The sequence below is a fragment of the Aegilops tauschii genome, chromosome 5 (assembly GCF_002575655.3).
Source record: "Aegilops tauschii subsp. strangulata cultivar AL8/78 chromosome 5, Aet v6.0, whole genome shotgun sequence".
Taxonomy (NCBI): Eukaryota; Viridiplantae; Streptophyta; class Magnoliopsida; order Poales; family Poaceae; genus Aegilops; species Aegilops tauschii.
The window spans coordinates 25,475,127-25,527,486 of record NC_053039.3 but is presented as its reverse complement, the minus strand read 5'-3'; the positions used below and the strand labels follow the sequence as shown (position 1 = coordinate 25,527,486).

The following is a 52,360-nucleotide window of genomic DNA, read 5'->3' as shown; positions in this document are numbered from 1 at the left end:
ATTATGGTTAGGACCATATTCATTGCATAGTTTATAATAATGTGGTGAACTCAGATATATAGGTGCATATTGGCATTGCAAACAATGTTGCAAAATAGAGTTTTCAACTTTTTATACAATAAAATCATTTTCTATTTTCTATGTGTCAAAAATGGGTATTTTTCTGTGAAGCAAGTACAAAAACAAGGGTGCAAATTGGTACCACTCAAATTTTCACATAAAGTAGACCGTATGTAATGGACAATTCCCAAGTCCTATAAAAATTTTACATCTCTCAATATCACAATGTCGCCTCTCCTTCAAGCCAACATCCAACATGCCGACCTGCTTCGACTCGTCAGCTGACATGGAGGCTTTGGCCCCTAGGCTGGACCGGGGGCTTCGACTCGTCAGCTGACCGTGCCATCTCTTCTTCAAGCCAACATACAACACGCCGACCTGATTCGACTCGTTAGCTGACCGTGCCGCCTCTTCTTCAAGACAACATCCAAAAAGACAAAATTTCCAAGACGTACATGGAATTTGCACATTTTGAAAAGCACGACTTCATTTTTACAAAAGTGGATGATACATTTTGACCAAAATAAAGCTGAACTATTTCTTCAGGTTGTTCTCGTGCAGGAGTCGGGTCCATTGTTCGGGTAATCATTTTCCATCTCCCGGCGATAGACAACGGGCAACTCGAGTCAAGCTATCAGCACCTTCTACGCACATTGTAGATTGAAGTGTAGCAATTGTTGTTGGGAAGGATGAAAAAGTGTGAAGCACACATGACATACATCAAACATTGTGTTGATGCCATCTAAAAAAACCAAAACAAACAAATTGGACTGATGGAATATGATATCGGTATACATGACATACATACAATCAAGACATGCCAGCAAACCCCTTAGGTCTGAGGCATCCAGCCTGTTCTATCCCAGATTGAAAAATAATACACTTGTCAATTGGGAAATGAACAAAGATCGACCGTAACAAATATAAAGCTAGAACATTAGAAATGTCAACACAGGATGAGAGCGCCTCATCATTTATGTGGCCAGACTGCGAGCCTAGCTATAGCTATGGGCTGGAGCACGGAGTGTGTGTGTGCACTCCTTACGGCATGAGCAATGGAAGCACCTGAATGGTGTAGCCCCATCTTTCAGATAGGTATAAACATTGTAGGGCTGCCATTTAAAGAAAATCCCCCAAAGGAGGCGTACCGCATACACGATCTCAATTTAGAATTTCTATTTTCAATACCTTGCAAATAATTTTACTTCTTTTGTTGAAGAATCCACAAATTCAGAATTTGATAGAACGCGTGCTTGTCCACAAATGATATGAAAGGATAAGAACCACAAACAAATATGGAAATTGCAACATTCTGATCTTAGAAGCTCCCACTTACCAGAGATCTATAAGTTCTATTGTTATTATGATGGGAGTATATTCACAAATATCTCTTTCAGATTTTCATCTTCTGTCATTTGTTCCAAAATCCTGTTAATGGAAATAAATTCCGATGACGGGTTGCACTCCACAGGCTGTGGCCCACATGAAAACAACAATTTGGACATTTGCTCCTTCTTTGCTTGTATATCATATGTGCCCTTCTCTTGTGTTCCTTCTCCGATTAGATTGTTTGTCTGGACAATCTTTTGCTGACCAATTCGATATGCACGTCCAATCGCCTGCCTTTGGACAGAAGGGTTGCACACAACATCGAAGAGCACCACACGCGACGCTCCAAATAGGGTGATACCTTCTCCACACACCTTGGTCCACGCAAGCATCACCTTGGCCTCGCTCTCCATATCATTGTAGTCCACCATCAAGGCCTTGCGGGTTTTAACAGAGAAATTTCCACTCATATACATGAGCTCGTTGCGTTTAGTCCAGTTGAACTCTTTCCTCGGTTGTTCCATGATCAAGTCCAATGGTTCAAGAAACTGGCTAAACACAAGCACTCGCTCTTTTAAAGCTTCACTACTGGAATTTTCGTCTTTGCCGAGTGTTAGGCTCTTTCCCGAGTGCAATATGTTAGGCAGTCGGCAATAGTATCTTTACTGAGTTCCTACCCAAGAAGTAATCGGCAGAAATAAAAACTCGGCAAACAGGTACTTTGCCGAGTATCGTCAATGAAACGCTCGGTAAAACAAAAAAACCTCGGCAGCCAGGGTGTTGCCGAGTGCTAAACTCAGAAAAAGGGAGTCTTTGCCGAGTGTCCCACTCGGCAAATGGGGGTCTTAGCTACAATGCATTGTTTTGGCGTTAGCAGTTGCATACGACCTCGGATGAAGATGCTTCAAAAATCAAAGTTGCTCATTTTGATGAGACTGATAATTTTTTGTTGAGGATTTTACATTTGATGCCATATTATTTACACTTTTTCCATGAAAAATTTTGTATCAAATGACCAACACAATGACCATATTCATTCCATAGTTTATGATAATGTGGTGAACTTGGGCATATAGGTGAATCTTTCCATCACAAACAATGTTGCCAAATAGAGTTTTGAACATTTTGTACAAAAATATCATTTTCTATTTTCTAGGTATAAAAAAGGTGTATTTTTTGTGAGGCAATTACAAAAACCAGGGTGCAAAATAACTCTATCCCAATTTTCACATGAATTAGACCATATTTGATGGATAACTACCACGTGTTATTTATTTTCTAGGTCTCTAGTTACTTTCGCACATTTAAATCACTTTATGCTGATTTCCCGAAAATAATTCAATTTGAACTGCAATTGTGTGATAGCTCTATCCTGAAAATTAGCAAACAACATTTTTAGGTACACAAGTAGTAATTATATCGAAGAACCACTTATAGTTTGGAAATGTTCAACTCCTTGCTATAATGCCGGTCCATTTGACCCCTTTTGAAAAAAAAGAAAGAAAATGACTAGAAGTTCAAAAACTGCAATCCTTTCGCATGGACTCCTTTTATATGTACTATTTGTTAGGAAAAATGCCTAACTTACATTACGACAATTTTGAAAAAAAAATCCTTCACAGAATGGGCTATGAAGTATGGAAATTCATGACTTTCAAACCAGACGATTATGGTTAGGACCATATTCATTGCATAGTTTATAATAATGTGGTGAACTCGGATATATAGGTGCATATTGGCATTGCAAACAATGTTGCAAAATAGAGTTTTCAACTTTTTATACAATAAAATCATTTTCTATTTTCTATGTGTCAAAAATGGGTATTTTTCTGTGAAGCAAGTACAAAAACAAGGGTGCAAATTGGTACCACTCAAATTTTCACATAAAGTAGACCGTATGTAATGGACAATTCCCAAGTCCTATAAATTTTTTAGATCTCTCAATATCACAATGTCGCCTCTCCTTCAAGCCAACATCCAACATGCCGACCTGCTTCGACTCGTCAGCTGACATGGAGGCTTTGGCCCCTAGGCTGGAGAGGGGGCTTCGACTCGTCAGCTGACCGTGCCGCCTCTTCTTCAAGCCAACATACAACACGCCGACCTGATTCGACTCGTTAGCTGACCGTGCCGCCTCTTCTTCAAGACAACATCCAAAAAGACAAAATTTCCAAGACGTACATGGAATTTGCACATTTTGAAAAGCAGGACTTCATTTTTACAAAAGTGGATGATACATTTTGACCAAAATAAAGCTGAACTTTTTCTTCAGGTTGTTCTCGTGCAGGAGTCGGGTCCATTGTTCGGGTAATCATTTTCCATCTCCCGGCGATAGACAATGGGCAACTCGAGTCAAGCTATCAGCACCTTCTATGCACATTGTAGATTGAAGTGTAGCAATTGTTGTTGGGAAGGATGAAAAAGTGTGAAGCACACATGACATACATCAAACATTGTGTTGATGCCATCTAAAAAAACCAAAACAAACAAATTGGACTGATGGAATATGATATCGGTATACATGACATACATACAATCAAGACATGCCAGCAAACCCCTTAGGTCTGAGGCATCCAGCCTGTTTTATCCCAGATTGAAAAATAATACACTTGTCAATTTGGAAATGAACAGAGATCGACCATAACAAATATAAAGCTAGAACATTAGAAATATCAACACAGGATGAGAGCGCCTCATCATTTATGTGGCTAGACTGCGAGCCTAGCTATAGCTATGGGCTGGAGCACGGAGTGTGTGTCTGCACTCCTTACGGCATGAGCAATGGAAGCACCTGAATGGTGTAGCCCCATCTTTCAGATAGGTATAAACATTGTAGGGCTGCCATTTAAAGAAAATCACCCAAAGGAGGCGTACCGCATACACGATCTCAATTTAGAATTTCTATTTTCAATACCTTGCAAATAATTTTACTTCTTTTGTTGAAGAATCCATAAATTCAGAATTTGATAGAACGCGTGCTTGTCCACAAATGATATGAAAGGATAAGAACCACAAACAAATATGGAAATTGCAACATTCTGATCTTAGAAGCTCCCACTTACCAGAGATCTATAAGTTCTATTGTTATTATGATGGGAGTATATTCACAAATATCTCTTCCTGATTTTCATCTTCTGTCATTTGTTCCAAAATCCTGTCAATGGAAATAAATTCCGATGACGGGTTGCACTCCGCAGGCTGTGGCCCACTTGAAAACAACAATTTGGACATTTGCTCCTTCTTAGCTTGTATATCATATGTGCCCTTCTCTTGTGTTCCTTCTCCGATTAGATTGTTAGTCTGGACAATCTTTTGCTGACCAATTCGATATGCATGTCCAATCGCCTGCCTTTGGACAGAAGGGTTGCACACAACATCGAGGAGCACCACACGCGACGCTCCAAACAGGGTGATACCTTCTCCACACACCTTGGTCCACGCAAGCATCACCTTGGCCTCGCTCTCCATATCATTGTAGTCCACCATCAAGGCCTTGCGGGCTTTAACAGAGAAATTTCCACTCATATACATGAGCTCGTTGAGTTTAGTCCAGTTGAACTCTTTCCTCAGTTGTTCCATGATCAAGTCCAATGGTTCAAGAAACTGGCTAAACACAAGCACTCGCTCTTTTAAAGCTTCACTACTGGAATTTTCGTCTTTGCCGAGTGTTAGGCTCTTTCCCGAGTGCAATATGTTAGGCAGTCGGCAATAGTATCTTTGCTGAGTTCCTACCCAAGAAGTAATCGGCAGAAATAAAAACTCGGCAAACAGGTACTTTGCCGAGTATCGTCAATGAAACGCTCGGTAAAACAACAAAACTCGGCAACCAGGGTGTTGCCGAGTGCTAAACTCGGAAAAAGGGAGTCTTTGCCGAGTGTCCCACTCGGCGAATGGGGGTCTTAGCTACAATGCATTGTTTTGGCTGTAGCAGTTGCATAAGACCTCGGATGAAGATGCTTCAAAAATCAAAGTTGCTCATTTTGATGAGACTGATAATTTTTTGTTGAGGATTTTACATTTGATGCCATATTATTTACACTTTTTCCATGAAAAAAATTGTATCAAATGACCAACACAAAGACCATATTCATTCCATAGTTTATGATAATGTGGTGAACTTGGGCATATAGGTGAATCTTTCCATCACAAACAATGTTGCCAAATAGAGTTTTGAACATTTTGTACAAAAATATCATTTTCTATTTTCTAAGTATAAAAAAGGTGTATTTTTTGTGAGGCAATTACAAAAACCAGGGTGCAAAATGGCTCTATCCCAAGTTTCACATGAAGTAGACCATATTTGATGGATAACTACCATGTGTTATTTATTTTCTAGGTCTCTAGTTACTTTCGCACATTTAAATCACTTTATGCTGATTTCCCGAAAGTAATTCAATTTGAAGTGCAATTGTGTGATAGCTCTGTCCTAAAAATTAGCAAACAACATTTTTGGTACACAAGTAGTAATTGTAGGAGATATGCCATAGAGGCAATAATAAATGTTATTGATTATCTCCCTGTTCATAATTATGTTTATGTTCCATGCTATAACTGCTTTGGTTCCCGAGCCCGTATATCCATAAAGGCTCTGGGGAGAACCCATATGCACGTGTGGAATAATAAACGGTAAAATGTATTCCTAGTCGTGCCTCTAAGACTAGCTCAAGTGTTGCATGATGATTATGTTTTCCCAATCATGGGCATGTCTATGCCAAGCAACTTTGAGGGCACAATGTCAGGAAGGACATTTGTGTTGAATCGACCCGAATTGATGTTATGCTATGAGATACATTCGTCACAAGTTAATGGTTTATAACACAGAGATAGTTAATGTTTGCATAATTCCTTAGACCATGAGAGTATCGAGTTTCTTCATGCTTGCTTCATGAACACTGGGGTTTGTTAAACGTCATCCGTAACTGGATGGCTATTACAGCGGCTTACGGGTTCATGGGAAAGTATGTTAAGTAACTTGATAGCTCGAGATTGTGATTTGCTCCTCCGACGATGGAGAGATATACTCGGGCCCTCTCGGTGTTACGGTGTCCATCATCGTCTGGCCAGACACTTTGTGATTTGATCACGGGGATGCCGGAACACGAAACGAGAAACGAGAACAAAACCGGTAACGAGGTAACTTGCATAGTGGACAAAGTGTTGGCCCACGGGGATGCAATAAATCTCACCTCAGGTGTTTGTGATATATCGTGAAGCAATAGGAATAGCACACGGCAACTGGAGGTTCACTCGAATATTTAATCGTGTGGGTATAGGGGTCAATATGGGTGTCCACGGCTCCGATGTTGATCATTGATCGGAACGGGTTCCGGGTCATGTCTATACTTCACCGAACCTATAGGGTCACACGCTTAAGTGTCATCTATCTGCTGAATACTAGACAGGGACTGAGAGAAAATCACCGAAAAAGTTTCGGACACCGGAAAAGTTTCGGACAGCGGAAAAGTTCCGCAGAGAGAGGTCACCGGATGAGTTCCGGTGAAACTGAAAGGTTGTTTCAGGGGATACCATAAAGTCAAATTGGTTTCAGCACATGCCTGATAATTCTTGGAGGATGCCAGAATCATTCTGGAAGCTTTCTGGAATTTTCTGGGATAATAACCGGATATGCTCCGGAGCTGCCGGAACCACTTCAGATGTTTTTCGCAGATGAAATTCACTAATCTGAAATTGTTTCAGAACGAATCCAAAATCATTTTAGTGGGTACTGGAATTATTCTAAGACCCACAGAAATATTTTCGGATTTAGTGGACGCGAAAAATTGTCTTCATGAATAGTGCAAACGCATTCTTGTTTGCTTTTCGCAGATGAAAATCACTAAACCGAAATTGTTTCGGAACGCGTTGAAAATTATTTTAGTGGGTACTGGAAATGTTCTGAGCCCACATAAATATTTTCACTTCAAACGGACGCTGAAAAATGTCGTCATGAATAGTGAAAGTGCTTTTTGCTTGGCTTCTTGGAGAAGCCACCTTGAGGGCCTTTTTTGTATTTCCCCCCTTGGCTTCTTGGAGAAGCCACCCTTGGGCTTGGCCTATAAATAGGGGTGGAGGGGGCTGCCTAAAGGATCATCCCTTGCTCTCATACACATGCCATGCATTATCTGGCTTCTTCTCTCCCTCCCACGAAAAGAGTTTCATAGAGCCGTAAGGCTGTCTGGGTTCCGGCAGGAACTAGTTCTGGACGGCGAAGCCCTGCCGGATAGATGACACCGTATGTGTGCAACTCTGTAGAGAGATCGTAGTTTCGGTCTTAGTTCGTGAGTGCCTCCCGAAGGGCTGTCCGTGTGACCGTCCGAGTTTCGAAGGTCCTCCCGAAGGGCTGTCTAAGTGACCATTCGAGTTTCGAAGGTCCTCCCGAAGGGCTGTCCGCGATACCGTCCGGGGGGCTGTTCGACCGCCTCCCGGAGGGTTGTCTGAGGAGCAGATGAGGGTATACATCCTTGCGGTTGGGAGGTTGTAAATCCTTGGTGCGGGGATCTGCACCGCCGATCGTCATCGACTCTACTTCCCGCTGCGCTATGAGTCGGTAACGAAAAAGATCAAACCATGTATGCAGTCTCCATAGTGGTCCTGGGCTTGTGCGTAGGTCGGAAAAATTTTGTTTTCTGCTGCGTTCCCCTTCAGTAATTATATCGAAGAACCACTTATAGTTTGGAAATGTTCAACTCCTTGCTATAATGCCGGTCCATTTGACCCCTTTTGAAAAAAATGAAAGAAAATGAATAGAAGTTCAGAACTGCAATCCTTTCGCATGGACTCCTTTTATATGTACTATTTGTGAGGAAAAATGACTAACTTACATTACGAAAATTTTGAAAAAAAGTCCTTCACAAAATGGGCTATGAAGTATGGAAATTCATGACTTTCAAGCCAGACCATTAAGGTGAGGACCATATTCATTGCATAGTTTACGATAATGTGGTGAACTCGGATATATAGGTGCATATTGGCATTGCAAACAATGTTGCAAAATAGAGTTTTCAACTTTTTAAACAATAAAATCATTTTATATTTTCTATGTGTCAAAAATGGGTATTTTTTTGTGAAGCAAGTAAATAAACAAGGGTCCAAATTGGTACCACTCAAATTTTCACATAAAGTAGACCGTATGTAAGGGACAATTCCCAAGTTCTATAAATTTTGTAGATCTCTCAATATCACAATGTCGCCTCTCCTCAAGCCAACATCCAACATGTCGACCTGCTTCGACTAGTCAGCTGACATGGAGGCTTTGATCCCTAGGCTGGACCGAGGGCTTCGACTCGTCAGCTGACCGTGCCGCCTCTTCTTCAAGCCAACATACAACACGCTGACCTGATTCGACTCGTTAGCTGACCGTGCCGCCTCTTCTTCAAGACAACATCCAAAAAGACAGAATTTCCAAGACGTACATGGAATTTACACATTTTGAAAAGCACGACTTCATTTTTACAAAAGTGGATGATACATTTTGACCAAAGTAAAGCTGAACTTTTTCTTCAGGTTGTTCTCGTGCAGGAGTCGGGTCCATTGTCCGGGTAATCATTTTCCATCTCCCGACGATAGAATACGGGCAACTCGAGTCAGGCTCTAAGTACCTTCTACGCACATTGTAGATTGAAGTGTTGCAATTATTGCTGGGAAGGACGAAAAAGTGTGAAGCACACATAACATACATCAAACATTGTGTGGATGCCTTCTAAAAAACAAAAACAAACAAATTGTACTGATGGAATATGATATCGGTATACATGACATACATACTATCAAGACAAGCCAGCAGACCCATTAGGTCTGAGGCATCCAGCATGTTCTATCCGAGATTGAAAAATAATACACTTGTCAATATGAAAATGAACAGAGATCGACCATAACAAATATAAAGCTAGAACATTAGAAATGTGAACACAAGATTAGAGCGCCTCATCATTTAGATGGTCAGACTTGTGTGAGCCTAGCTATAGCTATGGGCTGGTGCACGGAGTGTGTGTGTGCACTCCTTACGGCATGAGCAATGGAAGCACCTGAATGGTGTTGCCCCATCTTCCAGATAGGTATAAAAATTGTTGGGCTTCTATTTTAAAAAATCACCCAAAGGAGGCGTACCGCATACACGATCTCAATTTAGAATTTCTATTTTCATGACCTTGCAAATAATTTTACTTCTTTTGTTCAAGAATCCATAAATTCAGAATTTGATATAACGCGTGCTTGTCCACAAATGATATAGAAGTATAAGAACCACAACAAATATGGAAATTGCAACATTCTGATCTTAGCAGTTCCCACTTACCAGAGATCTATAAGTTCCATTGTTACTATGATGGGAGTATATTCACAAAAAATATCTTTCAGATTTTCATCTTCTGTCATTTGTTCCAAAATCCTGTCAATGGAAATAAATTCCGATGACGGGTTGCACTCAGCAGGCTATGGCTCACTTGAAAACAACAATTTGGACATTTGCTCCTTCTTAGCTTGTATATCATATTTGCTCTTCTGTTGTTTTCTTCTCCGATTAGATTGTTTGTATGGACAATCTTTTGCTGACCAATTCAATATGCACGTCCAATCGCCTGCCTTTGGACAAAAGGGTTGCACGCAACATCGAGGATCACCACACGGGACGCTCCAAAGAGGGTGATACCTTCTCCACACACCTTGGTCCATGCAAGCATCACCTTGGCCTCACTCTCCATATCATTGAAGTCCACCATCAAGGCCTTGCGGGTTTTAACAGAGAAATTTCCACTCATATACATGAGCTCGTTGCGTTTAGTCTAGTTGAACTCTTTCCTCGGCTGTTCTACGATCAAGTCCAATGGTTCAAGAAACTGGCTAAACACAAGCACTCGCTCTTTTAAAGCTTCACTACTGGAATTTTCGTCTTTGCCGAGTTGTAGTCTCTTTCCCGAGTGCAATATGTTAGGCTGTCGGGAATAGTATCTTTGCTGAGTTCCTACCCAAGAAGTAATCGTCAGAAATAAAAACTCGGCAAACAGGTACTTTGCCGAGTATCGTCAACGAAACGCTTGGTAAAACAACAAAACTCGGCAACCAGGGTGTTGCCGAGTGCTAAACTCGGAAAAAGGGAGTCTTTGCCGAGTGTCCCACTCGGCAAAAGGGGGTCTTAGCTACATTGCATTGTTTTGGCTGTAGCAGTTGCATACGACCTTGGATGAGACTGATAATTTTTTGTCGACAATTTTACATTTGATGCACTATTATTTACACTTTTTCCATGAAAACATGTGTCTCAAATGACCAACGCAATGACCATATTTATTCCATAGTTTATGATAATGTGGTGAACTTGTGCATATAGGTGAATCTTTCCATCACAAACAATGTTGCCAAATAGAGTTTTGAACTTTTTGTACAAAAATATCATTTTCTATTTTCTAAGTATAAAAAGGTGTATTTTTTGTGAGGCAATTACAAAAACCAGGGTGCAAAATGGCTCTATCCCAATTTTCAGATGAAGTGGACCATATTTGATGGATAACTACCACGTGTTATTTATTTTCTAGGTATCTAGTTACTTTCGCACATTTAAATCACTTTATGCTGATTTCCCGAAAGTAATTCAATTTGAAGTGCAATTGTGTGATAGCTCTGTCCTAAAAATTAGCAAACAACATTTTTAGGTACACAAGTAGTAATTATATAGTTTATGATAATGTGGTGAACTCGGATATATAGGTGCATATTGGCATTGCAAACAATGTTGCCAAATAGATTTTTAAACTTTTTATACAACAAAATCATTTTCTATTTTCTATGTGTCAAAAATGGGTATTTTTTGTGAAGCATGTACAAAAACCAGGGTGCAAATTGGTACCACTCTAATTTTCAAATAAAGTAGACCGTATGTGTTGGACAATCCCAAATTCTCTAAATTTTCTAGATCTCTCAATATCACCATGTCGCCTCTTCTTCAAGCCAACATCCAACAAGCCGACCTGCTTCGACTCGTCAGCTGACATGGAGGCTTTGACCCCTCGGCTGGACCGGGGCTTCGCCTCTTCTTCACGCCAACATACAACACGCCGACCTGCTTTGACTTGTTAGTTGAACGTGCCGCCTCTTCTTCAAGACAACATCCAAACAGCCAAAATTTCAAAGGCGTACATGGAATTTACACATTTTGAAATGCACGACTTCATTTTTACAAAAGTGGATGACATTTTGACCAAAATAAAGCTGTACTTTTTCTTCAGGTTGTTCTCGTGCAGGAGTCGGGTCCTTTGTCCAGGTAATAATTTTCCATCTCCCGGCGATAGACAACGGGCAACTCGAGTCAGGCTCTCAGCACCTTCTACGCACATTGTAGATTGAAGTGTAGCAATTGTTGTTGGGAAGGATGAAAAAGTGTGAAGCACACATGACATACATCAAACATTGTGTTGATGCCTTCTAAAAAACCAAAACAGACAAATTGGACTGATGGAATATGATGTCGGTATACATGACATACATACAATTAGGACATGCTAGCAGACCCCTTAGGTCTGAGACATCCAGCCTGTTCTATCCCAGAATGAAAAATAATACACTTGTCAATTTGGAAATGAACAGAGATCGACCATAACAAATATAAAGCTAGAACATTAGAAATGTGAACACAAGATGAGAGCGCCGCGTCATTTATATAGTCAGACTTGTGTGAGCATTAGAAATGTGAACATTAGAATTTCTATTTTCAATACCTTGCAAATAATTTTACTTCCTTTGTTGAAGAATCGCTAAATTCAGAATTTGATAGAACACGTGCTTGTCCACAAATGATACAAAAGGATAAGTACCACCAACAAATATGGAAATTGCAACATTCTGATCTTAGAAACTCCGACTTACCAGAAATCTATAAGTTCTATTGTTACTACGATGGGAGTATATTCACAAAAATCCATTTCAGATTTTCATCTTCTGTCATTCCAAAATCTTGTCAATGGAAATAAATTCTGATGACGGGTTGCACTCCGCAGGCTGTGGCTCACTTGAAAACAACAATTTGCCCTCTCTTGTGTTCCTTCTCTGATTAGATTGTATGTGTGGACAATCTTTTGCTGACCAATCCGATATGCACGTCCAATCGCTGCCTTTAAACAGAAGGGTTGCACACAACATCGAGGAGCACCACACGCGATGCTCCAAACAGGGAGATACCTTCTCCACACACCTTGGTCCATGCAAGCATTACCTTAGCCTCGCTCTCCATATAATTGAAGTCAACCAACAAGGCCTTGCGGGTTTTAACGGAGACATTTCAACTCATATACGGGAGCTCGTTGCGTTTAGTCCAGCTGAACTCTTTCCTCGGCTGTTCCATGATCAAGTCCAATGGTTCAAGAAACTGGCTAAACGAAAGCACTCGCTCTTTTAAAGCTTCACTACTGGAAATTTCCTCTTTTCCGAGTGTTACGCTCTTTCCCGAGTGCAATATGTTAGGCAGTCGACAATAGTATCTTTGCTTAGTTCCTACCAAAGAAGTAATCGGCAGAAATTAAAACTCGGCAAACAGGTACTTTGCCAGTTATCGTCAATGAAACGCTCGGTAAAACAACAAAACTCGGCAAATAGGGTGTTGTCGAGTGCTAAACTCGGAAAAAGGGAGTCTTTGCTGAGTGTCCCACTCAGCAAAAGGGGGTCTTAGCTACAATGCATTGTTTTGGCTGTAGCAGTTGCATACGACCTCGGTTGAAGATGCTTAAAAAATCAAAATTGTTCATTTTGATGAGACTGATAATTTTATGTCGACAATTTTACATTTCATGCCATATTATTTACACTTTTTTGCATGAAAAATTTGGTCTCAAATGACCGACGCACTGACCATATTCATTCCATAGTTTATGATAATGTGGTGAACATGGCATATAGGTGAATCTTTCCATTACAAACAATGTTGCCAAATAGAGTTTTGAACTTTTGTAAGAAAATATCATTTTCTATTTATTAAGTATCAAAAATGTGTATTCTTTGTGAGGCAATTACAAAAATAGGGTGCAAAATGGCTCTATCCCAATTTTCACATGTAGAAGACCATATTTGATGGACAACTACCAAGTGTTATTGATTTTCTAGGTCTCTAGTTACTTTCGCACATTTAAATCACTTTATGCTGATTTCCCCAAAGTAATTCAATTTGAACTGCAATTATGCGATAGCTCTGTGCCAGAAATTAGCAAACAACATTTTTAGGTACACAAGTAGTCATTATATCGAATGGCCAGCAAGCAGAAAAAGGACTGACGTCTTGGGGCGCGCTAGCGCGCGTACTCTTCTTTTGCGAGACTCCTTCCAAATCCACCACTTACTTGAACCACTTATAGTTTGGAAATGTTCAACTCCTTGCTATAATGCCGGTCATCTTGACCCCTTTTGAGGAAATGAAAGAAAATGAATAAAAGTTTAAAAACTACAATCCTTTCGCATGGACTCCTTTTATATGTACTAATTGTGAGGAAAAATGCCTAACTTACATTACGACAATTTTGAAATAAAATCCTTCACAAAATGGGGTATGAAGTATGGAAATTCATGACTTTCAAGCAAAACGATTCAGGTGAGGACCATATTCATTGCATAGTTTACGATAATGTGGTGAACTCGGATATATAGGTGCAAATTGGCATTGCAAACAATGTTGCCAAATAGAGTTTTCAACTTTTTAAACAACAAAATCATTTTCTATTTTCTATGTGTCAAAAATGGGTTTTTTTAAGCATGTACAAACACCAGGGTGCAAATTGGTACCACTCTAATTTTCACATAATGTAGATCATATGTATTGGGCAATCCCAAATTCTTTAAATTTTCTAGATCTCTCAATATCACCATGTCGCCTCTTCTTCAAGCCAACATCCAACATGTCGACCTGCTTCGACTCGTCAACTGACATGGAGGCTTTGACCCCTCGACTGGACCGGGGGCTTTGACTCGTCAGCTGACCATGCCGCCTCTTCTTGAGGCGAACATACAACACGCCGACCTACTTCGACTCATTAGCTGACCGTGCCGCATCTTCTTCAAGACAACATCCAAAAAGCCAAAATTTTGAAGACGTACAGGGAATTTACACAATTTGAAAAGCACGACATCATTTTTACAAAAGTGGATGATACATTTTGACCAAAATAAAGCTGAACTTTTTCTTCGGGTTGTTCTCGTGCAGGAGTCGGGCACATTGTCCGGGTAATCATTTTCCATCTCCCGGTGATAGACAACGGCCAACTCGAGTCAGCCTCTCAACACCTTCTACGCACATTGTGGATTGATGTGTAGCAATTGTTGTTGGGAACGATGAAAAAGTGTCAAGCACACATGACATACATCAAACATTGTGTTGATGCCTTCTAAGAAAACCAAAACTAACAAATTGGACTGATGGAATATGATATCGGTATTCATGACATACATCGAATCAAGACGTGCCAGCAGACCCCTTAGGTCTGAGGCATCCAGCCTGTTCTATCCCAAATTGATAAATAATACACTTGTCAATTTGGAAATGAACAGAGATCGACCATAACAAATATAAAGCTAGAACATTAGAAATGTGAACACAAGATGAGAGCCCCTCATCATTTATATGGTCGGACTTGTGCGAACCTAGCTATAGCTATGGGCAGATCCATGGAGTGTGTATATACAGTCCTTACGGCATGAGTAATGGAAGCACCTGAATGGTGCTGCCCCATCTTCCAGATAGGTATAAAAATTGTAGGGCTGCCATTTTCAAATTTGTTTCACCCAAAGGAGGCGTACCACATACACGATCTCAATTTAGAATTTCTATTGTCAAGACCTTACAAATAATTTTACTTCTTTTGTTCAAGAATCCATAAATTCGGAATTTGATAGAACGCCTGCTTGTCCACAAATGTTATAAAAGGATAAGAACCACAAACAAATATGTAAATTGCAACATTATGATCTTAGAAGCTCCCACTTAACAGAGATCTATAAGTTCTATTGTTACTACGATGGGAGTATATTCACAAAAATCTCTTTCAGATTTTCATCTTCTATCATTTGTTCCAAAATCCTGTCATTGGAAATAAATGATGATGACGGGTTGCACTCCGCAGGCCGTGGCTCACTTGAAAACAAAAATTTGGACATTTGCTCCTTCTTAGCTTGTATATCTTATATTCCCTTCTCTTGTTTTCCTTCTCCGATTAGATTGTTTGTGCGGACAATCTTTTGCTGACCAATTCGATATGCACGTCCAATCGCCTGCCTTTGGATAGAAGGGTTGCACACAACATCGAGGAGCACCACACGCGACGCTCCAAAGAGGGTGATACCTTCTCCACACACCTTGGTCCAAGCAAGCATCACCTTGGCCTCGCTCTCCATATCATTGAAGTCCACCATCAAGGCCTTGCAGGTTTTAACAGAGACATTTCCACTCATATACATGAGCTCATTGTGTTTAGTCTAGTTGAACTCTTTCCTCGGCCGTTCCATGATCAAGTCCAATGGTTCAAGAAACTGGCTAAACACAAGCACTCGCTCTTTTAAAGCTTCACTACTGGAATTTTTGTCTTTGCCGAGTGTTAGGCTCTTTCCCGAGTGCAATATGTTAGGCAGTCAGCAATACTATTTTTGCCGAGTTCCTACCAAAGAAGTAATCGGCAGAAATAAAAACTCGGCAAACAGGTACTTTGCCTAGTATCATCAATGAAACGTTCGGTAAAACAACAAAACTCGGCAACCAGGGTGTTGCCGAGTGCTAAACTCGGAAAAAGGGAGTCTTTGCCAAGTGTCCCACTCGGCAAAAGGGGGTCTTAGCTACAATGCATTGTTTTGGCTGTAGCAGTTGCATACGACCTCGGATGAAGATGCTTCAAAAATCAAAGTTGTTCACTTTGATGAGACTGATAATTTTATGTCGACATCTTTCCATTTGATGCCATATTATTTAAACTTTTCCATTAAAAATTTGGTCTCAAATGACCAACGCAATGACTATATTCATTCCATAGTTTATGATAATGTGGTGAACTTGGGCATATAGGTGAATCTTTCCATTACAAACAATGTTGCCAAATAGAGTTTTGAACTTTTTGTACAAAAATATCATTTTCTATTTTATAAGTATCAAAAATGTGTATTTTTTGTGAGGAAATTACAAAAACCAGGGTGCAAAATGGCTCTATCCAAATTTTCACATGAATAGACCATATTTGATGGACAACTACCAAGTGTTATTGATTTTCTAGGTCTCTAGTTACTTTCGCACATTTAAATCACTTTATGCTGATTTCCCGAAAGTAATTCAATTTGAACAAAATTGTGTGATTGCTCTGTCCTAAAAATTGGCAAACAACACTTTTAGGTACACAAGTAGGAATTATATCGAAGAACCACTTATAGTTTGGAAATGTTCAACTCCTTGCTATAATTCCGGTCATTTTGACCCCTTTTGAAAAAATGAAAGAAAATGAATAAAAGTACAAAACCTGCAATCCTTTCGCATGGACTCCTTTTATATGTACTATTTGTGAGGAAAAATGCCTAACTTACATTATGACAATTTTGGAAAAAAAATCCTTCACAAAATGGCCTATGAAGTATATATGGAAATTCATGACTTTCAAGCCAAACGATTAAGGTGAGGACAAAATTCATTGCATAGTTTACGATAATGTGGTGTACTCGGATATATTTGTGCAAATTGGCATTGCAAACAATGTTGCCAAATAGAGTTTTCAAATTTTTATACAATAAAATCATTTTCTATTTTCTATGTGCCAAAAATGGGTATTTTTTGTGAAGCATGTACAAACACCAGGGTGCAAATTGGTACCACGCTAATTTTCACATAAAGTAGACCGTATGTATTGGGCAATCGCAAATTCTATAAATTTTCTAGATCTCTCAATATCACCATGTTGCCTATTCTTCAAGCCAACATCCAACATGCCGACCTGCTTCGACTCGTCAGCTGACATGGAGGCTTTGACCACTCGGCTAGACAGGTGGCTTCGACTCGTCAGCTGACTGTGCCGCCTCTTCTTCAGGCGAACATACAACACGCCGACCTGCTTCGACTCGTTAGCTGACCGTGCCACATCTTCTTAAAGAGAACATCCAAAAAGCCAAAATTTCGAAGACGTACATGGAATTTACATATTTTGAAAAGCATGACTTCATTTTTACATAAGTGGATGATACATTTTGACCAAAATAAAGCTGAACTTTTTCTTCAGGTTGTTCTCGTGCAGGAGTCGGGTCCATTGTCCGGGTAATCATTTTCCATCTCCCGGTGATAGACAACGGGAAACTCGAGTCAGGCTCTCAGCACCTTCTACGCACATTGTGGATTGACGTGTAGCAATTGTTGTTGGGAAGGTTGAAAAAGTGTCAAGCACACATGACATACATCTAACATTGTGTTGATGCCTTCAAAAAAACAAAAAAAACAAATTGGACTGATGGAATATGATATCGGTATTCATGACATACATCGAATCAAGACATGCCAGCATACCCCTTAGGTCTCATGCATCCAGCCTGTTCTATCCCAGATTGAAAAATAATACATTTGTCAATTTGGAAATGAACAGAGATCGACCATAACAAATATAAAGCTAGAACATTAGAAATGTCAACACAGGATGAGAGCGCCTCATCATTTATATGGCCAGACTGCGAGCCTAGCTATAGCTATGGGCTGGAGCACGGAGTGTGTGTGTGCACTCCTTACGGCATGAGCAATGGAAGCACCTGAATGGTGTAGCCCCATCTTTCAGATAGGTATAAACATTGTAGGGCTGCCATTTAAAGAAAATCACCAAAAGGAGGCATACCGCATACACGATCTCAATTTAGAATTTCTATTTTCAATACCTTGCAAATAATTTTACTTCTTTTGTTGAAGAATCCATAAATTTAGAATTTGATAGAACGCGTGCTTGTCCACAAATGATATGCAAGGATAAGAACCACAAACAAATATGGAAATTGCAACATTCTGATCTTAGAAGCTCCCACTTACCAGAGATCTATAAGTTCTATTATTATTATGATGGGAGTATATTCACAAATATCTCTTTCAGATTTTCATCTTCTGTCATTTGTTCCAAAATCCTGTCAATGGAAATAAATTCCGATGACGGGTTGCACTCCGCAGGCTGTGGCCCACCTTAAAACAACAATTTGGAAATTTGCTCCTTCTTAGCTCGTATATCATATGTGCCCTTCTCTTGTGTTCCTTCTCCGATTAGATTGTTTGTATGGACAATCTTTTGCTGACCAATTCGATATGCACATCCAATCGCCTGCCTTTGGACAGAAGGGTTGCACACAACATCAAGGAGCACCACACGCGACGCTCCAAACAGGGTGATACCTTCTCCACACACCTTGGTCCATGCAAGCATCACCTTGGACTCGCTCTCCATATCATTGAAATCCACCATCAAGGCCTTGCGGGTCTTAACAGAGAAATTTCCTCTCATATACATGAGCTCATTGCGTTTAGTCCAGTTGAACTCTTTCCTCGGCTGTTCCATGATCAAGTCCAATGGTTCAAGAAACTGGCTAAACACAAGCACTCGCTCTTTTAAAGATTCACTACTGGAATTTTCGTCTTTGCCGGGTGTTAGGCTCTTTCCCGAGTGCAATATGTTAGGCAGTCGGCAATAGTATCTTTGCTGAGTTCCTACCCAAGAAGTAATCGGCAGAAATAAAAACTCGGCAAACAGGTACTTTGCCGAGTATCGTCAACGAAACGCTCGGTAAAACAACAAAACTCGGCAACCAGGGTGTTGCCGAGTGCTAAACTCGGAAAAAGGGAGTCTTTGCCGAGTGTCCCACTCGGCAAATGGGGGTCTTAGCTAGAATGCATTGTTTTGGCTGTAGCAGTTGCATACGACCTCGGATGAAGATGCTTCAAAAATCAAAGTTGCTCATTTTGATGAGACTGATAAGTTTTTATCGACGATTTTACATTTGATGCCATATTATTTACACTTTTTCCATGAAAAAATTTGTCTCAAATGACCAACACAATGACCATATTCATTGCATAGTTTATGATAATGTGGTGAACTTGGGCATATAGGTGAATCCTTCCATCACAAATAATGTTGCCAAATAGAGTCTTGAACTTTTTGTACAAAAATATCATTTTCTATTTTCTAAGTATAAAAAGGTGTATTTTTTGTGAGGCAATTACAAAAACCAGGGTGCAAAATGGCTCTATCCCAATTTTCAGATGAAGTGGACCATATTTGATGGATAACTACCACGTGTTATTTATTTTCTAGGTATCTAGTTACTTTCGCACATTTAAATCACTTTATGCTGATTTCCCGAAAGTAATTCAATTTGAAGTGCAATTGTGTGATAGCTCTGTCCTAAAAATTAGCAAACAACATTTGTGGTACACAAGTAGTAATTATATCGAAGAACCACTTATAGTTTGGAAATGTTCAACTCCTTGCTATAATGCCGGTCCATTTGACCCCTTTTGAAAAAAATGAAAGAAAATGAATAGAAGTTCAAAACTGCAATCCTTTCGCATGGACTCCTTTTATATGTACTATTTGTGAGGAAAAATGACTAACTTACATTACGAAAATTTTGAAAAAAAGTCCTTCACAAAATGGGCTATGAAGTATGGAAATTCATTACTTTCAAGCCAGGCCATTAAGGTGAGGACCATATTCATTGCATAGTTTACGATAATGTGGTGAACTCGGATATATAGGTGCATATTGGCATTGCAAACAATGTTGCAAAATAGAGTTTTCAACTTTTGAAACAATAAAATCATTTCCTATTTTCTATGTGTCAAAAATGGGTATTTTTTTGTGAAGCAAGTAAATAAACAAGGGTGCAAATTGGTACCACTCAAATTTTCACATAAAGTAGACCGTATGTAATGGACAATTCCCAAGTTCTATAAATTTTTGTAGATCTCTCAATATCACAATGTCGCCTCTCCTTCAAGCCAACATCCAACATGCCGACCTGCTTCGACTAGTCAGCTGACATGGAGGCTTTGACCCCTAGGCTGGACCGGGGGCTTCAACTCGTCAGCTGACCGTGCCGCCTCTTCTTCAAGCCAACATACAACACGCCGACCTGATTCGACTCGTTATCTGACCGTGCCGCCTCTTCTTCAAGACAACATCCGAAAAGACAGAATTTCCAAGACGTACATGGAATTTACACATTTTGAAAAGCACGACTTCATTTTTACAAAAGTGGATGATACATTTTGACCAAAGTAAAGCTGAACTTTTTCTTCAGGTTGTTCTCGTGCAGGAGTCGGGTCCATTGTCCGGGTAATCATTTTCCATCTCCCGACGATAGAATACGGGCAACTCGAGTCAAGCTCTAAGCACCTTCTACGCACATTGTAGATTGAAGTTTTGCAATTATTGCTGGGAAGGATGAAAAAGTGTGAAGCACACATGACATACATCAAACATTGTGTTGATGCCTTCTAAAAAAACAAAAACAAACAAATTGGACTGATGGAATATGATATCAGTATACATGACATACATACTATCAAGACAAGCCAGCAGACCCCTTAGGTCTAAGGCATCCAGCATGTTCTATCCGAGATTGAAAAATAATACACTTGTCAATATGAAAATGAACAGAGATCGACCATAACAAATATAAAGCTAGAACATTAGAAATGTGAACACAAGATTAGAGCGCCTCATCATTTAGATGTTCAGACTTGTGTGAGCCTAACAATAGCTATGGGCTGGTGCATGGAGTGTGTGTGTGCACTCCTTACGGCATGAGCAATGGAAGCACCTGAATGGTGTTGCCCCATCTTCCAGATAGGTATAAAATTTGTTGGGCTGCTATTTAAAAAAAATCACCCAAAGGAGGCGTACCGCATACACGATCTCAATTTAGAATTTCTATTTTCATGACCTTGCAAATAATTTTACTTCTTTTGTTCAAGAATCCATAAATTCAGAATTTGATATAACGCGTGCTTGTCCACAAATGATATAGAAGTATAAGAACCACAACAAATATGGAAATTGCAACATTCTGATCTTAGCAGTTCCCACTTACCAGAGATCTATAAGTTCCATTGTTACTACGATGGGAGTGTATTCACAAAAATATCTTTCAGATTTTCATCTTCTGTCGTTTGTTCCAAAATCCTGTCAATGGAAATAAATTCCGATGACGGGTTGCACTCCACAGGCTATGGCTCACTTGAAAACAACAATTTGGACATTTGCTCCTTCTTAGCTTGTATATCATATTTGCTCTTCTGTTGTTTTCTTCTCCGATTAGATTGTTTGTATGGACAATCTTTTGCTGACCAATTCGATATGCACGTCCAATCGCCTGCCTTTGGACAGAAGGGTTGCACGCAACATCGAGGAGCACCACACGCGACGCTCCAAAGAGGGTGATACCTTCTCCACACACCTTGGTCCATGCAAGAATCACCTTGGCCTCGCTCTCCATATCATTGAAGTCCACCATCAAGGCCTTGCGGGTTTTAACAGAGAAATTTCCACTCATATACATGAGCTCGTTGCGTTTAGTCTAGTTGAACTCTTTCCTCGGCTGTTCTATGATCAAGTCCAATGGTTCAAGAAACTGGCTAAACACAAGCACTCGCTCTTTTAAAGCTTCACTATTGGAATTTTCGTCTTTGCCGAGTGGTAGGCTCTTTCCCGAGTGCAATATGTTAGGCTGTCGGGAATAGTATCTTTGCTGAGTTCCTACCCAAGAAGTAATCGGCAGAAATAAAAACTCGGCAAACAGGTACTTTGCCGAGTATCGTCAACGAAACACTCGGTAAAACAACAAAACTCGGCAACCAGGGTGTTGCCGAGTGCTAAACTCGGAAAAAGGGAGTCTTTGCCGAGTGTCCCACTCGGCAAAAGGGGGTCTTAGCTACAATGCATTGTTTTGGCTGTAGCAGTTGCATACGACCTTGGATGAAGATGCTTCAAAAATCAAAGTTGCTCATTTTGATGAGACTGATAATTTTTTGTCGACAATTTTACATTTGATGCACTATTATTTACACTTTTTCCATGAAAATATGTGTCTCAAATGACCAACGCAATGACCATATTCATTCCATAGTTTATGATAATGTGGTAAACTTGGGCATATAGGTGAATCTTTCCATCACAAACAATGTTACCAAATAGAGTTTTGAACTTTTTCTACAAAAATATCATTTTCTATTTTCTAAGTATAAAAAATGTGTATTTTTTGTTAGGCAATTACAAAAACCAGGGTGCAAAATGGCTCTATCCCAATTTTCACATGAAGTAGACCATATTTGATGGATAACTACCATGTGGTATTTATTTACAAGGTTTCTAGTTACTTTCGCACATTTAAATCACTTTATGCTGATTTCCCGAAAGTAATTCAATTTGAAGTGCAATTGTGTGATAGCTCTGTCCTGAAAATTAGCAAACAACATTTTTAGGTACACAAGTAGTAATTATATAGTTTACGATAATTTTGTGAACTCGGATATATAGGTGCAAATTGGCATTGCAAACAATGTTGCCAAATAGAGTTTTCAACTTTTTAAACAATAAAATCATTTTCTATTTTCTATGTGTCAAAAATGGGTATTTTTTTAAGCATGTACAAACACCAGGGTGCAAATTGGTACCACTCTAATTTTCACTTAATGTAGATCATATGTATTGGACAATCCCAAATTCTATAAATTTTCTAGATCTCTCAATATCACCATGTCGCCTCTTCTTCAAGCCAACATCCAAAATGTCGACCTGCTTCGACTCGTCAACTGACATGGAGGCTTTGACCCCTCGACTGGACCGGGGGCTTCGACTCGTCAGCTGACCATGCCGCCTCTTCTTCAGGCGAACATACAACACGCCGACCTACTTCGACTCATTAGCTGACCGTGCCGCATCTTCTTCAAGACAACATCCAAAAAGCCAAAATTTTGAAGACGTACATGGAATTTACACAATTTGAAAAGCACGACTTCATTTTTACAAAAGTGGATGATACATTTTGACCAAAATAAAGCTGAACTTTTTCTTCGGGTTGTTCTCGTGCAGGAGTCGGGTCCATTGTCCGGGTAATCATTTTCCATCTCCCGGTGATAGACAACGGCCAACTCGAGTCAGGCTCTCAGCACCTTCTACGCACATTGTGGATTGATGTGTAGCAATTGTTGTTGGGAACGATGAAAAAGTGTCAAGCACACATGACATACATCAAACATTGTGTTGATGCCTTCTAAGAAAACCAAAACTAACAAATTGGACTGATGGAATATGATATCGGTATTCATGACATACAACGAATCAAGACGTGCCAGCAGACCCCTTAGGTCTGAGGCATCCAGCCTGTTCTATCCCAGATTGATAAATAATACACTTGTCAATTTGGAAATGAACAGAGATCGACCATAACAAATATAAAGCTAGAACATTAGAAATGTGAACACAAGATGAGAGCGCCTCATCATTTATATGGTCAGACTTGTGCGAACCTAGCTATAGCTATGGGCAGATCCATGGAGTGTGTGTGTGTGTGCACTCCTTACGGCATGAGCAATGGAAGCACCTGAATGGTGCTGCCCCATCTTCCAGATAGGTATAAAAATTGTAGGGCTGCCATTTTCAAATTTGTTTCACCCAAAGGAGGCGTACCACATACACGATCTCAATTTAGAATTTCTATTGTCAAGACCTTACAAATAATTTTACTTCTTTTGTTCAAGAATCCATAAATTCGGAATTTGATAGAACGCATGCTTGTCCACAAATGATATAAAAGGATAAGAACCACAAACAAATATGTAAATTGCAACATTATGATCTTAGAAGCTCCCACTTAACAGAGATCTATAAGTTCTATTGTTACTACGATGGGAGTATATTCACAAAAATCTCTTTCAGATTTTCATCTTCTATCATTTGTTCCAAAATCCTGTCAATGGAAATAAATGATGGTGACGGGTTGCACTCCGCAGGCCATGGCTCACTTGAAAACAAAAAATTGGACATTGTCTCCTTCTTAGATTCTATACCATATTTGTCCTTCTCTTGTGTTCCTTCTCCGATTAGATTGTTTGTATGGACAATCTTTTGCTGACCAATTCGATATGCACGTCCAATCGCCTGCCTTTGGACAGAAGGGTTGCACACAACATCGAGGAGCACCACACGCGACGCTCCAAAGAAGGTGATACCTTCTCCACACACCTTGGTCCAAGCAAGCATCACCTTGGCCTCGCTCTCCATATCATTGAAGTCCACCATCAAGGCCTTGCAGGTTTTAACAGAGACATTTCCACTCATATACATGAGCTCATTGTGTTTAGTCCAGTTGAACTGTTTCCTCGGCTGTTCCATGATCAAGTCCAATGGTTCAAGAAACAGGCTAAACACAAGCACTCGCTCTTTTAAAGCTTCACTACTGGAATTTTTGTCGTTGCCGAGTGTTAGGCTCTTTCCCGAGTGCAATATGTTAGGCAGTCGGCAATACTATCTTTGCCGAGTTCCTACCAAAGAAGTAATCGGCAGAAATAAAAACTCGGCAAACAGGTACTTTGCCTAGTATCATCAATGAAACGTTCGGTAAAACAACAAAACTCGGCAACCAGGGTGTTGCCGAGTGCTAAACTCAGAAAAAGGGAGTCTTTGCCAAGTGTCCCACTCGGAAAAAGGGGGTCTTAGCTACAATGCATTGTTTTGGCTGTAGCAGTTGCATACGACCTCGGATGAAGATGCTTCAAAAATCAAAGTTGTTCATTTTGATGAGACTGATAATTTTATGTCGACAACTTTCCATTTGATGCCATATTATTTAAACTTTTCCATTAAAAAATTGGTCTCAAATGACCAACGCAATGACTATATTCATTCCATAGTTTATGATAATGTGGTGAACTTGGGCATATAGGTGAATCTTTCCATTACAAACAATGTTGCCAAATAGAGTTTTGAACTTTTTCTACAAAAATATCATTTTCTATTTTATAAGTATCAAAAATGTGTATTTTTTGTGAGGAAATTACAAAAACCAGGGTGCAAAATGGCTCTATCCCAATTTTCACATGAAGTAGACCATATTTGATGGACAACTACCAAGTGTTATTGATTTTCTAGGTCTGTAGTTCCTTTCGCACATTTAAATCACTTTATGCTGATTTCCCGGAAGTAATTCAATTTGAACAAAATTGTGTGATTGCTCTGTCCTAAAAATTAGCAAACAACACTTTTAGGTACACAAGTAGTAATTATATCGAAGAACCACTTATAGTTTGGAAATGTTCAACTCCTTGCTATAATTCCAGTCATTTTGACCCCTTTTGAAAAAATGAAAGAAAATGAATAAAAGTTCAAAACCTGCAATCCTTTCGCATGGACTCCTTTTATATGTACTATTTGTGAGGAAAAATGCCTAACTTACATTATGACAATTTTGGAAAAAAAATCCTTCACAAAATGGCCTATGAAGTATATATGGAAAATCATGACTTTCAAGCCAAACGATTAAGGTGAGGACAAAATTCATTGCATAGTTTATGATAATGTGGTGAACTCGGATATATTGGTGCAAATTGGCATTGCAAACAATGTTGCCAAATAGAGTTTTCAACTTTTTATACAATAAAATCATTTTCTATTTTCTATGTGTCAAAAATGGGTAGTTTTTTGTGAAGGATGTACAAACACCAGGGTGCAAATTGGTACCACTCTAATTTTCACATAAAGTAGACCGTATGTATTGGGCAATCCCAAATTCTATAAATTTTCTAGATCTCTCAATATCACCATGCTGCCTATTCTTCAAGCCAACATCCAACATGCCGACCTGCTTCGACTCGTCTGCTGACATGGAGGCTTCGACCCCTCGGCTGGACCGGTGGCTTCGACTCGTCAGCTGACCGTGCCGCCTCTTCTTCAGGCGAACATACAACACGCCGACCTGCTTCGACTCGTTAGCTGACCGTGCCGCATCTTCTTCAAGACAACATCCAAAAAGCCAAAATTTCAAAGACGTACATGGAATTTACACATTTTGAAAAGCACGACTTCATTTTTACAAAAGTGGATAATACAGTTTGACCAAAATAAAGCTGAACTTTTTCTTCAGGTTGTTCTTGTGCAGGAGTCGGGTCCATTGTCTGGGTAATCATTTTCTATCTCCCGGCGATAGACAACGGGCAACTCGAGTCAAGCTCTCAGCACCATCTACGCACATCGTAGATTGAAGTGTAGCAATTCTTGTTGGGAAGGATGAAAAAGTGTGAAGCACACATGACATACATCAAACATTGTATTGATGCCTTCTAAAAAAACCAAAACAAACAAATTGGACTGATGGAATATGATATCGGTATACATGACATACATACAGTCAAGACATGCCAGCAGACCCCTTAGGTATGAGGCATCCAGCCTGTTCTATCCCAGATTGAAAAATAATACACTTGTCAATTTGGAAATGAACAGAGATCGACCATAACAAATATAAAGCTAGAAGATTAGAAATGTCAACACAGGATGAGAGCGCCTCATCATTTATATGGCCAGACTAATGCGAGCCTAGCTATAGCTATGGGCTGGAGCATGGAGTGTGTGTGTGCACTCCTTACGGCATGAGCAGTGGAAGCACCTGAATGGTGTTGCCCCATCTTCCAGATAGGTATAAAAATTGTAGGGCTGCCATTTTTAAAAAATATCACCCAAAGGAGGCGTACCGCATACACGATCTCAATTTAGAATTTCTATTTTCATGACCTTGCAAATAATTTTACTTCTTTTGTTCAAGAATCCATAAATTCAGAATGTGATATAACGCGTGCTTGTCCACAAATGATATAGAAGTATAAGAACCACAACAAATATGGAAATTGCAACATTCTGATCTTAGAAGTTCCCACTTACCAGGGATCTATAAGTTCCATTGTTACTACGATGGGAGTATATTCACAAAAATATCTTTCAGATTTTCATCTTCTGTCATTTGTTCCAAAATCCTGTCAATGGAAATAAATTCCGATGACGGGTTGCACTCCGCAGGCTACGGCTCACTTGAAAACAACAATTTGGACATTTGCTCCTTCTTAGCTTGTATATCATATTTGCTCTTCTGTTGTTTTCTTCTCCAATTAGATTGTTTGTATGGACAATCTTTTGCTGACCAATTCGATATGCACGTCCAATCGCCTGCCTTTGGACAGAAGGGTTGCACGCAACATCGAGGAGCACCACACGTGACGCTCCAAAGAGGGTGATACCTTCTCCACACACCTTGGTCCATGCAAGCATCACCTTGGCCTCGCTCTCCATATCATTGAAGTCCACCATCAAGGCCTTGCGGGTTTTAACAGAGAAATTTCCACTCATATACATGACCTCATTGCGTTTAGTCTAGTTGAACTCTTTCCTCGGCTGTTCTCTGATCAAGTCCAATGGTTCAAGAAACTGGCTAAACACAAGCACTCGCTCTTTTAAAGCTTCACTACTGGAATTTTCGTCTTTGCCGCGTGGTAGGCTCTTTCCCGAGTGCAATATGTTAGGCTGTCGGCAATAGTATCTTTGCTGAGTTCCTACCCAAGAAGTAATCGGCAGAAATAAAAACTCGGCAAACAGGTACTTTGCCGAGTATCGTCAACGAAACGCTGGGTAAAACAACAAACCTCGGCAACAAGGGTGTTGCCGAGTTCTAAACTCAGAAAAAGGGAGTCTTTGCCGAGTGTCCCACTCGGCAAAAGGGGGTCTTAGCTACAATGCATTGTTTTGGCTGTAGCAGTTGCATACGACCTCGGATGAAGATGCTTCAAAAATAATAGTTGTTCATTTTGATGAGGCTGATAGTTTTATGTCGACAATTTTACATTTGATGCCATATTATTTACACTTTTTCCATGAAAATATGTGTCTCAAATGACCAACGCAATGACCATATTCATTCCATAGTTTATGATAATGTGGTGAACTTGGGCATATAGGTGAATCTTTCCATCACAAACAATGTTGCCAAATAGAGTTTTGAACTTTTTGTACAAAAATATCATTTTCTATTTTCTAAGTATAAAAAATGTGTATTTTTTGTGAGGCAATTACAAAAACCAGGGTGCAAAATGGCTCTATCCCAATTTTCACATGAAGTAAACCATATTTGATGGATAACTACCATGTGTTATTTATTTACAAGGTCTCTAGTTACTTTCGCACATTTAAATCACTTTATGCTGATTTCCCGAAAGTAATTCAATTTGAAGTGCAATTGTGTGATAGCTCTGTCCTGAAAATTAGCAAACAACATTTTTAGGTACACAAGTAGTAATTATATAGAAGAACCACTTATAGTTTGGAAATGTTCAGCTCCTTGCTCTAATGCCGGTCATTTTGACCCCTTTTGGAAAAAATGAAAGAACATGAATAGAAGTTCAAAAACTGCTATCCTTTCGCATGGACTCCTTTTATATGTACTATTTGTGAGGAAAAATGCCTAACTTATATTACGACAATTTTGGAAAAAAAATCCTTCACAAAATGGGCTATGAAGTATGGAAATTCATGACTTTCAAGCCAAACGATTAAGGTGAGGACCATATTCATTGCATAGTTTACGATAATGTGGTGAAGTCGGATATATAGGTGCATATTGGCATTGCAAACAATGTTGCAAAATAGAGTTTTCAAATTTTTATACAATAAAATCATTTCCTATTTTCTATGTGTCAAAATGGGTATTTTTTGTGAAGCAAGTACAAAAACAAGGGTGCAAATTGGTACCACTCTAATTTTCACATAAAGTAGACCGTATGTAATGGACAATTCCCAAGTTCTATCAATTTTGTAGATCTCTCAATATCACCATGTCGCCTCTCCTTCAAGCCAACATCAAACATGCCGACCTGCTTCGACTCGTCAGCTGACATGGAGGCTTTGACCCCTTGGCTGGACCGGCGGCTTCGACTCGTCAGCTGACCGTGTCGCCTCTTCTTCAAGCCAACGTACAACACGCCGACCTGATTCGACTCGTTAGCTGACCGTGCCGCCTCTTCTTCAAGACAACATCCAAAAAGACAAAATTTCAAAGTCGTACATGGAATTTACACATTTTCAAAAGCACGACTTCATTTTTACCAAAGTCGATGATACATTTTGACCAAAATAAAGCTGAACTTTTTCTTCAGGTTGTTCTCGTGCAGGAGTCGGGTCCATTGTCTGGTTAATCATTTTACATCTCCCGACGAGAGAAAACGGGCAGCTGGAGTCAGGCTCTAAGCACCTTCTACGCACATTGTAGATTGAAGTGTAGCAATTGTTGCTGGGAAGGATGAAAAAGTGTGAAGCACACATGACATACATCAAACATTATGTTGATGCCTTCTAAAAAAACAAAAACAAACAAATTGGACTGATGGAATATGATATCGGTACACATGACATACATACTATAAATACATGCCAGCATACCCCTTAGGTCTGAGGCATCCAGCCTGTTCTATCTCAGATTGAAAAATAATACACTTGTCGATATGAAAATGAACAGAGATCCACCATAACAAGTATAAAGCTAGAACATTAGAAATGTGAACACAAGATGAGAACGCCTCATCATTTATATGGTCAGACTTGTGCGAGCCTAGCTATAGCTATGGGCTGGTGCATGGAGTGTATGTGTGCACTCCTTATGGCATGACCAATGGAAGCACCTGAATGGTGTTGCCCCATCTTTCAGATAGGTATAAAAATTGTAGGGCTGCTATTTTAAAAAAAAAATCACCCAAAGGAGGCGTACCGCATACACGATCTCAATTTAGAATTTTTATTTTCAAGAGCTTGCAAGTAATTTTACTTCTTTTGTTGAAGAATCCATAAATTCAGAATTTGATATAACGCGTGCTTGTCCACAAATGATATAAAAGGATAAGAACCACAAACAAATATGGAAATTGCAACATTCTGATCTTAGAAGTTCCCACTTACGAGAGATCTATAAGTTCTATTGTTACTACGATGGGAGTATATTCACAAAAATATCTTTCAAATTTTCATCTTATGTGATTTGTTCCATAATCCTGTCAATGGAAATAAATTCCGATGACTTGAAAACAACAATTTAGACATTTGCTCCTTCTTAGTTTGTATATCAGATTTGCCCTTCTATTGTGTTACTTCTCCGATTAGATTGTTTGTATGGACAATCTTTTGCCGACCAATTCGATATGCACGTCCAATCGCCTGCCTTTGGACAGAAGGATTGCACACAACATCGAGAAGCACCACCTTGGTCTACGCTCCAAAGTGGGTTATACCTTCTCCACACACCTTGGTCTACGCAAGCATCACCTTGGCCTCGCTCTCCATATCATTGAAGTCCACCATCAAGGCCTTGCGGGTTTTAACCGAGAAATTTCCACTCATATACATGAGCTCGTTGCGTTTAGTCCAATTGAACTCTTTTCTCGGCTGTTCCATGATCAAGTCCAATGGTTCAAGAAACTGGCTAAACACAAGCACTCGCTCTTTTAAAGCTTCACTACCGGAATTTTCGTCTTTGTCGAGTCTTAGGCTCTTTCCCGAGTGCAATATGTTAGGCAGTCAGCAATGGTATCTTTGCCGAGTTCCTACCCAAGAAGTAATCGGCAGAAATAAAAACTCGGCAAACAGGTACTTTGCCGAGTATCGTCAACGAAACGCTCGGTAAAACAACAAAACTCGGCAACCAGGGTGTTGCCGAGTGCTAAACTCGGAAAAAGGGAGTCTTTGCTGAGTGTCCCACTTGGTAAATGGGGGTCTTAGCTACAATGCATTGTTTTGGCTGTAGCAGTTGCATACGACCTCGGATAAAGATGCTTCAAAAATCAAAGTTGCTCATTTTGATGAGACTGATAATTTTTTGTCGACAATTTTACATTTGATGCCATATTATTTACACTTTTTCCATGAAAAATTTGGTCTCAAATGACCAACGCAATGACCATATTCACTAGGTAGGAAGTGTGGCTTGCCGCACCCGGCAGCATCGCTGCCGGGCATAGTCATATCCAATCGATAATACACTCACTAAAACATTGAAAATATAAAAAAATAGTATAATATAGTTGTGTTGATCAATCTAATATATTAAATTTATATCAGAAGCATTACATGGATAAATACAAATTCAGTACATCGCAATTGGTCCCGGAAGCTTCAGTCCAAAAGAAAGCTATACGTTAGTGCAAAAGCAAGCCAGGACATAACAAATACAATAAGTCGTGGCATGTCTTTTAGGCACTAAAAAAAGGTACATGCTCAAACATCATTAACTAACTCCCTATCAATCTCGATTCATTTCAATATGAGGGCAATAATTGAACCGATACAATTAATTACAATACAACAATTACACAGGAAAAGAGAAAATAAAGGAGGGCACTAAATGTTTTCTAATAAATCAAAATTGTGATTCTTTATTTATTTATTTCAGATTTGCAATTCTTATAATTTGTACCTTTTCTAAGTTTTCTATGCTGTATAATGCATGTCGACCGCCTAAAAAGAGGTCTGATCAAGCGAGATGCAATGCGAGATAATAAACCTACTTAGTCATGTTATAACCTAATACTTGATAGCTCGACCAGGTTGTCTCCTTGATTAAATCCTTACATATCACAATCCTTGTGCTTTCGTGCCTCTCTGAAGGAAGCCACAAGTGCAAATACCTCATGCTCACACGCTTGATTCACGCTATTGATTTAGAAAACAATATATATGAATCATGTCAAATTTTCACCGTCAATCCATTTGGTAGACTTGACAGCCCGACCGTAGTCATCAACCTTCGAGCCGAAAACGGCAAGGTCAAACTGAGACTCAGGTAACCATAATAAGAATATGATCATCAACAAAGACGACAAAGTCAAACCAGGAACCATATCCTGGTTCCTCTAAAAACCAATTTTGGATGAGAAACTGTGAAGAGGGAAAAAGAAGAGGTCCTGATTCCTCTAAAATTAATTTTAGATGATAACCCATGGTGTAGAAAGTCAGGGTCTCCACCTCATCCTCTCACCCTCTCTTCTTCCCACCCCATCCCCCTCGATGCCTCCTCTTTCCACCATATAATCTGGAGCATTTGAACACATTAGCCATGGAAGGAAATTAGCGAAATTCAAAACAATAAATTTAGTAATCATATCAGGGATGGGTTTGGGAGATCAAATATACCTCGAGATGGGGAAATCGCTGTTGTCGACACCCTGCTGAACAACCACACATAGGAGTTGCCGGTATCTGACCGACTACCATCTTCTGCCGAGGAAGGAGAGGCAGACACAACACCTCGGAATGGTGCAGGACGGTGAAATCACAGTTATCGACACCCTGCTGAACATCCACACATGGGCGCTGCTGGTATCCACAAATAATTAAATTCAATCCTGCATCGACCATATAGATCTTCTCAACCATAGAAAACGAACAAAATATATTATTGTTAGCATGAGAATCTGAGAATACTTACTCTCGCACTGCACTAACGCTAAGCCTGCTGTAATAATATCCTTGGCTCAAGGTATTCGACCAAAATAATCGAAGAGATGTTGCTCTCACATACATCGGTTAATTGTACATTGCTTAAACTAAAATACATATTGTATTCTAGTTCAGTTCGGCTACTTTGTGTTCCGCTAGATGAAAACAAACTCAAACTCCTGTTGTGAATCCTACATTGCTTAAAAAAAAAGACATTTTTATTCAAGTAAAAATATGAGGCACCTATATGTCCTGGGTATTGATCATTCAGTAAATTTTGAGGCACCAAGATTCTGAAGCAGTATGGTTGACCATTAATCAAGTAACAAAATAGTCCCTCTATTATATAATATAAGATGTTTTTGCAAGCTGTGTTAGCTTGCAAAAATGTCTTATATAAGGGACGAAGAGAGTATTACCCTATCAATACCTAGGACATATTAAGCCAACAGATAAATTAAATTTACTGAATTAATACAAATAAACATATAGACAATAAAAAGAAGAAGCTTTGAAGCACATTCATAAGATCGGCGATGCAACCATAAATGATTACTCCCAGTACCAACGCAATGATTTTGCATGAAGCACAATTAGGAACAATGGTTGATGGATACCCAAACAGCAAGAACAAAAAGATGCATGCAATTGGAAGAGGTAGTTTGTAATTGCTATTGCATGGTTACAATATAGTCAACAAAGACTTGAAATGAAATAAGTTAATGACTACGCTGGCAGATGTAGCTTGCAATTAAAAGGAAACCGCAAGAAAAATAAGTACCTAAAGAAATAGGAATCACGGCGTCTCTATCTATCAATCCTAAAGGGACATATATGCAGCTAAGGATTTGTATAGTTATGCTGCAACGTATTAATACACTCGTAAGGTCCACCTACAGTTAATTTGATGAACCAATGGGGTTACCTCCATAGCTGACACGTGTGCCCAGCATGATGTCTTCAAATCCGAGCATTGTGTTGTTACATAGTTTAGTTTCAAAGGTCCAATTCCATCTTCAAGAAAAGAAAAAGGAAGATTCGACCGTTGAGAAGTACACAAACCTTGCTCATTAAAAAACAGAACTAATTTGTTTGTAGCATAATATGACATCAGGCATGATCTGTTTTTAGTAGTCCCTTCTTTAAATATTAGCCTTAACATTAATTTAGTAATCAATGTCGAAACAAAAAGAAATAAGAAGTTTATTGTTGATTGAAATGTAGTAAATATTTCTCTACAATGGGAATTTAAATCAACCCCCTGCCCTCAACCTCACAATTTGCACGGTGATCGAATGAACAGTCAGAATAAATAAAAACCTTGTCACCTGAAGTGAAAAAAGAACAGCCATGTTGGAGAAACAAATGGGAATACTACTACTTGAAAGAGTACTTTAGTTTTGACTTCTATCTGAATTTCATTTTTGTCAGGTGGCTACTGTCTCCCACTCACACCCAATAAGCACACATGTACGAACAAGAGTAGAATATATTTGAGCATTGGTGTCTCTGTGTTTAAGTAAATGACAACAATGAATCAAGAAACTCGGTAGAGCAATGTATCCATTTCTCAAGGAACGAATGTTCTCAAACTTCAAAATGCCACATAGAAAATTATCATACAGTGGAGATAATAAAGAAAACTAAATACATCCAGTATATTTTTTCTTAAATGTTTCCCCACATTAGCTAAAATATTAGTACTACTAGTCAAATTTCCAATCATCCTAAAACAAAGACCATGAGCTACAAAAATCACATTATGCAATTCATGAAACATCTGAGGGTAGTGGCAGGCAAAGGAGTGATCTCAGCACCAGGCAGAGAAGGGGGTCTCACCTTGACTTTGGACTGCTGGGTGCCGTCGTGGAGGAGCTCTGAAGCAGGGAACACCTATGATCATCACAGAGAACTGGAAATAACTACTTCATGCAACTGAGTACTGTAAAAAAATACAAAAAACATAGATGGATTGAACCTTTTCTCACAAAGCATATAGAATTAACCCCCCTGAGAAAACAGTACCATACGACGCAACTCACACTAACATGCAAGACCCCTATATGTAGACGATCACTTCACACTCAACTCTCACATTGACTTTTTAAATACATCAGACAAAAAAATAGCAAATTTCTTGCATGGAGCAAAGGACACAGGTACCCAACAAAACAAAAGGGCAACAAAACATCATAATAATAAAGCTAAGAGAAGGAGAAACACACCCAGCAGAACAGCGCGATGGTCGGAAGCAGAACCATACCACAGTTCGAGCGAGATTGTCCACGGGAGGAAGAACCAATGACAACAACAAACCTGCAGCAATCCCACATCAGATAAACAACCAATCGAACACCCAAAAGAGGAAAAGTATATATTATTTGGACGAGCACCTCAACCCTCTACCTCTCCCTTTGCCCTCCCCCTCCCACACAGTGAGAACATGAACCAGGACATTCAGTTCAGTTATAAGCAGAAGTGCTAGCATATAGTGAGTTTAAATGAAAACAAATCTGAAGGTGGCAGGAAACAGTGTGTTTGACCTCTTATCCTAAAACTTAATAGAAGCATGAGTACATCATGAAATCTGAGAACCCTAAGCAACAAACGCAGAGCGATCTCAAGCGCACACAATTCAATACCATTTCAACCTCTGGGGGCTTTCTCAGGCACCACATCGTGTGCACCACCACAAAACAAAAATATAGGTGTGCTCATAGCTATCATGGGGTCGTTAATTACCGGACCAAGCATTGACATTGACCCTTGTTAACTTTCAGGCCACAAGCAGCAACAAACTGACCCATCACGCTATGATATACTACTGACAGCAACCGTATAGAGCAAGGCGAGCAGACCAAAGAAAGAACTTATGTACCCAGACTGAACCCAGTGAGATCTTGCGACGCATTCAACTTTTATTCTTCAGAGCACAATTACCACCGAGTTGCCCGATCTACACAACCACGATACAAGCATCTCGTGCCATCTCAAGGAATAAGATTGTGGCCACCACTATCAACGAGATAAAAGGAAACGGAAGACCTGCTCAGGCTTAGCACATGCGCGTACCACAACAGCTAAATTATTTACTGAAGAAAACTAACAGTGCTAACTGTCAAAACTGAACCTGAATAGTTGTACCTGGTAGAGGAGTTTCTCGAGGATGAGCTCTGCGGCGTCCATGACGGTGTGGAAGAGGCCGGAGAGGAAGACGACCTTGCGGTCTGTGCCTGCCGAGAAGAGGCCGTCGCTGCCAGTCGCGTCACCACCGAACTGGTTATGGGAATCTTTGCGTCGACGGCGTGGGGGTGCAGCTCACGCGCCTCTGCACCTGCCGCTCCTCGGCGACGAAGAAGATGTGGGCAGGGAGGAGAACCTGGCGCCACAGTCGATGCGCTCCTCCAGTGGTGCAGCGGCGTGAGGAGCAGCATCCGCTCGGCGGGCAGGGAGGAGACGCGCCGGGGCGGGGTGGAGAGGATGGGCGACGACGACGGGCAACCAGAGCGACCCCAGAGAGGCATTCTTCAGAGATGAAGCATCATGTGACCGCTTCAGGTTACTAACTTCACCTTCAGCATGCTCTCAACCTACAAATAATTAATAAGTATGAGTTAACTACTACAATATAATATATAAATTTCTTGTTCCATACCGTTCTAAATTTGCTCAAAGAGCATGCAAAAAAAGAATCTATCAGTTTACTCTTTCTTAATTTCCCCCGAGATTCTGAATAAAGAGAGGAAACTACTGGCTAACATGAATGCATGCAATGTAATATGATTTTTTTTTACCTGCAACAACATCTTCTGCAGCTTTTGCATGCTGCTTCACCAAGTCCTCTTTAGCACTGATAGTCAAAAGAGCAGCAGAGAGCTTCTCACTTAAACTCATATCCGACACACTTCCAGAACCGGGACTAAAGGCCCTCACAAACCGGGACAAATGGCCCTTTTTCTACTAGTGAATGGAAACTGCACTGGAAATATGGATATCCTTCTTGAAATTTGTGTCGATTGGTGCATGCATCCATATCAAGCAAAACCATATACTTTGCCATGAAACTATATTGGCTACCAGCAGCCAAAAATGAATGCTGGTACGAAACTAGAAAAAACTCTCACATTGGTGGTCTAGCAATAAAGGCAACTTAATTTGAGAGGAATCGTTTGGTTCGAGATGAAGCTATTTTGTAACGTTCATGTGACATGTGGTACATAATTTTGTTTTTGGTTTCCATAGTTGATTTGTTTATGAGGTTTTTTTTTACTTCATAGTATAATCTATTATTTACATATGTTTTTTCGGAGGGTGGAAGTACTCTTATGTACATCTTTTTTTTGGAGGATGGATATACTTAATTATGTTACGATTTGTGTTCTGCTTGTTTCAACTTGGGCCCAAATATCCAGTTTTCTTTTCTCACAATACATTCTTCTCTTCACCACAGATCCAACTGCGAGTTACTTCATTCATGGAAACAGAGAGTAAACAAATCAGCTGCTTGATAAGACAAATAGTAAATATATCAAATTTGATATGCTACGGAAGGTAGTTTCATCCTCTACCATTTCAAACAGCAACAGAAAACCTTCATGTTAATTATCACACACTAAGATATGGTGCTAGAATATACGAGTATAAAACAAGATACAAATTAAGGGGAGGAATCAGCACAAGTTAAGCTTCATTTTATTCACTGTTAAATATTAATGTTTACTCATTTCAATGCAAAAAAATAGAGTAAATTTCAGTCGACTCGCTGCAAAAAGAATTAACCATCACTCCATTCGCATCCCTGTTAAATCAAGAGATCCAATTTTCACTAAATTATGGCAACGCAAAGCCACAAAGTTAATGAGAATGACCTTCTTGTTCTCAGGTGGACCCCAACCATATATGTTCTCTACTGCAGTATCGTTTCCAACCAGTTCTGACATGGCACTGCACAATTGTCCACTTCTAATTGAGAGTGAAGTTCAGTAGGTAAATAAACTCAAGTGTTCGATTGGTTTCTTGGAAATAATTATACACTTAAGGAAGGCACTACAACAATCCTCAGGCGGGACAGAACTTAGGACATGACCAAAAAAAAGACTACATAGTTGATTTCACATCAGTATATCACTAGAATGTTAATTCTCCTCGGTTACAATTCGAAGGAAATTCATTGTCACCTGAAAAGGAACATGTCATATGGGCCTCATCAGTAGTTAACAGTTGCAAGTCTTGCAGATTTGGCAAGAAATTTTTTATCTTAGCGGTTGCAGCTTGTACAAGTAAGTAATCACAGGACATGGCATTTGACGCTACAATAATATAATTAATTTTTTTTTGCGGGGCATAGTCGTCCCATCCATTCAGGTAGCTGGAGATGAGATCCTACAAGGAAAATAGTTGAGGGACAAGGCGGTGCTCCTTTCAGTTTCAATCATAGCCATTGCTTGTACTTGGTTGTTGGCCATGTCAAGAGCAAGAAGCCATGCCTTAGGGTGCCGGAATTTGACCCTGGAGATGAGATAAACAACAGCACCTTCATCATCATTCAGGCTGACAACAGGCTGATATGTCCAGAGATTTTGCAAGTTTCTCTCTGCAGCAGCCTCATCATTGTTACGCAGCAGCATTCCGCAGCGAACCAATCCAGACCGCATTGTCGTGTCAATCCGGACGGCGGATGCATTGACGGTGAAGTCGATTTTCCAGTCCTCGGGGGGATTGCCGGTGATGTTGCAGTTGGTACTATATGTGGTGAGCGCCCAGTCATCAATTCTGAGCTTGGGGCCCCCGGTTTCAGGGTCTTTACCAGGAAGACGATGGCCGAAGGCTTCCAGCTCGACAAACTTGAGGCAATCCCCCACGACAGCGACGCTTCGGTAAGGCTTTGGACAGCACTCAAGCGCCTTGCCGCCATGGCTTCCCGGCCTTACCGGCAGCGGTACAAGGCGGATTTTGTCGTTGTCGTCACGGAGCACGTCGTAGAGCAGTATTCCGTGCCAGAGATCAACCCAGCCAACGAGTCCCCTGCTCCCGATGGTGATGACCGAGTTGGTAAGATGCTGAAAGTGGCCATGGACATCGTCAGGGGGGAGCGGCATGGGGAAGGGTATCCGCGGCGAGTCCACCAGCACCTTCTTGGAGGTCCAACACCAGTCCTCGGACTTGAACAGGTAGAGCACGAACTTGTAATACGAGGCTTGAGACAGCACGGGGCTGGTGAAGTGGCCGCCGCCACCGCGGGGGAGGACGCCAACCACATTGTCTGTGAATAAGTGAGGGTGAGGGTGAGCGAGGAGCCTCAGCGACGGGCCTCCCCATGTGGAGCTGGCTGGCTGGTAGACGAAGTAGTCGCTCATCTTCTGCGTGATGTTGAAGGGTGGGGGGCCGCGGCCGATGGCGGTGCGGAGGACGAAGAAGCCGTCTGCTGCGCAAAGGATCTTGGGTTCCTGGAAGAAGTCTTCGCCGGGATGCAAGAGGAGACCGTGCACGGAGAGACGGGAGGGTATCGGCGGGTGAGCAGGCCATAAGGAAACCACGATCTGATTGCCTGTGCTAGTAAACGTTTGGGCCGTGCTCTCGTTGGTGTCGTCGATGTAGGCGCCGGAGTCGACAAGGACGCAGCAGGCGGCCGCCATGGAAACCCTACCCTACCCTAGATTTCCTTGGATTTCTCTTCTCTTCTCAGGTTAAGCTTAGGTTGGGGAGGGGTGAGTTAAATGCATAGAAGTACCATAATTAGGGCATCACATGCAGATTGGAACCACGATTCTTAATTTTTGCGTGTCAGTACCAACATTGTTTCAGAAGCTAGAACTCTATTTTATACGTATTGACGGTGTATCTGACCAACGGGGCACGCAGGTGCCGACATGGCATGTTTTTTTGCAGAAAACCCCTTACATTGTATGTAATCACAAAAATGCCCAAATTTTTTACGGGGAAAAGGCTATGTGAGAGGCTGTTTTTTTGTTCGCAATTTCCACCACCGAATCTGGACTGAAATTTTCCGCCACTTAAACAAATAAATAAAAGGAAAGAAAATTCAGGCGCCAGCGTGAATCGAACATGGCGGTGCGGAGGACGAAGAAGCCGTCTGCTGCGCAAAGGATCTTGGGTTCCTGGAAGAAGTCTTCGCCGAGATGCAAGAGGAGACCGTGCACGGAGAGACGGGAGGGTATCGGCGGGTGAGCAGGCCATAAGGAAACCACGATCTGATTGCCTGTGCTAGTAAACGTTTGGGCCGTGCTCTCGTTGGTGTCGTCGATGTAGGCGCCGGAGTCGACAAGGACGCAGCAGGCGGCCGCCATGGAAACCCTACCCTACCCTAGATTTCCTTGGATTTCTCTTCTCTTCTCAGGTTAAGCTTAGGTTGGGGAGGGGTGAGTTAAATGCATAGAAGTATCATAATTAGGGCATCACATGCAGATTGGAACCACGATTCTTAATTTTTGCGTGTCAGTACCAACATTGTTTCAGAAGCTAGAACTCTATTTTATACGTATTGACGGTGTATCTGACCAACGGGGCACGCAGGTGCCGACATGGCATGGTTTTTTGCAGAAAACCCCTTACATTGTATGTAATCACAAAAATGCCCAAATTTTTGTAATATATCTTGAACTTTTTCTTAAGATATGATGAACATTTTACATAATGCGTGTTGAACTTTTTGTAATTTATGGTGAACATTTTCTTGATACACGATGAGTTTCAAGAACTTTTTGCCCCGGTTTCCTAATCATTCTTGCAATCAATGCATTAAAAGTTGAACATATAACTTTAAATGCATTAAATTTTAGAAACATGGCGTAGAACATGTATTAAAAATAATTGTGTAATCATAATAAATTTTAGAAATGCATTAAAACTTTTCAACTTTTATTAAAATAATCAAGTGTTTTTGGAAATGCAAATTGATTTTACACAATAAGTTTTAATATATACTGAACATTTTATGAAATACAAAAATTTCACCATAATAATCTTGAAACTCACCGTGTATTAATAAAATGTCACCATAAATTATAAAAAAATTACCACGAATTAAGTAAAATGTTTCTTTTCATAAGAAAATTGAACAACCTATAATACAAAAATGTTCAATTTGCATTTCAAATATGTTCAACGGATATTACCAAAGTTTATTATATTAAGAAAATGTTCACCGTTTGTAAAGAAAAGTTCATCGTGCATTGAAAAATGTTCACTATAAGCAGAAAAAGTGTTCAGCGTATATTAAAAAAATGTTCACCGCGCATTCTAAAAGCTTAAGGGAAATGAAACGAATAGTAACTGGGGCAACGAACGAGCCCAACACGCTCGCCAGTTAAGTGCGAAACGAAAAAAAATGCAGGCCTCGGTGGGCCGGCCCAGCGCTTCAGCCATAGTATAAGAAAAGGAACGCCTGCATTGGAACGTGAGCTGCGCTGTGGCGTTTTGGTTAACGTGTGGCGCCTGTGGACTGCACGTCGCAGGATCGATCCCCGCCGGCGCCTGATTTTTCTTTCACTTTAGTGGCGGAAAATTTCAAACCAGTCCAGATTCGGTGGTGGAAATTGCGAACAAAAAAAAGCCTTTTTCCCGCAAAAAATTTGGACATTTTTGTGATTATATACAACGTCAGGGGGTTTTCTGTAAAAAATATGCCACGTCGGCACCTGACGGGCGGCCCCGTTGGTCAGATACACCGTCAATACGTATAAAACAAAGTTTTAGCCTTATTTGCAAAAGTCTGAAACAATGTTGGTACTAATACGCAAAAATTAAGAATCGTGGTACCAATCTGCATGTGATGCTCCAATTGTGGTACTTCTGTGCAATTAACTTGGGAGGGGTTGAAGCAAGAAGAACAGGGACGGGAGACGGCTCGACAAGTTTTTTTGGTGGGAGGAAAGGAAACACCATGTAGATAGATAGATATATAGATGGGCCAGCAGAGCCCATCCACCTTGTTTTCCTCTTCACGGATCACACAGGGTTTTCTTTTTTGAATCCTAAAAAAATAAAAGCTATCCTCTTTCTGGGGTGTATGTGGATGATCTGGTGATCAAGCTGACGCCGGTGAAGCGGTGAAGGCCACGTTTCAGATGAGTGATCTTGGGTTGCAGTCTTACTACCTGCGCATCAAAGTGCGCTAGGATGCAGCTGGCGTGACACTCGCGCAGAACGCGTAGGCCGGCAAGATCATTGACAAGGCAGGGGCAGGGTAGACGGGATGTAACCCATGCCAAATGCCGATGGAGGCTTGTCAATTTCGGAAAGGTATAACATGATTTCAGACAATCCGAATTTTGAGGATATCCGAAAAATCTGAAATTTTATTTGTGAAAGAAAGTTATGAAAGAGACAGATATGCACTCCTTTGCATGTTCGGTGGGTGCACCGGTGTGCACATGCGCTCGTTCATCTATCAACGTGCGTGCATGCATGCATGCTGTTACGGTCCCTGGCCCTCAGGCCCCATCAGCAGAAGACCAGGGCGACACTGTCACGACCCCTGTGACTGGGCTGGAACGACCACGTCACCAGGCCCAGCCCAACAAGCGCTACACAGGCCCAGAATGGAACACCGGCAAGTAGGGTTAAGTACTGCGCCCTCTCGCTGGGTGCGTGGTGTGGAGAAACTAGACACTGGACGGCGGCGGCTTCTTCCCTTATCCCCATTCCTTCCTCTAGAACCCTAGTTCTGCTACTCAAAATCCTGTATCCTTTGGTGTAACGGAGTGAAGAGATAGCGGGGCCATAACAATTGGTACTCAGAGCCACTAGATCCACCCAGTTTTTTTTCTCCACCCTCCCCAATCTGGCGGGGCGATTTCCATCCATCATCCAGACAAGAAGATGCAAGGCCACGACGATGGAGGAGCACACCAAGGCGATCGCAGACCTGACCTCGGCAATCGCGGCCCTCACAGCCAAAATCGAAGATATCCACCCCGTCGTCCACGAGCTACAAGGATGGCGACCCTAGATCGAGCAGTCTGTGGAGGAGATCCGATCGGAGGTGGGTCACTTACGGACTCAGATCGACAAGGCCACGACGACCGCTCCACCACCCCCTCCACTGCGGCTCAGCGAGCTGCCACGTCGCGGCCCCGATTTACGCCACCGACGGCCGACGCGCTCCACCCGCGCGCCGTCGACAACTCAACTCATGGTGACACCACTCACGTGTGATGCCCGGATAATTAAGCTACAGTAATCCCATGTTAATGATGCCACGTCACCACGGTTACTGTTGTTAATCTCGCTTTAGTTCAACACCGATTCAAATTCAAATTTGAATTTGAGTCAAACAATAAAAGTTTCCAAACATTAAAACTAAAATGCTTTAAATGTTGGGGAACGTAGCAGAAATTCAAAATTTTCTACGCATCACCAAGATCAATCTATGGAGTAGTCTAGCAACGAGGGAAGGGGAGTGCATCTACATACCATTGTAGATCGCGATGCGGAAGTGTTGCAAGAACGCGGATGAAGGAGTCGTACTCGTAGCGATTCAGATCACCGATGATCCGATCTAAGCACCGAAGAACGTTGCCTCCGCGTTCAACACACGTGCAGCCCGGTGACGTCTCCCACGCCTTGATCCAGCAAGGAGAGAGGGAGAGGTTGGGGAAGACTCCATCCAGCAGCAGCACGACGACGTGGTGGTGATGGAGGAGCGTGGCAATCCCGCAGGGCTTCGCCAAGCACCGCGGGAGAGGAGGGAGAGAGGTAGGGTTGCGCCAAGAGAGAGACCATCACGTATGTTTGCAGCCCCAAATACCTCAAGTATATATAGGGGAAGGGGAGGGGCTGCGCCCCCATCTAGGGTTCCCTCCCCAGGGGTGGCGGCAGCCCCCAAACCCATCTAGGGTGCGGCCAAGGGGAGGAGAGAGGGGGGCGCCACTAGGGTGGGCCTTAAGGCCCATCTGGACCTAGGGTTTGCCCCTCCCACTATCCCTGCGCCTTGGGCCTTGGTGGGGGGGGGGGGCACCAGCCCACCTGGAGCTGGTCCCCTCCCACACTTGGCCCACGCAGCCTTCTGGGGCTGGTGGCCCCACCTGGTGGACCCCCGGGACCCTCCCGGTGGTCCCGGTACGTTACTGATAGCACCCGAAACTTTTCCGGTGACCAAAACAGGACTTCCCATATATAAATCTTTACCTCCGGACCATTCTGGAACTCCTCGTGACGTCCGGGATCTCATCCGGGACTCCGAACAACATTCGGTAACCACGTATATCTATTCCCTATAACCCTAGCGTCATCGAACCTTAAGTGTGTAGACCCTACGGGTTCGGGAACCATGCAGACATGACCGAGACGTTCTCCGGTCAATAACCAACAGCGGGATCTGGATACCCATTTTGGCTCCCACATGTTACACGATGATCTCATCGGATGAACCACTATGTCGGGGATTCAATCAATCCCGTATTCAATTCCCTTTGTCTAGCGGTATGCTACTTGCTCGAGATTCGATCGTCGGTATCCCGATACCTTGTTCAATCTCGTTACCGGCAAGTCTCTTTACTCGTTCCGTAACACATCATCCCGTGATCAACTCCTTGCTCACATTGTGCACATTATGATGATGTCCTACCGAGTGGGCCCAGAGATACCTCTCCATTTACACGGAGTGACAGATCCCAGTCTCGATTCGTGCCAACCCAACAGACACTTTCGGAGATACCTGTAGTGCACCTTTATAGTCACCCAGTTACGTTGTGACGTTTGGTACACCCAAAGCATTCCTACGGTATCCGGGAGTTGCACAATCTCATGGTCTAAGGAAATGATACTTGACATTAGAAAAGCTCTTAGCAAACGAACTACACGATCTTGTGCTAGGCTTAGGATTGGGTCCTATCCATCACATCATTCTCGTAATGATGTGATCCCGTTATCAACGACATCCAATGTCCATGGTCAGGAAACCGTAACCATCTATTGATCAACGAGATAGTCAACTAGAGGTTTACTAGGGACATGGTGTTGTCTATGTATCCACACATGTATCTGAGTTTCCTATCAATACAATTCTAGCATGGATAATAAACGATTATCATGAACAAGGTAATATAATAATAACCAATTTATTATTGCCTTTAGGGCATATTTCCAACACTAAACGTGTCAAATAATTCATGAGTAATAATGGTGTAGAAACCACATACATGAAACATGTTTAAATGCTCAAAAGTAATTAACACGGTGGCTAAAACAATTAAATAAATGACTTTTGTATTTTATAAAATCCTAAACTATTTTATTTGGAAGTCAAGCTTTTTATGGCAGAGGCTTAATTTACAACACCAATTTAGGCGCTAATTATTTATCTTAATAGAGTTCAAATAAATTGGAAGTTAAAAGAAAACAGAAAAGAAAATAAATAAAAGGATAAAAATAAAACAAAACAAACAAAAGGCAAACCCCCACCCCACTAGGCCTTGGCCTAGATGGCCAAGCGGCCCAGCCAGCCTCGGTCCACCCCATCCAGCCCACTCCTCGCACCAGACACCTCCCCCTCCCTGTTCCTCTGCCCTGGGTCGCTACAGGCGCCGTCCCCGCCGGACCGGCGACGCCCCGACGAGGATAAGGGCGCCACGGTCCCCTCTCGGCCTCGTCAGCCCCACCCCCTTGCTGCGCCCATATTTCCCCTCACCCTCTCTCCCTCATCGCTCTCTCGCTCGCGTCCAGATCGACCTCGCCCACTTCCTTCTTTCCCGCACGCGCCCGAGCCCAACGACGCCATGGCCGAGCTCGTGTAGCAGTTTTTCTGTATCAAGCAAAACCATATATTTATTGTGACGTAGTTGAGATGGCATGCCAAGGCCGATTAGTTGCTAAAATATCCTGCCATATATTTATTGTGACGTAGATTGCCATGGTCTAGTAGCCAATCTGTTAGGTGAAATAGCTCTACACCATTTTATACTCGATCTTTTTTGCTGCGATGGCCTTCGATAGTTGGATGGCTGTGTACTCGGCCTCATTGACTGCTGAAACAGCTTGCCATAATTTGGCACTCAAATCTGTTTGCTGAATTAGCTTTACATATATTTCGTTACTTAGATCTGCTCGTCCAAATATCTTGCCATAGCTTTAGACATCGACCTAGGTATTTTTTTTCTAGACTTCATAAAAAAGCATATATGTTTTTCCTGTAATATCTAGTAGAAGAACTAATTTGTATGTCTAACAAATGGACAGGACTTGGATAACTTCTGCTCAAAGATACTCCACTACATATGTCGAGGGGGTTGAAAACTTCATGAACTTTATCAGAGCTGTGTACGGTGGTCCGAAAGCAGATGTGCTCTGCCCGTGTAGTAGTTGTATGAATACAATTACAAGACCCCAGTCAGCTGTGCAAAATCATCTACACTTGTATGGGATGTCGGTCACATATACTAGGTGGGTTCATCATGGTGAAGCTGTGAACGGCAATGTTATTGACTACGTGGAAGCAGCAGATCACCATCTTGATCTGCCTGATGCTCAGGTGGAAGAGGAGGAGGAGGAGGTGGTGGTGGCGGAGCCAGTGAGTTTGACCAATATTGAAATAATGCTACGAAATGCTCGTGCATTCCATGAACTTTCACCTGCAGAAGAAAAACAGTGGGCCCGCATGTTGGAACAATGCAACATTGCTGTCACCCTAGGAAATAAGCTGTCAGTATTCTCAGCTATGGTCAACTTTCTTCAGGTGAAGACATCTGAGCGGATGACCAACAAATCATTCGATGTGATGTTGCCTGCTTTCCGCGAATCTTTCCGAGATGCGTCTGAGCTGCCACATTCCTACAGTAAAATGAAGAATTTCCTTCGTGCTATTGGAATTGGATATGATATATATGATCCATGTTTGTAAGAATAATTGTGTTCTGTTCCGGAAGGATTATGCCAAGTTAAGTGAATGCCCGAAATGCAAATCATCAAGATGGAAAGATGGCGATGCTGTGAAGAGGATTCCTCATAATGTTCTGACACATTTTCCAATTATACCAAGATTGCAGAGGTTGTTTCATGATGCTGAAACAAGAGAGGATGTACTGTGGCATTCTAGGAACCAGGAGTACAGAGATCAGAATGTAATGAGCCATCCATCTCATGGTAGTGAGTGGAAAAGCTTCAATGATAAACACAAAGAGTTTGTTGCTGACCCGAGACACATTAGACTTGGCTTAGCTTCAGATGGATTTAACCCATTTGGCCACCAGAGCGCCACATATAGCATGTGGCCAGTGCTTGTTATCCCTTACAACATGCCTCCAAATGTCTGCACCAAAGAATCAAACTACATGATGGCCTTACTCATCCTAGGTCCAAAAAGTCCTGGAAAGGATTTTGATTTGTTCATGAAGCCTCTTGTGGAGGAACTTCAACAGCTATGGAAGGGTGTTCTCACTCGAGACCTATATAGCAGCCTACCAGCTAATTTCTTTCTGCGTGCTGTTATAATTTGGTGCATCCATGATTATCCGGCTTTGGGCACTATGTCAGGGCGAACGACACATGGTTACAATGCATGTGTTCGCTATGACAGGAATCCGCTGTCATACGCAATACTTAGCAAGATATGTTACATTGGACACCGCCGTTTCCTTGCCAAGGACAAGCCGCATCCTAGAAAATACCGAAGACATGTGTTCAATGCAAAGCATGAAAACCGTGATGCGCCAAAGAGGCTCACCGCCGATGAGTTGCAAGTGGAATTAGATAAGGTCAGGCATATTACACCAGGAAACCATCCTGGTAATGGTAGCGGGAAAAGGAAGTGTGGCAGGGTGGAAGAGAGATTATTGTTTACCCGCGGGTCCACTTTGTGGGACTTGGAGAATTGGAAAGATTTGGATCTGCGGCATAATCTTGATGTGATGCACATCGAGAACAATATATGTGACAGCATTATCGGCACACTTCTTAATATTGAAGGCAAGACGAAAGATACCTTAAAATCTAGGATTGATTTGACACACCTAGGTATCAGAAAGGATTTGCAGGTGCAAGATGAAGGTAAACCACGGGATATGGCACCAGCTGTGTACGTCTTGGACAAGGTAAAAAGAAAAGAATTCTGCAAGGTCCTGTCACGTGTGAGATTCCCACATGGATTTGCTTCCAACCCTGAAAGGAGAGTCAGTGCAGATGGAAACAAGGTACAAGGGTTGAAAACTCATGACTACCACGTCCTACTTCAAAGGGTTTTACCTGTTATCCTTAGAGGATTGGGCCGCCCTGACTTATACAGAGCAGTTGCAGAGTTGGGACAATTCTTCAGGGAACTCTGCAGTAGGAATATCAGGATAGATGCTTTGGAGCGTCTTAGAGACAAGATACCAACTATCCTATGCGACCTTGAGAAGATATATCCTCCAGCCTTCTTTGATGTGATGGTGCATTTGGCTGTTCATCTACCTGATGAGGCACTACTTAGAGGTCCAGTACAGTATGGCTGGATGTACCCTATTGAAAGGCGGCTAGGCACTTTCAAGGGCTATGTTAGGAACAGAGCTAGACCCGAGGGTTCCATTGCAGAGGCCTACATTGCTACAGAAGCGTTGACATTCTGCTCAAAGTACATTGAAACAGCTGATCAGCTTAGTAAAGAGGTGGGTGAAGACAATCCCGGGCTCAATGTTTTCGATTATTCTGTTCGAGTTATAGGGAAGAGTCGACAAGAGGACAAACCTAAAGATCTGGACAAAATGGTTTGGTATGTGTTGAATAACTGTCCTGAGATACTACCTTATATCAAGTAAGTGCAGTACTGCAGCTTATACATCGTAATCTACTAAACTTGTAGCACATTCTTATATATTTAGATGTTTGGCGTGATCACTATGTTGTGCAGCATCTACAAAGAGGAGTTACTGCCGCAAAATCCAAGAAACATTGACAAACTCGTTATGGCAGGATTTGCGAAATTGTTCAAGAACCATGTAAGCTTTTGAAGTGCACTGTCAGTTTTTTTAATATATTGAGTACATAAGATGATCAGCTTGTCTATTTTCTAACCATAGGTTAAGAAGATGCGGGAGGATGGGCAGGCAGTTGATGATGCCCTTTACTCACTAGCAATGGGTCCTGATACTCGGTTAAGACATTATGAATCTTGCGTTGTTGGAGATGTGCGCTACAACACCCTTGCACGAGACGAAGGCAGGAAGACACAAAACAGTGCCATCATGAGCACGGATACGTATGACAAAGAGACAACTGAAATGTATGCTAACATAACAAACATTGTTCAGTTGCAGTATATCTCCAGTTTCGAGGATCATCGATGTGTGGTTCTGTTGTGCTGTCGTTGGTATAACCTGTTTTCCAGGATCGCAAAACCCAGAGCTGATGATTATTTCAAATCCATCAATGTCAAGGTGGCGTACCAGACCAACGAGCCTTTTATTTTGGCAAATCAAGCACCACAGATATTTCTTGGAAGACACATTTGCACGTAGCGATGACTGGAGAGTATTGCAAAGGTTTGAGCAGAGGAATTCGTTTAATGAAGTTGCACAACAAGATGATTCTTACACTGCTCCTGATGTATAAGATAACACAGATGTTCCTAATATCTTTGAGAACCATCACGTCAATGACGCCGGCGAAAAGATTGCCTGTCGTGCTGTGGACATACAAGAGTTGATCAAGAAGAAGCCAACGTTCGAGGACGTTGAGGACGAAGAAGAAGATGACACCGTGGGGAATTACGATTCAGACTGATACACATGGCGAAGATGTTGACGCTGCTGCTGTGGATGATGATTACATTGCTTTTGTCGTATTTGCCTGTCAGAAGACGTTTTTTTATCTACTATGTGAAATTGTGTTTGCTATGACAACTGAAACCTGATGAACATGTTGTTTAGTATTTTGCTGTGAGAACATCACTTGTTATGTATGCTGATTTGTGTTTGGTGATTGTATGACAACAAAAACATGATGACATTGTTGTTTAGTTGTACTCATATTTGGCTGTGAAACTTGAATTTGATGACATAGTTTGCTGTTGGATTGCAATTTGCTCGACGTCTTCGAATGAGAACAAAGCTGACCCGACAGGGCCTCTGCTATTTATTTATTTATATGAGCAAAAGGGGATACCCCCTGATTTCCGTTAATAGAAATCATTAGATGTTCACAACACTACGCCCAGCCTGCTACACAGGTTTCATTCATTACTAGTTTCAGCAAAGTGCTCATGTCGTAGCCACTTAATACATCACGAGTGCTACATACACTGCAAATAAAGAGACAATCATCCTACAGAGCACATCGATTTTGCCCATTATCTTCACAAGCTCTTTCATCTCCTCATTGCTGTCAAGGCCGTTCAGCAGCTGTTGCTTGGCCATGATCAGAGGAACTGCATCTTTAACCTTCTGCTCTGCATCTTCCTCTTCTGCCGTTCCTTCAGTTACTTGTCCAACACCCCAACCTGCTGGTATTGGGATTCCTCGGCTAACCAAATAATCAGCGTAGTTGCATTCCTCCACATCAGCAACTTCCCAGAAATACAAATCACACAAATCTTCCCTTTTCTGCACGAATCAAATTGGAAGATCATCAACCAAACTATTAAAAAAATCAGCAACTGAAAGCAGCAGAACAACACTTAAACATATTATTACCCCATGATTCGGGCATTTGTAGAAGACTCGGCCAGGGTTGCAGATTATGGTGGAGACGCGACGGATGACTCTGCGTGATTTGCAGCAGTGGCACCACACCAACGGTAGCGGGTTGCGATGAGCAATCGGCTGCGGTGCGCGTGCCGGCGGGGGTGTGAGGAGACCCACAGGCAATGGTATGGGTGGCGACTTGGCGCATATCTGGTTGTTGCGTGCTGAAGAGCAGGTGGACGAGCAGCCAGTGGACATGGTTGCTGCGGCCAGAGCTTCTGATGCTAGGCAGAGTAAGTAGAGAAGAGGAGAAGCGAACGTTGGATATGTCAGTTTCATTACTTGCAGAGTAGCATAGCACCATATATATTCATAGTCTAGGTTTGGATTCGAACCAGCTACAGGAGGGACCTCCTTGTTTTGCGAAAAAATAATTTCTCCACCTGACAGCTGGGACACACTGGCTGTATCTTCGCACGGAAGGAAGTGCCTCCTTGTTTTGCGAAAAAAATTATTCATCCCGTTGACAGCTGGGACCCGTCAGATTTGGTGACTGAGTTGTGGGCCTACTAAGTGGACGTGTACGCACGGCTTTGTCAACTTAATCAACAAATGATTCTAGTAGCTGGACCGTTGGATGTTAATCCAACAGCCGTGCTCCTTCTTCAACCTCTGTTCTTGCTCCTGTGTCCCGTGGGCGGCACCGCGGCTGTGCTGCCGCGCACCCGAACCAGTGAAGTTTCCCACTCCTCTCCATCTGCGACTCCACTGCCCCGTCTTCCCCATCTCCGGGTCGTTCCAGTCTGGGTGCGCTCGGCACGGTGTGGTCAACGTGGTCAACAACCGAGAGTCATCGGAAGATGACTGTACGTGAGAGGCTGACAGTGGGGACGCACCACGCCCATGGATGCATGCATGCAACGGAATGCGGCGAGGTCAACGTGGTCAAGGAACGACTTCCATCGGAAGTATACTGTACGTGGAGAGTCTCAGCGGGGTCCACGGCCGCAGCAAGTAAGTGCCTCCTTATTACGCGGAAAATAATGATTCCTCGAACTGACAGCAGGGACCCACTGGACGGGCCACCGTATTTTGCAAAAAAAAAAACGTTTGCCCCTGACTGCTGGGACCCACCTGTCGGGCCACCGTATTTCACGAAAAAAACGTTCGCACCGCCGTCAGCTCGGACCCACCGGAAGTGCCTCCTTATTACGCACAAAAAAATGAATACTCCCCCGGCTAGCTGGGACCCACCTTGGTGGGAGGCTGACTTGTGGGCCTACTAAGTTGACGGGGACGAAGGGCTTTGTCAACTTAGTCAATATGAACGATTCTAGCTCCAGTGACCGTACGATGTCCATCCAACGGCCGTAGTGCTTCTTCAACCTCTGGTCTTCTTGCTCCAGCCGCCCAAAGCAGCGCCGGTCGTGCCGCATGCTCCTGCCTCCCGTGGCCGGCTGTGCTGCCGCGGAGGCCTCACCGCCCCCTACTATTCCCACCGCTGGCCAGGCCCAGCGGCGACGGCAGCCTCACACCGCAGCTGAACCAGTGAACCCTCGTACTCCTCTCCGCGCGGGCTTCCACTGCCGCGTCTTCCCCGGCTCCACGTCGTCCCCTTCCTAGGTCTCGCCGTCATCCACCGCCGTGGTGCTCTCCGCGCGGCGTGGTCAACGTGGTCAAGGAACGACTTCCATCGGAAGAGTACTGTACGTGGAGAGGCTGATAGCTGGGTCCACGGCCACAGCCCAGTTTTTTGTGATTTGCCAAGTAAGTCGCTTTGTCAGGCCTGTTGGGCTGCAAATCTTTCAAGACGAGGAGAGCTTTCATTCGGCTGGCCGAGAAAATGGCCCATCAGTAATGAGAAAT

At 41.8% G+C, this 52,360-nt stretch overlaps 3 protein-coding genes and 5 pseudogenes across 3 annotated transcripts; all 8 read right to left on the bottom strand.

The window, feature by feature from the left end:
* Nucleotides 1-1,421: 1,421 nt before the first annotated feature.
* LOC141022276 (SNF2 domain-containing protein CLASSY 3-like) lies at nt 1,422-1,913 on the bottom strand. Its single transcript, XM_073498581.1, has one exon. It carries the CDS (start codon nt 1,911-1,913, stop codon nt 1,422-1,424), a length of 492 nt encoding a protein of 163 aa, XP_073354682.1.
* Nucleotides 1,914-4,476: 2,563 nt separating this feature from the next.
* On the bottom strand, nt 4,477-4,968 carry LOC141022275 (SNF2 domain-containing protein CLASSY 3-like). Its single transcript, XM_073498580.1, has one exon. The coding sequence runs from the start codon at nt 4,966-4,968 to the stop codon at nt 4,477-4,479; it is 492 nt and encodes a 163-aa protein (XP_073354681.1).
* A 4,710-nt stretch (nt 4,969-9,678) lies between these two features.
* On the bottom strand, nt 9,679-11,375 carry LOC141022493 (SNF2 domain-containing protein CLASSY 3-like; annotated as a pseudogene).
* A 3,914-nt stretch (nt 11,376-15,289) lies between these two features.
* Nucleotides 15,290-18,914, bottom strand: LOC141022492 (SNF2 domain-containing protein CLASSY 3-like; annotated as a pseudogene).
* A 2,561-nt stretch (nt 18,915-21,475) lies between these two features.
* On the bottom strand, nt 21,476-23,177 carry LOC141022491 (SNF2 domain-containing protein CLASSY 3-like; annotated as a pseudogene).
* Nucleotides 23,178-24,052: 875 nt separating this feature from the next.
* On the bottom strand, nt 24,053-24,752 carry LOC141022274 (SNF2 domain-containing protein CLASSY 3-like). The gene has a single exon (XM_073498579.1). The coding sequence runs from the start codon at nt 24,750-24,752 to the stop codon at nt 24,261-24,263; it is 492 nt and encodes a 163-aa protein (XP_073354680.1). The 3' UTR covers nt 24,053-24,260.
* Nucleotides 24,753-27,318: 2,566 nt separating this feature from the next.
* On the bottom strand, nt 27,319-29,296 carry LOC141022490 (SNF2 domain-containing protein CLASSY 3-like; annotated as a pseudogene).
* Nucleotides 29,297-30,215: 919 nt separating this feature from the next.
* Nucleotides 30,216-30,882, bottom strand: LOC141022273 (SNF2 domain-containing protein CLASSY 3-like; annotated as a pseudogene).
* Nucleotides 30,883-52,360: the final 21,478 nt, after the last annotated feature.

Bases quoted from the DNA above. Each gene is read 5' to 3' on its own strand.
- LOC141022276 (XM_073498581.1), bottom strand. From the start codon at position 1,913: ATGGAACAACCGAGGAAAGAGTTCAACTGGACTAAACGCAACGAGCTC.
- LOC141022274 (XM_073498579.1), bottom strand. From the start codon at position 24,752: ATGGAACAGCCGAGGAAACAGTTCAACTGGACTAAACACAATGAGCTC.
- LOC141022275 (XM_073498580.1), bottom strand. From the start codon at position 4,968: ATGGAACAACTGAGGAAAGAGTTCAACTGGACTAAACTCAACGAGCTC.